A 70,682-nucleotide genomic window follows, 5' to 3' on the forward strand; every position below is an offset into this window, starting at 1 on the left:
GATTGAACCTGTGACCCTGCAGCGGAAGCTCAGAGTGTTAATCACTGGACTTCCAGGGAAGTCCCTGTAATGTAATTTGAAAACAAAGATCATAATGCCTCAAGCTTTGCTTTTCTTTCTCAAGTTTGCTTTGGCTGTTTGAGGTCTTTTGCAATCCCATACAAATTTTAAGATCATTTGTTCCCAGGATAGTTTCTATTACATGCAGATTCTAAAACTTCTTTGGAGAGGCCGGAAGACTTAATGGCGGAAGCAGCCTTGAAAAAGGAAAGCAAAGCTGAATGACTCACCCATCCGATTCAAGACTTACTAAAGCTATGTGCTTAAAAAACAAAATAAACAACCCCTCAAATGTGTTGCATATACCAATTATCCAAATGGGAAAAAAAGGAATATTGACCCCATATCTCAAATTATATATATATAAAATCAATTTCAGATTGATTGTTGATCTAAATTAGAGAGGTAAAACAATAACTACTTTAGAAAAAACAAGAATATAGGTTTATGAGTAAGGAGATGATCTCTTAATTGGGGATATCAAAAAAACACTAACCATAAGAAAAAAATTATTAAATTAGACCGCATTAAAGCAAAAATTGTGTTCATCAAAAGACACTGTCAAGGAAGTGAAAAATCATGTCAGAGACTGGTATTAAAAAAAAACCCTCATCCAGAATATATTGGGTTGGCCCCAAGGTTCATCTGGTGTTTTCATAACACCTTATGGAAAAACTCAAACTAACTTTTGGGCCGACTCAATAGAAGGAACTCCCACAAAAACCAGTAAGAAAATTACAGACTACTTAGAGGGGAAGGGGGGCAAACTTATTTGAACCAGCATTTCACAAAGAGAATTTCCAAATGGTCAAAGAGACAAAACAGCCAAACTTGAAATGGGTTCAACTTCACTGATCATCAGAGGCATTTGGACCGAAGCCGCTGTGGTCACTGCTAGGCACTCAACGAATGGCTAAAAGGAAACCGACAGACAGTGCTGAGGGTCAGCTGGGATGTAAAGCGACCAGAAGTTTCATCACTGCTGATGGAGATGTAAGTCTATAGACGATCCGGGAAAATTCTGTGGCAGAATTTACCAAAGCACAATATATGCACACTCTACGATCTACAAATCCTACTCTCAAACATGCACCTAAGAGAAATGTTTACTTATAGCCGTCAAATGATGTTCAAGAATGCCCATACCTGCAGTATTTATAATGTCTCCAAACTGGAAGCTACCCAAATGCTTATTAATAGTAGAATGAATAAAGACATTACATAGTCTTTTTTGTTGTTGTTTTTGCAGGGTCTTTCTATTTCGCTTATAAATGTAGAATTCAACAATTTGTAGTAAAAGCACAAAGCTGTGCAACTGTCACCACAATTAAATTTTAGCACATTCCATTACTCCAGATGTAACTCCCTCATGCTTATTTGCAGTCACTCCCCTTTCCCCATCCCCAGCCCCAGTTAACTACTCAATCTAGTTGCTGTCTTTATAGATAGGTCTTTTCTGGACATCCCACATACTGGGAACCATCCAGTGGCCCTTCATGCCTGGCTGCGTTCACTTAATACAGTGCTGGTGAGGTTCATCCAGGTTTTAACAAATATTAGTACTTCATTCCTTTCTGTGGCTGGATGTATACCGTTGTGTCTGTAAAATACACTTTGTTCATTCATCCATGAGTGGACATTTGGGTTGCTTTCAGTTTCTGGCTATCATGAATAATTCTGCTCTGAATATTCATATTTAAGCTTTGTGTGGACATATATTTTCCTTTCTCTTGGGTAAATGTTCCGAGGAGTGAATTGTGGAGTCATACAGAAAAATACATACATTTAACTTCTTAAGAAACTGCCAAACTGTTTTTTAAACTGAATGTACCATTTTACATTTCCTCCAAATTATTGAGGACTCTAGTTTCATCCTTGCTATCACTTATTATCTGTCTTTTTTTTTATTTTCATCATTCTTGTGGTGTGAAGTAGTATCTCATTGCGGCTTATATTTCTCTAATGACTGATGATATTTACTGAACACCTTTTTGTTGCCCAGTCACTAAGCTGTGTCTGACTCTTTTTCGACCCCATGGACTGTAGCCTGCCATGTTCCTCTGTCCATGGGATTTCCCAGGCAAGAATACTGAAGTGAGTTGCCATTTCCTTTTCCAGGGAATCTTCCTGACTCAAGAACCCAAGTCTCCTGCCTTGGCAGGTGGATTCTCTACCAATGAGCCACTGGGTAAGCCCCATTGAACATCTTAATATATGCTTATTGGATGCTCATATAGCTTTTTTAATGAAATATCTGTTCAGTTGCTTTGCCAATTTTTAAAATTGGATTACTTGTGTTCTTGAGTGGTATTCTATAAAGTGTTCTTTGTATTTTGGATACACATCTTCAAGCAGATGTATGATTTGCCAATATTTTCTTCCAGCGATTAGATTTTCTTCATGGTGACTCATAGTTTTACATTTTGATGAAATTCAATTAATTTTTAATTTTGTGGATTGGGCTTTTGCTGTTGTATCTAAGAAACTGTTACCACCCCTTCCAAGGAGAGCCCCAACAAGGATTCTCCTTCCCCATGTTTCTTGTGCCAGTGGAAGCAAAGGGATATTTTAGGCTTTGATCAGATCAAAGAAGGGACAGGTGTAAGCCCTGACTCTAGAGTACACAGCTGCCTTTCCCACTGAAAGGCTGTGGGCGGGGCTGCCTTATAGGGTTCTTGTCAAGTGCGGAAGGGGGCAGTTCTTATGGGTCTGGCACAGGAGTGTTGCTCACACTCTGGACTGCAGTGCCAGGTGAAGGGGCTATGCACATGCCCCTCCTCTACCATCCTGAACTGAAGTGCCCTGCTCACACTTTTCATACAGCCCTGCCAAGCTGGAAGTCTTGGGCACAGCCATTCTATGGTAGAAACTCTAGTCCTTTGTGTTAAGGGCAAGACCATTTACAGGCAAGTGGAAACTAAATTAAGCACAAAAGAAATGAGACCTTATCACCTAAATTCTCTTATTTTTCTCTGGGACCGCAGTGGATTTTGCTGGTGACAAAACGTTTTCCTAACCCAAGGTCACCAAGATTTTGTCCTAAGGGTTTTATAATTCTAACTCTGCGTTTAGGTCTCATTCATTTTGAGTTAAATTTAGTGAATGGTGTGATGTAGGGAGTCCAGCTTCATTCTGTTTTTGTGTAGGTAGCCAGTTGCCTCTTGCCTCCTTGGTTGCAAACCAACTGATTGTAAATGTCAGAGTTTATTTCTGGGCTCTCACTTGTGTGTCATTGATCTGTACGTCTATCCTTATTCAGTTCCACACTCTCTTTATTGCTGTAGCAAGTTTTGAAATTGGAAGGTTATGTCCTCTAACTTTGTTTTTCTTTTTCAAGATTGTTTTTGTTATTCTAGGACCTTTGCCTTTCAATATAAACTTTAGAAGCAGCTATAGTCAATCTGTGTGGAAAGGAAACAAGACTTGCTTGAATTTTGATAAGGACTGAGTTGATCAAATAGAATAGAATTTCCCATAAATAATGAGCCTTCCAATCCATAGACGTAGAATATCTCTCTATTTAGATTTCTACCCCTCTTGGCAAAGATAAAATTTTCACTTTTGAAATCTTGCACTGTATTTGTTAAATTTATTCTGGCATATTTTATTCTTTTGATACAGTTTTGAATGGAATTGTTCATTTGTGGGTTGTTCATAAGCATATGGAAATGCAGGTGATTTTCGTATATTGATCTTCCTTCCACGCTGAAGTCAACAGGATTTCTACTGTTTCTGCTATGGCTTTGTAGTTTTATTTGTTTTGGGTGTTTTTGTAATCCCCTTAGAATTTTTTGTATATATGATTATGTTTACTTCTTCCCTTCCAGTATGAGTGCCTCTTATTTCTCTTTGTTGCTTAATTTCTTGACAAGAAATATCCTTGTCTTGTTCCAAATCTCAGGGGGAAGGCATTTGATTTTTCACCATTAAGTGTGTGTTGCTGTGGGTTTTTCATGGTTGCCCTTTATCAGACCGAGGAAGTTCCCTTCCGTTTTTAGTTTGTTGAGTAATTTTTTGTTATTAAAGAGTGTGGAATGTTGTCAAATTCCCTTTCTGGATCTATTGAGATGATTATGTGGTTTTTGTTCTTTATTCTGTTAATGTGGTATATTGCATTGATTGCTTTTGTATGGTAAACTAACCACGTATCCCTGACGTAAATTCCACTTGATCATGGTTAACTCATTTTGTGTTTTGCTGAATTTGGTTGGCTAGTTTTTTTCATGTTAGGATTTTTTTTTGCGTTTAGATTCATAAGGGATGTGGTTTTCTTAGTTTTATTTATTCCTTAATTTTTTGGGGTGTGCTCTGTCTTTCCGGTTTTAGTATCAGAGTAATATTGGCTTCTGGCTTCCCAGGTAACTTGGTGGTAAAGAATACACCTGCAAAGCCGGAGACTGAGGAGATGTGAGTTCGATCCCTGGGTTGGGAGGATCCCCTGGAGGAGGAAATGGCCGCCCACTCCAATATTCTTGCCTGCGTAATCCCGTGGACAGAGGAGCCTGGCGGGCTACACTTCATGGGATCTCAATGAGTCAGACACAACTGAGCACACACAAGCTCAGTACTGGCTTCACTTTATTACTGACCCGGGTACTTGAACTCTTCAATCAGTGGAGATTAGTAAGAGGCCAGACGAGAAATGCAGGCAAGGATTTATAGGCTGTAGCACAAGGGAGTGAAAACAAGGAACAAGTGTCCTTGCCTGCCGTCTGAGGAGGGCGGGCTGATTCCTTAAATGGGGTGAGGGTGGTGGGGTGATCAGTGGTCATCAGGGATGGCTTAGGCGTGCTCTCGGTGGTGCTGTGTGCAGGGGCATATGCGGTACCCTGCTTTCGCTCCTGCACCTCAGAAATGGCAGTTGGTCTTTGGCTTTCTTGTGTCTTATACATAATTAGCCCTACTTGCACATGCATGCAGTTATTTTTAGCCCCTTCTGGTTTCTTGGTATTCTGTTGCTCCAGGAGGCATTTGTCCAGGTGCAAGCACTCCAGGGAAGGACCCCGGATGCCAGGTCCCAAGTCCCAGACTATCTCAATAGAATAAATTGGGAAGTATTCCCTTCTATTTTTGGAAAATTTGAGGACTGGTGTTCAATGTTCCTTAAACTTTTGTCAGAATTCGCCACTGAAACTACCTGGGGCAGGCCTCTTTTCCTTTGTGGGAAACATTTTGATTACTAACCCAGTCTTTTGGCTTGCTGTTATTTATCCATTTGGACTTTCTATTTCTTTCTTAGTCAGTTTTGGCAGTTTGTGTCTTTCTAGGAATTTGTCCGTTTCATCTAGGTTATCTGATTTATTGTCATACAATTGCTGACTGTGTTTTCTAGGCAGGAGTATCTCCTGTTTCATTCCTGATTTTGTTAATTCATGTCTTCTCTTTTCTCCTTGGTCAGTCTGGCTAAAGGTTTGTCACTTTTGTTAATATTTTCAAAGAGCCAGCCTTTGGTTTCATTGATTTTCTCTGTTGTTTTCTATTTATCTCCTCTTCAATCTATGTTATTTCATTCCTGCAGCTTGCTTTGGATTTAGTTTTCTCTTTTTTTAAATCAGTTTCTCATGATGTAAGTTTAGGTTATTGACGAGATCGTTCTCCATTTCAAAAATAGGCATTTACAGCTTTAAATTTCCCTCTATGCATTGTTTCAGCAGTATTCTCTAAGTTTCTTTGTAAACATTTTAGTCTTTATTTACTTCCTTTTGGCTGTGGTGGGTCTTCAGGCTTTCTCTAGTTGTGGCCAGTGAGGGCTACTCTCTAGTTATGGTGCATAAACTTCTCATTGCCTTGTGGAGCGGGGGCTTGGGCAGCTGTGGCACATGGGTTTAGCTGCCCCGAGGAATGTGAAATCTTCCCAGCCCAGAGACCGAACCCCCGTCCCCTGCATTGGCAGGCGAATTCTTAACCACTGGACCGCCAGGGAAGTTCTCCTAAGTTTTGATGTTTCGTGCTTTTGTTTTCATTCAACTCAAGGTATTTTCTAATTTCCTCTTGTGATTTCTTTTTTACTCACTGGTTATTTAGGAATTTGTTGTTTAAATTTTAAGTTTCTGAATTTCCAAAAATTCCTTCTGGCATTATATTTAATGGTGGTTGGAAAACATACTCTGGATCATTTCAGTCTTTTAAAATTTGTTGAGGCTTGTCTTATGGCTTAACATATGGTATCCTGAAGAATGTTCTACATACAGTTGAGAAGAATCTTTATTCTCCTGTTGTTGGGTAGAATGTTCTATAGATGTCTGTAAGTTTCAGTTATTTTATAGTGTTGTTCAGGTCTTCTATATTCTTATTGATCTTCCACCTGTTTATATTAATTATTGAAAATGGGGCATTGAAGTCTCTATTATTGTTGAATTATCCCTTGGATTCTGTCAATTTTTGGTCTGTGTATTTTGAAGTACTGTTAGGTGAGTATATGTTTATAATGATTGTCCTCCTGATTGATTGACCCTTTTATCACTATAAAATACTCTTATTTGACTTTAGTAACAAATTCTGCCTCAAAGTCTATTTTACCTGATATTATAGATACCCTGGAGAAGACAATGGCACCCCACTCCAGTATTCTTGCCTGAAAAATCCCATGGACAGAGGAGCCTGGTAGGCTGCAGTCCATGGTGTCGCTAAGAATCGGACACGACTGAGCGACTTCACTTTGACTTTTCACTTTCATGCATTGGAGAAGGAAATGGCAATCCACTCCAGTGTTCCTGCCTAGAGAATCCCAGGGATGGGGGAGCCTGGTGGGCTGCCGTCTATGGGGTCCCGCAGAGTAGGACACGACTGAAGCGACTTAGCAGCAGCAGCAACATAGATACCCTAGCTCTTTTTAACATTTATATCTCTTTTGCATTTTATATCTTTTTCATCCTTTTACTTTCAAAATATCTGTATCTTTGGCTAGAAAGTATATCTCTTGTAGACATAATATAGTGGGATCATACTTTTAAAAATCCACTCTTCAAACTCTGTTTTAATTGGAGAAACCACCGCAATGAGAAACCTACCTTCCCCAGCAGAGTAGTCCCTGCTCACAGCAGCTAAAGAAAGCCAGCATGCAGCAATGAAGACCCAGCACAACCAAAAATAAAATAAAGGAATAATTTCTTTGTCTTCGTTATTATTTTCCACTTGATAAATCTTTGTCAGCATACTTTCCTTTGTTTAAGCATGATCTGTCAGTTCTTTGAATATGTTTATAATAGCTCCTTTGAGGACTTTGTCTTCTAACATTTGGATCCCCCCAAAGACAGTTTCTGTTGACTGTTTTGTTTGTTATGCATGAGGCCCATTTTTTCCTTTGCCTTTCTTGTAACTCTTTTTGTCGACAGCTGGCTGTTTGAGATCATGTATTGCAGCAACTCTGGTTTCTGTTACCCCTTCCCCATCACTGGGGCTGTTTATTGTTGTCTGTTTTTTGTTATTATCTTTTCTTTTTTTTTTTTGGTGACTTCTCTGGACTAATTTTATGGATTTTGTTTCCTCCAAGCATGTGGCTGCTGATGTCTCTGCTCAGTTATTTTTTATTCTTGTTTTTATAAACCTAGTAATAGGGGTTGCCTCCGGGTCAGCATTCTTCGATGGTTATCCAATGATTGGCCATAAGTTGTGCTTAAATCTCTTGAGCCAATAAGACTTCTACCATTTGCTGAATGATCTATTTGTGTTTTGAGGTATATATGCAGGGTACAGCTAGTTTACAAGTTTATTCCTGATTTTAATTTCTGTGTTTTCAAGGCTCATGCTGAGTAGCTCGCTCTAATCTTCTCCAGTATCTCCTGAGATTTGTGCAGTCTTTTGTATACACATCGCCTGCCAGTAAAATCTTACTGAGAACTTTGGCTGTCTTGTTCTCCAGATATCCCTGTTAAAACTTCTGGCTGACCTGTTGGTCTGTTGCTTTTCCTAACCAGTACAGAGACCTTAGACTAACTTTGATATTTGTCTCTATTGCATGAGATCACTATTGTTTTTGATAATGCCTCTGGGCATGGAATTTTCTGCACTCTGCTCCAATACAGTCACCTCTTTACCACCACTTTGATAGACCTTCTATTAATATATCATGAAGCCGAGGGAGGAGAAATACGGACATAGCCTCAGGCTCAACACCGCAGACGTAGTCTCTCCTAACTGAAGTTTAGTTGATTTTCTTAAGTAAATGTTTCTCAATTTCTTGTATGCTATATTAGTTTTCTGTTGCTTCTATATCAAATTATCACACACTTTGTGGCTTAAAATTATAAAAATATATTACCTTATAGTTCTATGGGTCAGAAATATAAAATAGGTCTCATTAAAATCAAAATGGGACTTCTCTGGTGGTTCAGTGGTTAAGAATCCGCCTTCCAATGCAGGGGACATGGGTTTGATCCCTGACTGGGAAACCAAGATCCCCATTGCCTCAGAGTAACTAAACCCTTGAGCTACAACTAGAGAATTTGAGCTCCACAACAGAACATTCCTCGTGATGCAACAAAGATCTTGAGTGCCACAACTAAGACCCAATGCAGCCAAATAAGTAAATAAATATCTTTGGAAAAAAAATAAAAGAAAATCAAGGTATCAACAGGGCTACTTCCTTCTGGAGACCTAGCTGCTACTGCTGCTGAGTCGCTTCAGTTGTGTCCGACTCTGTGCGACCCCATAGACGGCAGCCCACCAGCCTCCCTCGTCCCTGGAGGAGAATGCATTTCTTTACCTTTTCTGGCTTCTAGAGACTGCCTGCATTTATCTTAACAGTCAGTTCAATTCACTTCAGTCACTCAGTTGTGTCCAACTCTTTGTGACCCCTTGGACTGCAGCACGCCAGGCCTCCCTGTCCATCACCAACTCCCGGAGCTTGCTCAAACTCATGCCTGTTGAGTTGGTGATGCCATCCAACCATTTCATCCTCTGTCGTCCCCTTCTCCTCCTGCTTTCAATCTTTCCCAGCATCAGGGTCTTTTTCATTGAGTCAATTCTTCCCATCAGGTGGCCAAAGTATTGGACCTTCAGCTTCAGCTTCAGTCCTTCCAGTGAAGGAAGGGCTTTATCTTATGATCAGCTAATTAACAAACATAATTCCATCTGCAATCTTAATTCCCCTTTGTGTGTAACAATGTATTCAGAGTTTCCGGGGATTAGGACATGAACATTTTTGTTAGGTCATTATTCTGCCTACCATGGATGATTTTGATAAATATCCAGTTTTCAAATGATTGCTTTTGGCTATTTTGCCTAGCTTTACCATTGATCTTTTGGAGTGAGGGTTTTCAGAGGTTCTCAGTCATTCTGGAAATCCCACCCCTATATGATGAATTCTTACAGTGGAATGCTAGAGGGAAATGAGAATGAGTGAATTGAAAACAAACAAACAGCATAGCTGAATCTCATTCACACTTTTTTTTTTTTTTTGCCTCAACATGTGGCATGAGGGGCTTCCCTAATCAAGGATCGAATATGCACTCCCCCTCCCTCCACAGTGGAAGCTGGGGGTCTCAACCTCTGGACCACCTGGGAAGTCCCCCATCAACACAGTTTTGAAAGAAAGAAGTCAGACACAAAATTATGATTTCTACATGATTCAAATAGAAAAACTGGTTTAGATATTAGGAGTCAGAATGGGGGCATCCCTTGAGGGAGTACTGATTGGAAGAGAGCATAAGGGGGCTTCTAGGTGCTTATAATCCTCTGATTTTGTTTTTGAAGTGATTTCAAACTTATAGCAATCTTGCAAAAGTAGTATAAAGAATTTCTATATTCCCATCACCTTGATTCACGGTTAACGGGTTTTGTCACTTTTTTTTTTTTTAATCATCTTCCCTTTTCAGATAAGAGGTACAGGCCTAGGCGGATGATACAGCATCCCTGAGCAGCAACTCCCTGGAGCTCAGAATAAAAGGATGCAAAAGGAGGGTTCCTTTACTTCATGGTTCCTCCTTTAGGATCCTTTCCTCAAACAGGCAGCTTTTGACCACGGGAGCAATATTGATCTACATCCACCTCCTATCTGAAGGCTCCTGGGGATTCTAGATGCCCTGAGTTCCCACTCTACTTCTCTGTAGTCCTCCCTCTTTGACTAGATCACCAGGCATCACAGACAACAAATCACAAGAAAGTGAGGCTTAGGAGGCAGTATGGAAAGAACCTCAGGCTTGGGGATGTACTTTCGTGGGTTTTCTTCATTCCTCCTTCCACACCATTCCTCATGCTTTTCTGCTTCCCTCTTCTGATGTCACCTCCTCTCATAACTTAAGTCACCACCTCTTGCCTGGGGACTGTGAAGTGGGATTTCCCTGAGTCAGGCATGTCACCTCTCCAGCTCAGACTTTCCCCAGCTGTGAAATAAGCAATAACCATTCATGCCCTTTCAGCTCCAAAGGGCTCTTGTAAAGATCACTGGGAGCAGAGAATGAGCAAGTCTTTGATTCCCCAGCAAGGGGAACTGCAAGGGTTACTTATTCCACAGAATTGGAGCCTGAGTCCCGCGAGTGTGAAGTTTGTTAGCCAAGTTCTTGCTGCACTTGGAAGTGGAGCTATGCCATAGTCCTAGTCTTAGGGTACAGCCACACTAGTCACACCCTTTTAAGGTGCCTCTTGTTTTTATGCAACCCTGAAAAACCATATTTGGACACCCTTAAAACATATCAAATGTCAGGAGAGATAAATGGAATGTTAGAGTTGTTTGCTTTTCTAAGGGATTTCTTCCCAGAAAAAAACAAATGTGGTTTTACAATGGAACTTGCTCTCTGAATCCAGGCTAGAGCAAGCTGTTCATTCAGGATAAGATGCTGGAGGATGAATCATCTTCTTCTTGCCTGCTCATTGGAAGTCCTTGGAGGACTTCCATTATTTGCAAAGACTGGCTGGCTCTTCATCAAGCCTGTTTTCTTTCCTTCTTGGGCAGTCAGGTAGAGAATTTCTCAGCCTTCCTTGTGGTTAAGCAAGGCCATGTGTCTGAATTCTGGTCACTGGAATGTGAGCAGAGCAGATGCACCCCAACTTCCAGGTCTGGACATAAAAGCCTCCCGTGCTTAATTCCCTGCTCTGTCTTCCCTTCTTTGGCTTCCTGCAGGTGAGCACAGTACTCCATTAACTACAATAGAACCACAGATGGAAGGAGCCTGGGTCCTGAATCATCACTTGGAGAAGTTGTTATTTAGTCTTGTCCGACTCTTTGGGACCCCATGGACTGTAGCCTGCTAGGCTCCTCTGTCCATGGGATTTCCTAGGCAAGAATACTGGAGTGAGTTGCCGTTTCCTTTTCCAGGGGATCTTCCTGACCCAGGGATCAAACCTATGTCTCCTGCATTGGCAGGCAGATTCTTTACCACTGAGTCACCTGCCCCCACTTGGAGAAGAGCTGCCCATTAATCAGGAACACCTATTTTGGACTTCACATGGTGGGAAGTCAACTTTTAATCATATCTGAGCCATTATATAATTTGGGGGTTGTTTGTTACCACATCTAGTATTCCATTATCTAATACATGTCAGTTTACCTAATTCCAATAGCTTTTAAAACCACGAAAGACATTTTATATCCTTCATGTGTTTAACAATTTCTACATCCTACATAGACCAAAAGTATCTTCTTTTACCTCTGTCAACACCTTTGAAATACAATGTGCTCCAGAGTTTCTTCTCCTCCTCCCCTCTCTGAAGTGGATCTTCTCTCATGAATCTTCCATCACAGGGAATGCCAAAGAAATCTTTGGAATCAGCATGGGACTAGAGAGGCAAGGACAAGGGGACTTGGAAACTGCAAGGATAGACTCTTCTTTTGAGTTTTGCTATAAATGGACAGTATTTCGAGGCAGATGTGGGGTCAAGGCACTGTTTTCTTAAGATGCAGGAAGTAATGGTACATTGCATTCAGATGAACAAGATACAGTAGAGGGGGGGAAATTGATGATGCGGGAAAGAATGGGAGAACTGAGAAGTAATGTCCTTGAGTAGGAGAGGGGGTTAGTCAGAAGCAAGGAAGATGGAAATCCATGGGTAGAAGCAGTAGCTGCAGGTGGGTGTGCTCTTCAGATAACTTCCCTTTTCTCAGGAAAATAGGAATCCGGGTCATCAGTTGAGAGTGGGGATCAGGGAGGAGGGATTAAAGGTTTGAGTGAAGGAAGAAAGGATGAAATAGTCTAGGAGGATGCAAAAGCAAGCAAGCCAGGAATATACAGCAGGACTCTGGGGGCAGAATGGAAGGACCGTGGGAGATTAGTGATCTTGAATTTTTGGTTAGCATGACTGGGTGCTTTTCTCCAGCCTCGTTCAGCTACACGGGTGCAAGTGCAGCGAGTGAAGAGTTGTCTCCGTGCAGTCATGGATTTGCTAGGGTGTAGCAAGAATGGGCAGCAGATAGTTGAAGTTACTTGGGAAAGAGAGTAAATGATGTTTGTAAATGAAAGACCAAGGAAGTTGAGTTGAATAACAAGAGACGCAAAGACCTGAGTGGAGAGCAAGGGTCAAGGGAAAGAGATGGGACTGATCTGAGTGTGGTGGAAGGATTGTTGGAACTGAATATTCAAGCTGACGAGCTGGGCTGAGAGGTGATGGTAGTTGGAGAGTGGGGTATGTGAAACTGAAATTATACAACTGCAGTTACTGGTAATGATATGGGCAACATGTATCTTAGGAGTAAGGGGCTGAAGTAGGTGGAAGATAAGCTTATTGGAGCAGAGAAGGTCATGGGACTGAGAGGCTGGCTATTGAAATCATCATGACTATGACAGGATCATGCTGGAGGGAATGACGATGAGCTGGTAGCTAGTGTTATCTGTGGGACGGGGAGTGACTAGAGGTGTACAAGGCTGCAACAAAGGGTGAGTGATGGATGGAGAGTCTGCTGACATGCGTGTCAAAGAATCTGGGAGTTTTTTGGAGAAGATGGGAAGAAAGGCTGGCTTGGAAGGATCTATGAGGAGTGAAGAGGATCCTCTCCCATGCCAGTCATGTGGTATGCGGTCCTCAGGGAGAGAACCGTGGCTTGCTAAGAAGGCTACAGGGGAAGCAGAGTCCTCAGGGGAGAACCCAGCTTAGAGCAAAAAGTGAGTGAAAAGGTGAAGAGAACAGGAAGACACCGGCAAGGATGTCCACTCATTACAGAACTCTCAGTAATAGTCAACATCTGGAAAAAACCTAAATGTCCACTGCCAGGGGAATGGATTAAACAAGCAATAGATTGGTTCTGTTTTGACTTTGCTGTATACAACAGTGAAAATGAATGTGCTAGACCCATGTGGGTCAACATGGGAAAAAAGCTCACAAACATAAGCTTGAGTGAAATAAGCCGGTTGTAAAAGGTTACATTCAGTATGATGCTGCTTACATAAACGATTAAGACCCCAAAATAGTACCATAATAAAAGGCTATAAAAGGGTAATGGCATCCTCAGAAAGGAACCCCAGCAACTTCAGAGTGGTGGTTTGTGGTTACCCGTGGAGACAGAGGGGAGGGGAAATGGCTGGGGCTAGGAATAAGATAACTTTGGTTATATCTAAACTATTTTATTTCTTTTTAAAGAATAATTTTATTTGTTTATTTATAGGCTCTGCTGGAGAAGCCAATGGCACTCCACTCCAGTACCCTTGCCTGGAAAATCCCATGGATGGAGGATCCTGGAGGGCTGCAGTCCACGGGGTCGCTAAGGGTCGGACACGACGGAGCGACTTCACTTTGACTTTTCACTTTCATGCATTGGAGAAGGAAATGGCAACCCACTCCCGTGCTCTTGCCTGGAGAACCCCAGAGGCGGGGGAGCCTGGTGGGCTACCGTCTATGGGATCACACAGAGTCGGACACAACTGAAGCGACTCAGCAGCAGCAGCAGCAGAGGCTCTGCTGGGTTGTCATTGCTGTGCTTGCGTTTCTCTAGTTGTGGTGAGCTGGGGCTCCTCTTTAGAAGCAGTGGCTGATTGTGAAGTGCATGGACTTCAGCAGTGGAAGCTTGAGGGCTCAGTAGGTGCAGTTCCTGGGCTCTAGAGCACAGGCTCAATAGTTAGGGCACACAGGCTTAGTTGCTCCGCGGCAAGTGGGATCTTCCCGGATCAGGGCTTAAACCCGTGACTCCTGCATTGGCAGGTGGATTCTTTGTCACTGAGCCACCAGGGAAGCCCTGAACTATTTTACTTCTTAATGAAAAAAAAAAAAAGTGAACCAAAACACAGCAAAATATCAGCTGCTATTAAATCTAGGTTGTAGGTTCCCAAATTTATTTTAATTTTATCTATGTTTGAAATATTTCATTTGAAAGTTAAAAAAAAACCTCTGAGAATATTATTAGAAAATATGGTAGTCATAGAAGAGTAGTATTGGCACAAGGATGGGCATACAGATCAATGGATTAGAACTGAGAGTCCAGAAATGACAGCATACATTTAGGAGCAAATGGTTTATGACAAGCGTGCCAAGATAAGTCAATGAAGAAAGAAGATTCTTTCCAGCAAGGAATGCTGGGACTGGATAGCCACATGCAAATGAATGTAGCTGGACACCTACCTCATATCATATACAAAAATTACCCCCAAATGAAATGAAGATGGAAATGTAAGAGCTAAAAGTACCAAGAAGGAAACATAAGGCTAAGTCTTCATGCCCTTGGATTAGGTAATGGTTTCTTAGATATGACTCTTTCTTTGTTATAAGCAACCAAATAAAAAATAAATTAGTATCATCAAAATTTAAAACTTTTGTGCTCCAAAGGACACTATCAATAAAGTGAAAAGACAAGCCAAAGAATGGAAGAAAATAAAGATCAAATATTAGGATACATAAAAAACTGTTACAACTCAACAACAAAAATATAAGCAACCCAATTTAAAACTGGGCAAAGGGTATGAATAAACATTTTTCCAAAGAAGATATACAAATAGCCAATATTCACATGATCAGATACTCAGCATCATTAGTCATTAGGAAAAATGTGAATTGAAATCACAATGATATACCACTTCACACCCACCAGGATGGCTATAACCAAACGGGAAGATGATAACAAGAGTTCACAAGAAAACTGAAAAATTGGAAGCCTCGCACATTGTTGGTGGGAGTGTAAAATGTTAGATCCCCCTTGGAAACACTCTGCTGTTGCTGCTGGGTAGTCACTAAGTCATGTCTGACTCTTTCTCGACCTCATGTACAGTCGCCCACCAGGCCCCTCTGGCAGGTCCTCAAAAAGTTAAACATAAAATTACTATGTGAGCCAGAAATTCTTCTCCTGCTTAGACACACATATAACATAGATTTATACGAAAGCCTGTACACGGATGTTTATAGCAGCATTATTCATAACAGCCCCAAAATAGAAAGGATTCAAATGGATAAACAGAATATGTTATATCCATAAGGAAATATTATTTAGTCATAAAAAGAATAAAGTGGTGATAATGCCACAACATGGATGCAACTTGAGAACTTAAAAATGAAACACACAAAATGCCACCTATTGCCTGATTTCATTTATATGAAATGTCCATAAAAGGCAGACTCAGAGAGACAGAAAGTAGGATCTGGGGAGAGGGCAAAATGGAGAGGGACTGCTAATGGGCACTGTGCTTCTTTTTGAGGTGATGAAAATGTTTTGGAATTAATGGAAATGGACACATACCTTGTGAATATATTAAAAAACCACTGAGTTGTTAATTTCCTTTATACTCTTTAAAAGGGTGAATTTCAGAGTACATAAATTATATCTCAAAAAACAAAATAAAAAAACTTAGGGTGACAGAGGACAGATGGTTGGACGGCATTACCGCTTCAGTGGACACGAACTTGGGCAGACTCCGGGAGATGGTGAGGGACAGGGAAGCCTGGTGTGCTGCGGTCCATGGGTTCGCTATGAGTTGGACACAACGTGGAGATTGAACAACCACAGCAACAGAAAGGATCAAATCCAGACTCCATGTAGCCCTAGCAGCAGGCTTCCGTTCTTTAAGCCTTGGTTCCTCATCTTAGGGCACTTACGGTAACCCTGGCTGCACTGGCCTGAGATGGACTCTCAGTCCATCTGAGCCCTTCTAATGGGGCTCATTACTCTCACTGGTGCCTTCAGTCCTAGTCTGGCTACAGAAATGAGTGATTAGAATGCACCTAGACTCTGGCATCAGACCTGAGTGTAAATTCAGGCCTCACCACTCACTGGCTGTGGACTCTGAGTCTCAGGTTCCTTATCTGAGAACTGGGGATGAGGATGGTGGCCCCTTCTCAGCAGGGGGACGATGAGACAGTTGGTATAAAACACAAGGTTCGGTGCATCTGGCACTCAGTGAGTACCGATGGGCTGTCTTCATCTTTTTTTCTCCTTTTCCTCCTTCTTCCTCCTCCTCCTCCTTCTTCCTCTTATTACTGTAGTGGTTGCCACTGTGCCAATTAATCCCCAAATCTTTTACTTCTTCCTCACCCTTCCTTCTCCATTTCCCTCTTGCTTCCCAGTCCACTTGTCTGGCCCAGGTGGAGTTCTGGACTCAGCCACATCTTGGCCAGGCTCTTGATCAATTTTCTCTGCTCACAAAGGCCCAGGCTTGTCCACCTGCTGCCCCAGGCCCTCAAATAAACGTGCATATCCTTCCTTCTATTTGTGGGACAATCTGGGGGTGCTCATATCCTCCCTGCCATGTAAATGGATGACAGGCTGTTTCCCCCAGAAAATTTCAGGGTGGAGATCCCAGCCACTCAGAAATCAGAAGCCTGGAGTGGTCCTCAGAGCCCCGTGAGGAGCCCTCTCCAGGGCCCCTCCGGCTTTGCTGAAAAGAGGAAGCTCTGAGGCAGCAGCTCTTCAGGGCAGGGACTTTCTCTTTGCCTCTCAGTGGAAGCAAAAGTCCAGACACTACTTCTAGGAATTTATCCACCAGATGTGTTCCCTTCATGAACAGCAAGCAAGCATGTAAATGCAAAAGACTGGAAAACCCCCAAAACGTCCATCAATAAGCAGACCAGCTATATTAATTTTGGTAGATCCATACAGAAAAAACCAGATTGCCACTGGAAAGAACGAGGCTGATCTAGACTACTGATAGGGACTTTTCCAAGATGCATTTCAGGTGAGAGAAGCAAGGAACAGAACAGTATTAGTGGTAAAGAAGCTGCCTGCCAATGCAGGAGACGTAAAAGACATAAGTTGATCCCTGGGTCGGGAAGATCCCCTGGAGGAGGGCATGGCAACCCACTCCAGTATTCTTGCCTGGAGACTCCCATGGACAGAGGAGCTACAGTCCACGGGGTCACAAAGAGACGGACAAGAATGAGGCGACTTAACACACACATATGCTGCCCTCCTTCCCACCCTTCCTCCCTTCCTTATTTAGGCCTTTCTCCCATTTCTTTCAAAGAAATGCCTTTGTATATATGCTTACATAGACTGTTTTTGAAGGACAAATAAGAAATCATCAAGCTTGTTTGCTTCTGAGAAAAGGAAATGAAATGTGGAGGGGAAGTCAGAGGTGAGAAAATGGCTTTCCAGCCTACCCTTTTTCTTTTTTTTTTGGCTGCATGAATTAAAACTTTTTTCTTTCTGAATAGGTCAGTCATGCATATGGAAAACACTTCAAATCATTCAAAAGGGTATTTGGTGGAAAGCAAACCTTTCCTCTCTAAACAGCTGCCCCATCCACTAGCCCAGGTCCCTCCTTAGGGGCAGCTCACGTGATGACTCGTTTGTATATCTTTTCAGATGTAAGCTAAGCTTTTGTGTAAATACATATTTACATATAACTGTATTTTTGTAGTGGTAATATACACATAGGGGTTTCTCAGATGACACAGTGGTAAAGAATCTGCCTGCCAAGCAGAAGAGAGTTCGACCCCTGGGTCGGGAAGATCCCCTGGAGAAGGAAATGGCAACTCACTCCAGTATTCTTGCCTGGAGAATCCCATGGACGGAGGAGCCTGGAAGGCCACAGGCCATGGTGTCACAAGAGTCCAGCACAGCTCTGCAAATAAACAGCAATTTAGCATAAGCTTTAAGTCATTTCAAAGCTTTAAATCATTTTAAGGTGTGCAGTTCAGCGGCATTAAGCTCATTTACATTGTGCTACTGTCGCCGCATTCCACCTCTAGAACTTTTTCATCTTCCAAAGAGAAGCTCTGTCCCATCAAATAATAACTCACCATTCCCTCCTCCTCCAGCCCCTGGTAATCACCATTCTTCTTTTTGTGCCTGTGGATTTGACCACCTCTAGGTACCTCATAGATACCTCTAGGAATCCTCCAGCATGTGTCTTTTTGTGGCTGGCTTATTTCACCTAGCATTAATGGCTTCAAGGTTTATCCACGTTGTAGCACAGGTCACAGTTTCCTTCCTTTTCCAGGTGAGTAATATTCCATTGTGTGTGTGTGTTTCCATTCATCCACTGATGGACATGGGTGGTTTCCACTTTTATGTATTTTTTTAAATAAGGAAAAAATAATTTACACAGAAGAAGAAGGACACCTGGGGAAAGGAGAGTTTGATCTGGGAGCCTCCCATGCATTGCCAGCATTGCGGAAGGACAGAAGCACAGGGCAGCTCTCCACATGAAGAGGGACAGCATCCCCTTCCTTGGTAACTGCCGGGGATTCCCCACCTTCAGCCCGCGAGAAACTCCCCTTGCCTTTTTCTAACAGCTGGTCCCTTGAGCCCTGTCTGTGACCTCAGGGCTCCATGAGTGCAGTGCCTGCCTCTCCTCCTGCACAGGCGGAGCGGGCTGGGGGAGCACAGGCTGGCTGGCACAGGTGAGGCTCACCCTCTTTCCGAGCCCCTGGGAAGTGGGGCACTGGGGAGCAGAGGCTGAGTCAGCAGGAAAGGCTGGGGGCCCTGCCTCTGCTGGGGACAAAGGTGCTCTCCAGGGGGCAGCCCCTGAGCCCACCCCCTGAGGCCCTGTGGAAGGAAACCCCAAGTTCAGATGAAAAGCCATTAGACCAGTTCTGTGTCTCTCCCTCCAGTGACGGTCCATTTTTCACAAGATTGCTTCCACATCTAAAAAATATTTCTTCTTTTCTCCCCATGTTTTGTTATGAAACATTTAAAATGCTCAGGAGAGTTGTTAGAGCAGTTTAAGGATCACCAGTGTATCTACCACCTCACTGTAACATGGTTAACATCCAGCTGTGTTTGCTTTCCCTGGGATATCGTACAGGTATATGCATACACACACACGTAACACACATTTGCACATACACACGTGCACACACATACCAAGTGTACATGCTTACATGTGTATGTATACAACACACAGATGTAGGTATTACACACTTGTATGCACTTACACCTATACGTATGTGCAGTACATAAATACATATGCATATACGCACATACATATACACACACACGTCTGTCTATATACACACATCAACATGTGCTCATATACATGAATACCTCACCTGAACTGAACTCTTTGAAAGTAAAACATCATTCCACCCCTAAAACTTCCACCCCTAAAAACTTCAGGTGCATCTCTTAAAAACAAAGACATCCTCCTACACACCTTGAAAGTCTTTATCATACCTAAGAAAATCAACAGTAAAGCCCTAATGTCATATTACATTTAAATTTCCTGGTTTCAGGGAGCTTAGCCCGGAGCTCTATGGTAACCTAGACGGGTATGATGGGGGTGAGGTGGGGAGGAGGCTTACGAGGGAGGGGATCTGTGTATTCCTGTGTGCTTAGTCACTTCAGCTGTGTCGACTCTGCGAATCCATGGACCACTTCCTGCCAGGCTCCTCTGTCCATGGGATTCTCCAGGCAAGAATACTGGAGTGGGTTGCCATCTCCTCCTCCAGGGGATCTTCCTGACCCAGGGATGGAACCCACATCTCCTATGTCTCCTGCATTGCAGGTGGATTCTGAACTGCTGAGCCACCGGGGATGCCTGGATATATGTTTGAAGGTGAAGGTGAAGGTGAAGTCGCTCAGTCGTGTCCGACTCTTGCGACCCTGTGGACTGTAATCCACCAGGCTCCTCCATCCATGGGATTCTCCAGGCAAGAATACTGGAGTGGGTTACCATTTCCTTCTCCAGGGGATCTTCCCGACCCAGGGATCGAACTTGGGTCTCCCGCACTGGAGGCAGACGCTTTAAGCTCTGAGCCACCAGGGATATATGTGTACATATGGCTGATTCATGCGGTTGTATAGCAGAAACTAACACAACACTGTTAACCAATTATCCTCCGATTAAAAATAAAATTTTAAAAATAAAAGAAAAAAGAAAAATAAATAAATTTCCATTTATCCTGAAAAGATCTTTTATAACTGTTTCTCAAAATCAGGATTCAACTAGTCTATATATTGTACATATTTGACTGTCTCTTAAATCACTTTTAATCTTCAATGTCCCTGATTCACATTTTGTAAAATCAGAACATTGACTATGTGTTGATCCCCGGACAGCTTTCTTTTAGGAGGCCTGGAAGGTCCCACCTTCTGGACTTGTCTGCCTTCTCGTGGGATCATTCATCTTCCTCTAGACCCTGTATTTCTTATAAAATGGGATTCAGGGCTAGAGCTTGATTAGACTCTGGGTAACACCTTTCTTTTTTCTTTCAAGACAATTTTCTGGAGTAGTTTTAGGTTCACAGCAACACTGAGAGGAGGGTAGAGAAATTTCCTGGGTACTCCCTGCCGCCACACGTGCATGGCTCCCTCGCTGTTAACATCCCCCTCCAGAGTGTGCATTTGTGACAACTAACTGATGAGCCTACTTTGACACATTGTAACCACCAAAGGCTATCAGTTCAGTTCAGTCCAGTCGCATCCGACTCTTTGCAACCCCATGAACCACAGCAGGCCAGGCCTCCCTGTCCATCACCAACTCCCGGAGTTCACTCAGACTCAAGTCCATCGAGCCAGTGATGCCATCCAGCCATCTCATCCTCGGTCATCCCCTTCTCCTCCTGCCCCCAATCCCTCCCAGCATCAGTCTTTTCCAATGAGTCAACTCTTCGCATGAGGTGGCCAAAGTACTGGAGTTTCAGCTTTAGCATCATTCCTTCCAAAGAAATCCCAGGGCTGATCTCCTTCAGAATGGACTGATTGTAGTTTATAATACTATGGTTTATTCTCTCTTAGTGTGTGGTGTATGGGTATGGACCAAAATACAATGATGTGTATCCATCGTTATGGTATTATATGGAGTATTTTCACTGCTCTAACACTCCTCTGCGCTCCACTTATTCATCTTTTCTTCCCTCTAACCCCTGGTAACCACTAATCTTTTTATTATAGTTTTGCCTTTTCCAAAAGGTCATATAGTTGGAGTCATACAGTAGTTAGCCTTTTCAAATTGGCTTCTCTCACTTAGCTAGTCATTGGAAAAGGAAATGGCAACCCACTCCAGTATTCTTGTCTGGGAAATCCCATGGACAGGGCTGCCTGGTGGGCTACGTGACTTAGCGACTAAACAACAATAACAGTAATATGCACTTAAGTTTCCTCCGTGTCTTTTCACAGTTTGATAGCTCTTTTCTTTTTAGCAGTGAATAATAATTCCATTGTCTGAAGTACCACGTTTTATCCATTCACCTACTGAAGGACAGGAATTTTATTAGGAATAAAGTTGCTAAACTATAGGCTTTTGTGAGGACATAATTTTTCAGTTTTCCTTTGGGTAAATACCAAGGATTGTGATCATTGGACCAGACAGTAAAAGCATACTTAGTCTTGTAGGAAACCTCCAGACTTTTGAAGTGGCTGTCCTGTTTAACATCGCACCAGCAATGAGTGGGTTCATGTTGCTCCACATCCTCACTGTCGTCACTGTCCCAGACGTTGGCCATTCTCTTAGGTGTGTAGTGGTATCTCCTCATTGCTTTAATTTGCAATTCCCTGATGACATAAGATGTGAAATATCTTTTCATATGCTTTTGTTTTCTTACTTTTAATTGATAATATATACATAATGTAAAATTCACCATTATAACCACTTTTTAAGTATACAGTTCAGTGGCATGAAATACACTCACTTTTTCAATTCTTCATTTAGTTTTGGCTGTGCTGGGTCCCCACTGCTGCAGGCAGGCTTTCTCTGGTTGCTGTCAGCGGGGGCTGCTCCCTAGTTGCAGTGCTCAGGCTTCCCGTTGCAGTTGGGGCCTTCTCTTGTTTCAGGCTCAGCAGTTGCAGCACTCGGGCTTAGTTGCCCCGTGTGGCATGTTCAGAGGTGGCTCAGTGGGTAAAGAATCTGCCTGCAATGCAGGAGCGACTTAGAAGCAGCAGCAGCAAAGCAGGAGACATGGATTTGATCACTGGATGGGGAAGATTCCTTGGAGGAGGGCCCAGCAACCCACTCCAGTATTCTTGCCTGGAGAATCCCATGGATAGAGGGGCCTGGTAGACTACAGTCCGTGGGGTCACAGAGAGTCAGGCACGACTGAAGCAGCTGAGTATGCACCCATGCACAGTTTGGAAACTCAGAAGTCCTAAATCAGTCTCAGTGGTATGAAATCAAGGGGTTGGCAGGGCTGTTTTCCTTCTGGAATCCCTAGGGGAGAATTTGTTTCCTTGCCTTTTCCACCTCCCTGAGGCTGCCTGCATTCCTGGGCTCACAGCATCCTATCACGTAAACTTCTGCTTATGTCATCCCTTATCCTGTCTGTATCTGACGTATTTACTGGCCCTTCTTGTAATGACGCTGAGATTGGATTGAGTCCATCCAGATAATCCCGGAAGTCTCTCTGTTTGAAGGGCTTGAACTTAAACACACCTGCAAAGTCCTTTTTACCATTTAAGGTCACATATTCACAAGTTTAGGGAATTACGTGTGGACATTTTGAGGGGTTTGTTATTTTGTCTACCAAGGGCTCAATAAGTATTTGTGGAATGGAAGAATAAATGAATGGCTGGATCCCTTTACAAGTAGAGTACTGCTGAGTCCTGAACTCTAGGCTGGCTCAGCCACTTACTGGCAAGTCCCTTTTTTCTCCTCCGTTAGATGTATTCTGAGCACCCACAATGTACCCCAGTCTTGGGAGACCCTGGACTGCCAAGCAAATAAATGAAGACCCTGCTTTCCAAGAGATGAATCAATTTGGCTTCTGGGAGGAGCCCAAGAAAGAGAAAATATGATGTAATCCGTTTGAGTCCATGTTCTAGGTCACCCCAGAGAATTTTAAGTCCTGAGGGGGTGTGCTTACCTAGAGGCTGACATTTCAAACGGCTCTTGATGCACGAGTGGGAGTTTATGCAGGAGGGAAGTGGAAAGGGCATGCATGGCCAGGGGCAGGCCACAGACCTCTTTGAGGAACTGTGAGGAGAGTGATGTGATTCCTCATGGGAGGGAGACCAGTTTGGGGGGGAGGGTCGTGTCTGGAATAGAGGTCTTGAAGGTCACAATCAGGAGAATGGGTTTAGTGGGGGTGCAGCAGGGTTTTGAAGCAGGTGCGTGGAACTTGGAATCAGGGCTGCTCCCTCTGGTCACTGCATTGTGGAGTGGGGAATGAGGGGCCAGCACCTGAGCCTGGGGTGGAGGTGGCCAGGGCAGGTCAGGGACAATGGGGACAGAGATAAGGGGACAGATCTGAGAGAGACTTAGGAAGTAGAGTCAGTGGGACATGGTGGTAGTTTGAGAAGGGGGTGGCTGAGGAAGAGGGTAGAGACAGCTGGAAAGAAGGACAAAAAGAAAGTGAAAGTCACTCCATCGAATCTGACTCTGTGACTCATTGAATTCTCCAGGCCCGAATACTGGAGTGGGTAGCCTTTCCCTTCTCCAGGGGATCTTCCCAACCCAGGGATCGAATCCAGGTCTCCTGCATGGCCGGCAGATTCTTTACCAGCTGAGCCACAAGGAAACCTGGAAATGTAAATGACCGTGAACTGGCCCAAGTTGAGACCTTGTGAGAAGCCCTGGAGGACGCTGGCGATGCAGCAGAGAAAATAAGCCAAGGGGTCCATAGGCTTCTCCCTTTGAAGACAGACCCACGATGAAGGTCACCAAGACGGGGATGAAGGGGACAAGATGGGCCTCAGTTCCAGGCGAGGGCTTGGGGCTGTTTGTCTCCTGTCCCCATTCTCACTCGATTTACAAACGACCACTGGGGTAAGTCGGTGGGACTCTGAAAACATCTCCCCCATTTCCAGATGGGTAAACTGAGACCCAGAGACATCCAGTGACATGGCCAAGACTACACAGACAGCAGACCCCAGGGAGCACAGGCCTCCAAGAGGCCCAGCTCGAGGGGGATTTCACATCTCTTGAGACTCAGGGAGAGGTGAGCGTGGGGGTCCCCTTTGAGTGACTACTGGCCACAGAGAATTTCCTCCTCTTTGAAGGAAGCGGGAGTTCTTCTTTCATAATGTGAATGTCAGAGACTCTGGCCTCATGGGTGACTAAGAGTGTCTGAGGTTTGTGGGTGTAGCAAGCATTTAAATACCAGACCTCTCTGTCCTTTGGAGATTGTAGACACCTGAGCTGGGATACAGGTCAAAACGATGGCCAGCCTGCAGACCCCTCTCCTGGCTGCTCTCATCCTCCTGGCTATGACACTTCAAGCAACAGAGGCAGGTGAGATGGGAAGAGGCAGGGCTCTCTGCAGAAGTCAAGGTCAGACACTAGCGGTGGAGAGAGTACTGAACTGAGAGCCGAAGATGCCAGGCTGTCGGCTGTTGGGCTAGTCCCATTGCTTCTACCAGACCTGAGTCTTTACGTCTGTTAAATAAGCAGGGCTGAAGGCTTGGAGTCTAGGGTCTGTCTCAGCTGGGTTAGGGGTGGTGGTGGGCATGGCCCAGGGTCCCCCTAGAGAACTCAAGGATGGGGTCTTGGGGTGTGGAGAAGGAGCCCCTGAAGGAGGACAGCCTGGGTGGGGAAAGGTGGGAGCAGGGGTAAGGGCTATTCCCTTGGAAGACTGGTCCTGCCATCTCGCTGCCCCATTTTTGCTCCAGAACTTCCCCTCAACACTGGGATGTTGATTTCTCTCTCCATCTCAAGATTTGCTCTTCTGCCCTGGGTTGGGTAGGGGAATGAAGACTGGGCTGGGATTGCTCATTTACTGGGGTTCCTGAGCACTCTTCCCTGCATTAAAGGCCCCAGAGAGTAGGTACTATTATTACCCCCTGGATCTGAGGAGGAAATTAGGTCTCAGAGCTGTTACGTGACTCAGGGCAGAGTGAGACTCGAACCGGGGCTTGGGTGACTGGACTCTGTCTGAGCCCTTGACCTGACACTCTCCCGGGTCCTGCTGTGTGGTCTGGGCAAATCCACCTCCTTCTCTGGACCCCACTCTCACCATTTGCTCCAGGAAGGGGATTAAAGTAGATGTGAGCTGAAGGGAAATTCTCCAAAGACCTGGAGAGTTCTTCAAAGTGCACATCTGATTCAGCCCGGCTGGGATGAGGTCCTGAGCTTTTCTGACAAGCTCTTAAGTGATGCTGATGAGGGTCCACGGACCTCACCTCAAATAGCAAAGTTCTAAGGCTCCTTCCTGTTCAGAGTCTCTGGGTCCCATCTAGAGCTTCAGCATTGTACCATTTGTTTCGTTGAGTTTTGGTGGGTTTTTTACACTTGGCCACACTAGGCATTGTTTTTTCGTTTGTTTGTTTGGGGAGTGCTAATATCACTTAGAGATCCTTGTTCCCTGTGCCCCCTACAGTGGAAGCACAGAGTCCTAAACCCTGGACCATCAGGGAAGTCCCCTTAGGGCATTGCTGATGCTCAGTCAGTCTGACTCCCTCTCCTTTGAGCTGGCTGGTGCAGAGTGTAGACTCCGGGTGCTTAGTGGCTTCTTAGAGATCCACGAGCGGGGTCTTTGACACCCAGAATCCTTTGGACACCAACTTTTCGCATGAGAACAGAAAAACTGAGTCAGAGGTGAGGGCCAAGGGAGACCAGCCTGTGACACCTCTGAACAACCCTCTCCCCCAGGCCCCTACGGTGCCAACGTGGAGGACAGCGTCTGTTGCCGGGACTACATCCGTTACCCTCTGCCCCTGCGTTTGGTGAAATATTACTACTGGACTTCAAATTCCTGCCGGAGGCCTGGCGTGGTGTGAGTAGGGAGCTGGGGAGGCAAGGCCCTAGACAGCCTGAGGGGTGTTGCCCAGGAGGATCCGGGTGCACATGGGTAGGCTCCACCCGGGGCTGGAGGAATGCAGCTGGATGCCCAGATGCCAGGGGAGTCCCTGGCTGGACTAGGTGGCTCAGCTGAGGCTTGGGTGTACCAGGAAAAAAAAAAAAAAACCATGTGATCATACGACAGATCTTATCAGGCACTTCCTTTGTGCCAGGCAGCACATGCCTGGTTCTGAGACCGCAGAGGGGGCATCCGCGGGCATGGTGAGATAGGTAGTGTAAAGCTGCTGTAGAGTGTAGGGTCCAGGGGACAGGCAGTAGGCTGACTCAGCAAAGATGTTCCCATCAGAAGCATCTTGGATCCCCAGTGCCCTGAGATTTAGTTATTTGAGGCAGTCCATTCTTTTTTCTTTTTGTTTATTGGTATATAGCTGATTAACAAACAATGTTGCAATGATTTCAGATGAGTAGCAAAGGGACCTGTAAAGGGATGCATATACATATATCCATTCTCCTCCAAACTCCCCTCCCGTCCAGGCTGCCACGTAACACTGGGCAGAGTCCCCTGTGCTGTATATAGTAGGCCATTGTTGCTTATCCACTTTAAATGTAGCAGTGTGTACATGTCCATCCCAAACTCCCTAACTGTGCCTCCTCCGCCGTCCTTTCGCCCACCCAGGAACCATAAGTTTGTTGTCCAAGTCTGTGAGTCTCTTTCTGTTTTGTAAGTAAGTTCATTTGTATCCTTTCCTTTTAGATTCCACGTATAAGGGATGTCTTATGGTATTTCTCCTTCTCTGTCTGACTTACTTCACTCAGTGTGACAGTCTCTAGGTCAATCCAGGTTGCTGCAAATTATCTCATTTGCTGCATTATCTCATTCCCTTTCAATGAGGCGACCCATGCTTACCAGGAGAATATTAAGAGCTGACACTAAGTGCTTCCTCTGGGCCAGGCACTGTTCTGAGCATGACTGTTTCATTCTCATAGTGATCCTACAAGGAGGTGCTATTATTTCCACTTCACAGATGGAGAAACAGGTTCAGGATGGGGTGAGGAGAAACGACTTGCTCAAGGTTGCCCAGGCTGGAATCAGGACTCTTGGGTCCTTGTTCTCCTCTGCTGCTTTCTCTCAGCTTCTTTGGCTCCTTTTCCTTGGCCTGGAGTCTGCTGGGGTGGGGTGTTTGAACCTGGGGATTTATGATCCTCTTTCGGTCTGTGCCATCTTCTCATCTTCATCCTTCTCATTCATCTTCCACCCCTCAAAGGGGTAAAATGCAAGAAGACTGAAGCAGGAAGCCCTGCCAGTGTTCTGGTCACTTTAACACTGGGCCTCAGTTTCCCCATCAGTATAATGAGAATGACCACCTTCATTTATTTTTATCAAATGTGTAGAGAGTGCTTGTTAGATGCCAGTTACTGTTATAAACACTTTATAAATATTAACAAATATTAGTCCTTCAAACAACTCAGTGTAGTAGTTACTGTGAAATCTCCTTTCTACAGGTGAATAAATGGACACAGTGAGTTCTGGGGCCTTTTTGAGCATCGCAGGGCATGATAATAGTAAGCGGGAGGTGTAATACCCAATTTCTGGCGTATAATAGATGCTCAGTGAGAGGCGGTTGCTGTTGTTTAGTCACTCAGTTTCTTAGCTGCTCTTTTGCGACCCCGTGACGGTAGCCCACCAGGCTCCTCTGTCCATGGGATTTTCCAGCAAGAACACGGGAGTGGGTTGCCATTTCCTTCTCCAGGGGATCTTCCTGACCCAGGGACTGAACCTGAGTCTCCTGCCTTGACACATGGATTCTTTACCACTGAGCCACCAGGGACACATGTGATTATTGGATCTTGAGCCGGAAGGGATTCTAGAAGGAATGTGGTTCGATGAATGGGAAGATCAAAGCTCAGAGAGAGGAGGCCGAGCCTTGTCTGGTGCCACAGAGCAGCCAGGGCGGGCTGTCCACGGCCAAGATCAATCCTGCTCTGCTGCCTTCTTTGTTCTTTCTGTTCATTGGTCATCTGTGTGTATGTGCGTGCACATGTGTGCAGATCAGGGGTGTTTGTTGCAGCTCTGGCAAAAGTGGAAGCCCGAGCCCACAACTGCCACGTGGTTTTGGGTTATTGCTCCCCACTCCTGTCTGTGCTCAGGTCTCTCCGCGGCGGGCCCGGATGGGGACATTCTCTGAAGGCCCTGCCCCAGAGCGTCCGGTTTACAGCAAGCACGATGAGGCAGGTCTTACCAGCTGTGGCCCTTGGGCAAGTTGCTTTACGTCGTTGAGCCTCACTTTCCTCACTGTGAAGCAGATAGAATACTGGAGGCTCACAGGGTTGTTGAGAGATTTATGAAGAAAATCAATGTTAAAAGTTCAGGCCAACATATATCAAGTGAACCTTAAAAATGCATTTCAATACACATTAGGTGCAGCCAAATACTATTTGATTCCACTTCTATGAGGTACCTAGGAATAGTTGAATTCATATTCAGAAAGTACATTGGTAGATGACAGGGGCCAGAGAGTGGGGAGGGTGGGTAGGGAGTTATGTTCAATAGGGACAGACTTTCAGTTTAGGAAGGTGCAAAATTCGGGAGATGGATGATGGTAAGAGTTGCACAATAATGTGAATGTACTTAGTGCCGCTGAACTGTCCAGTTAAATATGGTTAAAATAGTATTTTTATATTATGTGACTTTTATTAGTTCAGTTCAGTTCAGTCACTCAGTCGTGTCCGACTCTTTGCGACCCCATGAACCGCAGCACACCAGGCCTCTCTGTCCATCACCAACTCTCAGAGTTTACCCAAACTCATGTCCATTGAGTCGGTGATGCCATCCAGCCATCTCATCCTCTGTCGTCCCCTTCTCCTCCTGCCCTCAGTCTTTCCCAGCATCAGGGTCTTTTCAAATGAGTCAACTCTTCACATGAGGTGGCCAAAGCACTGGAGTTTCAGCTTCAACATCAGTCCTTCCAATGAACACCCAGGACTGATCTCCTTTAGGAGGGACTGGTTAGATCTCTTTGCTGTCCAAGGGACTCTCAAGAGTCTTCTCCAACACCACAGTTCAAAAGCATCAATTCTTCAGGGCTCAGCCATCTTTATAGTCCAACTCTCACATCCATATATGACTACTGGAAAAACCATAGCCTTGACTACATGAACCTTTGTTGATAAAGTAATATCTCTGCTTTTTAATATGCTATCTAGGTTGGTCATAACTCTCCTTCTAAGGAGTAAACGTTTTTTAATATCATGGCTACAATCACCATCTGTAGTGATTTTGGAGCCCAGAAAAATAAAGTCAGGCACTGTTTCCACTGTTTCCCCATCTATTCCCATGAAGTGATGGGACCAGATGCCATGATCTTCGTTTTCTGAATGTTGAACTTTAAGCCAACGTTTCACTCTCCTCTTTCACTTTCAAGAGGCTCTTTAGTTCTTCTTCACTTTCTGCCATAAAGGTGGTGCCATCTGCATATCTAAGGTTACTGATATTTCTCCTGGCAATCGTGATTCCAGCTTGTGCTTCTTCCAGCCCAATGTTTCTCATGATGTACTCTGCATATAAGTTAAATAAGCAGGGTGACCATATACAGCCTTGATGTACTCCTTTTCCTATTTGGAACCAGTCTGTTGTTCCATGTCCAGTTCTAACTGTTGCTTCCTGACCTGCATATAGGTTTCTCAAGAGGCAGGTCAGGTGGTCTGTATTCCCATCTCTTTCAGAATTTTCCACAGTTTATTGTGATCCACACAGTCAAAGGCTTTGGCATAGCCAATAAAGCAGAAATAGATGTTTTTCTGGAACTCTCTTGCTTTTTCCATGATCCAGCAGATATTGGCAATTTGATCTCTGGTTCCTCTGCCTTTTAAAAAAAAGTTTAAAAAAAGACCTTCGGGCCAGCTCCTGGCACAATTATATTGCATCTACTGTCTGCTGTGTACTGTTCTGAGCACTCCAGTTTATATTTTAATTCATCAAATCATTACCAGATTCCCAGGAAGTTGGACCACAATTATCATGCCCATTTTACAAATGTGAAAACAGAAGCTCAGAGAAGTTAAGGGACTCGCTAACAAGTGGCAGAGCTAGAACTTTAATCCAGATAAGCTGGTTCCAAAGTTCATGCTCTTGGCCACTGCCTGATACTCTCTCCCAAGACAGTGTCAGCAGTGATTATGAGCCTCTTGGGCATTCTATTTCCTGGCCTGTCCTGGCGCTTGGGGCTGGGGCTGAAGGTATGGGGAGTCCTTGATGTTTGTTTCCCCCTGTCCTTCTTAAGACATGTGAGTCACCTGCATTTATGAGTCACCTGCTGTATGCAAACCATCTGCAGTGGACCATGGCATCCTTGCTGCATGCTAATGAGGCTTCCTTCTCCTCCTGGTGTTTCTGCCTTCCAGCTTGCTGACCGTGAAGGACCGAGAGATCTGTGCTGACCCCAAACAGCACTGGGTGAAGAAGATTCTCCAGAAGCTGAACCAATGAGGCAGGCCCTGCGCTGATGACCGTGGCCTTGGTTCCTCCAGGAAGGCTCATGGATCCCCACCTCCCTCCTGTTAAACAGCGGCTTCCTGACATGAGCCTGTGCCAACGACTCTCTCAGTGCTGAGAGATCTCAATCCCTGCAGCTGTCACCCTCAGTCAAGCCTCCAGCTGTGACTCTCATCTCCCCTCTTACCCTCCAACCCACCCTCTGCCCCACCAAAGCCAGAGGACCCACCACCCTGGTCAGTCACTCCTCCGCTCCAAACCCTTCCATGGCTCCCCATTGCCCTCAGCTGAGGCCAGAGCTCCTGAGCCTGGCACCTCAGTCTCCAGTCCTGCCTCATTTCCCTTCATGCATGTTGGATTCCAGCTCCCTGTTCTCCCAACCCATGTCATACCTTTCCACTTCTGGCTCTTTTCCTGGGCTGCTCCTGACACCCAGAATATCCTTCCATTTTCTGCACCTGTCTGCCCCCATCTATCCTCCAGGGCATCATCACTCAACCTAAGCAGCCAGTAATTGAGATTCAGTTTTTTAAATTTCCATGGGCCCTCTGCCTCCCTTTAACAACACTGATTGCCATCTGCCCAGAATTCTTGGGACTTGGGAGCTTGTCCTCTAGCCCTACCAGCTAGATCAGCATCCACACCTGAGTTACTTTGGTCTCCTGGCCTCCAGCACGAGCACAGGGGCTGGTTCAGAATCAGAGCTCAGTAAGAGGCTGCAGACTGAGTCAGTAAAAGTAGTTTCTCTCTCCTGCTTCCCAAAGGCTCTCATGCATCAGCACAGAGACTTAGGATCATCTAGAGAAGGGCTTGGAGAAGGCAATGGCACCCCACTCCAGTACTCTTGCCTGGGAAATCCCATGGGTGGAGGAGCCTGGTAGGCTACAGTCCATGGGGTCGCTAAGAGTTGGACACGACTGAACGACTTCACTTTCACGCACTGGGGAAGGAAATGGCAACCCACTCCAGTGTTCTTGCCTGGAGAATCCCAGGGACATAGGAGCCTGGTGGGCTTCCGTCTATGGGGTCGCACAGAGTTGGACATGACTGACGCAACTTAGCAGCAGCAGCAGCAGCAGAGAAGGGCTGGTGGGGTCCATTAGGAAGCCTCAAATTTGCCCAGATTCACCTCTCTTCCCCATTTTACCTGCATGTTAGAAGTCTTTAACCTTCTTGCTTCCCTAGGGTTTTTATTGTCCCTCCAACCTCCAACATCCAGGCCTGATCTCTTCAGAGGGACTCTTCAGAGTCCTTCATTTTTCCTTCCTCCTTTCCCAAATAGCTAATAATGAAATTCATGCCACAGTGTGAATGACTACACTTGGCTTGGTATTATAAGCTCTAGTTATATTTGTATAAGTAAAGAGGGCAAACGCTTAAAAGGCCAAATAAATGATGGGAAGAACTTCTAGGAAATGTGTGGGAGGGGAGCAAGGCAGTGATTTCCTGACCCCTGAGGTGAATGTGTGGGGTATAGTTAAGGAAAAGAGCCTTGAATGGAGGTTGTTCTCAGGTGGCTGTGGCCAGGCTAATGACTGGGATTTAGGACTTATCTCCACCTCTTTGGGGACAACAGGTTCCCCAGGTATCTGCTTTTTCCTTTCTGAGGGAGCCTGATGCAGCATGGCAGGGTGGTTGTCACTGTGTGACCCTGAGGAGAATGTTTAACCTCCCTGAGCCTCACTTAGGAATGGGCATACCCATCTCAAGGGATTTGCTGTTAGGCTCAGGTGGAAGCCACAGAGAATGTGGCTTTGCCAGGCATAAAAATCAGTGTCTTTCAGGGCTTCTGTCCCCTCCTAGAGCCCAAGGATGTTTGTCCACTACAGGTACTAGAAGTGTTAACCTGCCCCCTGCGCATGCGCATGGCCTTCAAGTGTTCTGGAACCTCCCTCTGCTCCTGTCCTGCCCCTGCCCCTGCCCCTGCCCCTGCCCCTCAGGCCTTCTGGAAAATAAATCCTCTGCCACAGTGTCTGCTTTGTTCCTTGGCATGTGCTGTTCCTATGAGGTGGGGCAGGAGACCCACGGCCCCCTCTCTCCCGATGGAGAAGCCCTTGACATTGATACATGATCTGGCTTGCCCAAGGTCACCCTGTGAGAGGGTGGGGAGTCTCAGCCAGACCTCAGGACCTGGGAAGCAGCTGAGCAGGTGCCAGCAGGGAACCCCAGACATGTGTCCACCCTGGGACCACTTGACAGGAGGAGTTGATGAAATCATTCATTCAGTCCTCAAGGGTAGATCTATGAGAAGCATATTCATTCACTCATTCAATAACCCAACCTTAACCCTCCCCCTTCAAGGGAGAACACAGAGACAGAGGACAGTGTATTAGTCAGGAGATGCTACTTGCAAAAGCAACCCCACAAATCTCAGTGGCTCAGCTTCATACAAGGTTCTGTCTTCTCGCATGAAGTCTGACCGGGCATTCCTGGTCTGTGGTGACCTTCCATCCATGTGGTCATTTAAAGATCCAAGCTGCTTCCTTCTCATGGCCCCAACCTCCTCCAGGACCAGGTCTCCTATCCATCATCCAGAAGATGGGGAAAGAGAATGGAAGCTTGTGGGAGGACTTCATGAGCTGGGCCAGAAACGGGCTCATCGCTTCTGCCCATGTGCCATTGGCAGAACTCAGTCACATGACCACCCTAACAGCAAAGGATGCTGGGAAGCACAGCCAAGCTGCGTATCCAGGAAGAAGAGGGAGTGGATCTGGGGAGTACCTAGTTCATCTGGTGCCGAAATTCCCTGGACCCTCAAATGGGTCTGCTTCCCCGGAGGAGTTCCTGGACACAGCTTGCTCTACCAAAAACAACCAAAAAAAGGACTTCTCTGCTCTTGCTGCATCATTAATTCCTCAGTGTACAGTCTGTTCCATGGATATCTTGGCACAAGTGGCCTTTGCTCCCTTTTGGATCTGGCTCTCACGGTGAGATTTCCAGGGTTGAGGCTCCAGACACCCGGAAGACTAACTGAGAGGCATGGAAAATCATCATGAAGGGCATAGGTCACAGGTTCAGACAGACATAGGAACTCTCACCAGCTGTGTGTCTGGAACAAGTTATTTGGTCCCTCTGAGCCTCAGTTTCTGCCTCTGTGAATAGTGGGCAATAAAAGCACATAGTACATGTATTTATGAGAATCTGATGGCATAAAAAGGTACAGACAGCCCAATAACAAAATAAGCAAAGACTTGGATGGACAGTTCTCCAAAGAAGATACTCAACTGGTTAATAAGCACATTCTTAGTGGGGGCAATATTTGCCACTCCAAAGTGTATCTCCTTGACATGAGGATTAATTCAGGCTGATTATTTTTTTAACACAAAAAACATTTTTATTCTACTACTTGGGGACTAATAAAAATATTTTCAGTTTTGTGCATATTCATAAAAAGTAACCACTTTAAAATTCTCCTTGTCTAATATGCAGGAGTAGAAGAAATGGAGTAGCCCTCATAGTCAACAAAAGAGTCTGAAATGCAGTACTTGGGTGCAATCTCAAAAACAACAGAATGATCTCTCTTCGTTTCCAAGGCAAACCATTCAATATCACAGCAATCCAAGTCTATGCCCCAATCACTAATGCCAAAAAAGCTGAAATTGAATGGTTCTATGATGACCTACAAGACCTTCTAGAACTAACACCAAAAAATAAAAAAATAAAAAGGGTGTCCTTTTCATCATAGGGTACTGGAATGCAAAAGTAGGAAGTCAAGAGATACCTGGAGTAACTGGCAAGTTTGGCCTTGGAGTACAAAAATGAAGCAGGGCAAAGGCTAACAGAGTTTTGTCAAGGGAACGCACTGGTCATAGCAAACACCCTCTTCCAGCAACACAAGAGACGACTCTAAACTTGGACATCACCAGAGGATTAATACCAAAATCACATTGGTTTTATTCTTTGTAGCCGAAGATGGAGAAGGCCTATACAGGCAGCAGAAACAAGACCAGGAACTGACCTTGGCTCAGATCATGAACTCCTTATTGCCAAATTCAGACTTAAATTGAAGAAAGTAAGAAAAGCCACTAGACCACTCAGGTATGACCTAAATCAAATCCCTTACGATTATACAGTGGAAGTGACAGATTCCAGGGATTAGATCTGATAGACAGAGTATTTAAAGAACTATGGACGGAGGTTCACAAACTGTACATGAGGCAGTGATCAAAACCATCCCCAAGAAAAAGAAATGCAAAGAGGCAAAATGGTTGTCTGAGGGGGCCTTACAAATGGTTGAGAAAAGAAGAGAAGCAAAAGGCAAAGGAGAAAAGGACAGATATATCCATCTGAATGCAGAGTCTGTCACTGTTTCCACTGTTTGTGTGGATCACAACAAACTGTGAAAAACTCTTAAAGAGATGGGAATACCAGACCACCTGATCTGCCTCCTGAGAAATCTGTATGTAGGTCAAGGAGCAACAGTTAGAACCAGATATAGAACAATGGACTGGTTCCAAATTGGGAAAGGAGTATGGCAAGGTTGTATATTGTCACCCTGCTTATTTAACTTATATGCAGAGTCCATCATGCAAAATTCTGGGCTGGATGAAGCACACCTGGAATCAAGATTGCCAGGAGAAATATCAATAAACTCAGGTATGCAGATGATACCACCTTTATGGCAGAAAATGAGGAGAAACTAAAGAGCCTCTGATGAAAGTGAAAGAGGAGAGTGAAAAAGTTGGCTTAAAATTCAACATTCAAAAAATGAAGATCATGTCATCTGGCCCCATCAATTCATGGCAAATACATGGGGTAACAATGGAAACAATGACAAACTTTATTTTCTTGGGCTCCCAAATCACTGCAGATGGTGGCTGCAGCCATGAAATTAAAAGATGGTTGCTCCTTGGAAGAAAAACTATGACAAACCTAGACAGAATATTTAAAAAGCAGACATTACTTTGCCAATAAAGGTCTGTCTAGTCAAAGCTATGGTTTTTCCAGTAGTCATGCATGGATGTGAGAGTTGGACCATAACAAAGGCTGAGTGCCAAAGAACTGATGCTTTTGAACTGTAGTGTTGGAGAAGACTCTTGAGAGTCCCTTGGACTGCAAGGAGATCAAATCATTCAATCCTAAAGGAAATTAGTCCTGAATATTCACTGGAAGGACTGATGCTGAAACTGATCCAAACTTGGGCCACCTGATGCGAAGAATTGACTCATTAGAAAAGACCTGGATGCTGGTAAAGACTGAAGGCAGGAGGAGAAGGGGTTGGCAGAGGATGAGATGGTTGGATGGCATCATCAACTCGATGGACATGAGGATGAGCAAGCTCCAGGAGTTGGTGATGGCCAGGGAAGCCTGGTGTGCTGTGGTCCATGGGGTGGCAAAGAGTCGAACATGCCTGAGTGACTGACCTGAACTAATATGCAAATCTACGTAAGTAAAGAACTGCTTCTATCTTTCTTATTAACACTCATTTAAATATTATACATCATTCATATATTTTGCTTATGGCAATTTTAATATATCCTCTGAACTTTAACAGAAATTTTTTTTTTCAAAGAATTCTAGAGCATTACATTTCATGGTCTCATAACATAACCTCATTGGAAAATATAATTCATTCTTTCTATCCTATAGGCTGATTTATTTACTTCGTTTTTGGCTGCTCTGGGTCTTTGTTGCTTTGCATTGGCTTTCTCTAGTTGTGGCGAGCTGTGTCTACTTTCCAGTTGCGGTGCATGGGCTTCTCATCGAGGTGGCTTTTCTTGTGACTTACAGGTTCTAGGTTTCCAGGGCTTCAGCAGTTGCAGCGCACAGCTGAGAGCTCTCAGGCTGCAGTAGTTGCAAGATGCAGGCCTGGTAGCTGTGGTGTACTGGCTTAGTTGCTCCGCAGCACGTGGAATCTTCTCGGACCAGGGATCGACTCTGGGTCTCCTGCATTGGCAGGTGAATTCCCATCTACTGAGCCACCAGGGAAATCTTAGGCTGATTATTTTTAAGAAACAGAAGACCTGGGAAATTTTTTGGTTACTGCCCCCTTGACTGACTGAAAGATTTTAAATAAAGAACCCGTGACAGGAATAAAACTATCACTAGAGGTATCTGCGAAGAATATGGAGCTAAGTATGATCGGGGAAACTGTGGAAGGTCTAGAGATCAACATCCAGTCTGTGTCCTGCTGTTTCTGCATGATGCAGCTAGCGTTTATTTACCAAACATTTGTGCTTTTTTTTCCTCCCTGTGAATGGTCTTCCTCCTCTTTGAAGTCTCAAACTGCTACCCCCAACATTCTCTTGTCGTCAGCTGAAAATGGTATTTAATATGAGGGCTTCAGCTCTCTTGGCAAGTTACTCAGTTTCCCATGGTCTCTCCTGTGAATATAATGTTATTAAACTCTTGTTTGATTTTCTCCTGTGAATCTCTCATGGCAATTTAATTCTTAGGCCAGGCAGAAGAACCTAGACATGTAGAGGAAATTTTTCCTCCTCCCCAGCGACAGGAAAAGGTGCTTAACATCACTAACCATTTAGGGAAATGCAAATCAAAACCACAATGAGATACCACTTCAGATTCATTAACATGGCTATTATGAAAAAACAAGGTTGGTGAGGGTGTGGGGAAATCGGAACCTTTGTGCACTGGTGATGGGAATGTAAAGTGGTACAGTCGCTGAAGAAAACAGTATGGCTGTTTCTCAAAAAAAAGTTAAACATAGAACTACCATACGATCCAGAAATCCCACGTCTGGGCATCCACACACAAGAATTGAAAGCAGGGACAGGAACAGATATTTGTACACCCATTACTCACTTCAGCATTTTCTGAAATAGCCAGAAGGTGGAAACAACCCAAGCACCCATCGATGGATGAAGCATAAGCAGAGTCTTGTCTAACCATACAGTGGAATATGATTCAGCCTTAAAAGGAAGGAAAGTTTGACACCTGCTACAACATGGATGAACTTTGAAAGCGAAAGAAGGCAGTCACGAAAAGACAAGTACTGTCTGATTCCTCGAGGAGTCAGACTCCTAGACACAGAAAGCAGATTGGTGGTTGCCAGGAGCAGTGGGCAGGTGGAAATGGGAGTTATTGTTCACTGGGTCCAAACTTGCAGATTTGTAAGATGAGAAAATTCTGGAGATGGATTGTGCTGATGGGTACACAGCAATGTGAATGTACATCATGCCACTGAACTGAACACTTAGAAATGGTTACAATGTTAATTTTTTAAAGTGATGTATGTGGTTGTTCGCTAAGTCCCATCCAATTCTTTGCAACCCCATGGACTACAACATGCCAGGCTTCCCTGTCCTTCATCATCTCCTGGAGTTTGCTCAGATTCATGTCCATTGAGTCAGTAATGCCATCCAACCATCTCATCTCATTCCCTTCTCCTCCTGCCCTCAGTCCTTCCCAGAATCAGGGTCTTTTCCACTGAGTTGGCTCTTTGGCATCAAGTGGCCAAAGTATTGGAGCTTCAGCATGAGTCCTTCCAATGACTATTCAGGGTTGATTTCCTTTAGAACTGACTGGTTTGATATCCTTGTAGTCCAAGGGACTCTCAAGAGTCTTCTCTAGAACCACAATTCGAAAGTATCAATTCTTCAGTACTCAGCCTTTTTTATGCTGAGCGCTCAGCCTCTCACATCTGTATATGACTACTAAAAAAACCATAGCTTTGACTAGATGGACCTTTGTTGGCAAAGTGATGTTTATTTTACCACAATAAAAAGAAGGAGTGGCCAGGCATGTGCACAGATAGAGGGAAATGTCTGGAGCATGTATGTTTCCCTCTTTAGAGGTCAGAAAAGGGGAGCTAGGTGGGGCTGGCTGGGGCAGGGAGTGCGGCCCCCAGGGGGACCTGGAGAGACATCTCACTGGCCACCACATTCCTCCTACCAAACTGGGGTCCCACAGGTGTGCCCTGGGCTCCCCACCCCATTCCCCGCTTGCTTCTGTCCTGCTTCCGATGCTGGGAGAATCACCCATGTTCCACAACAGTGATGCAGCCTCCCTGTTCTTTGGGGCACCCATAGAGGGTCCTAGCCACCAGTGGGTCTGCAGAATAGAGGTGAGAATACCTCTTTCCCTACCATCCCACTGACCCTGCGAAAACCCTCTTTCCTGCTACCCGATGCTGCTCTGGTGATTCCTCAGCTCAGAAGATTCCCAGCTTCCTTTTTTCCCTGAATAGCATCCTCTTTTCTCACTCAAGCTTCAAAGTGTTTAACGGCAGACTTCCTGCCCATTCCTTCCTCAGAGACAACGCACAGTGAGAAAAACAGTGAGCAAGAGAATGGTCTTGACTCTTCAGGAATTCAATCATGAAAAATGTAAAAGAAGTCTAATGTAGGATTAATAGAAACAACCATAAGCAATGCATGAACCTAAATTGGACCATGGCTCAACAGTCGATAGATGGATAGGAAGGAAGAAAGAGAGAAAGAGGGAAGACAGGAGAAGAAACTTATAATACATTTCGGGACAATTGGAGAAATTTGAATATTAACTAAATGTCATAAGAGATATGAGAATCGTTAGTTTTGCTAAGTGTGATAATAGTATCCTATTCATTAATACAATGTCTTTATTCAGTGGGGGTACATGCTGAAGAATTCAGAGGCCAAGTATCAGGCAACCATTTTGAGATGGCTTGGCAAAAAGAAGAAAGATGAATCAAATATGGAAAAATGCAGGAAAGCTCTTTGTTTCATCCCTTTTTTATTGTTTACACATTTTTCAAAACAATAATGTAAAAAAAAAAAACAAGCAAAATTCTGCCCACGTTGTGGCTGAAATATCATCTCTCATTCCTACCTTCATTGATTCCCAGACAAGAACAAAGACTTCTCTCTTTCCCTAAGACCTGCAGCCTTCGAATCCCTGATAGGACTTGCATCTTCTTTCACTACTGAACTGGGGCTCCTTAGGGCAAAAACTTTGACTTATTTCCCTACCTCCCCTCCTGCCCCACCTCCCTTCCCTGTCCAGCACAGTGCCAGGCACGCATCAGGGCTGAATAACAAGCACCAATGGTTCCTGTGTGTCAGGCACCCTGAAAGTCCTTAGGTTTGTGAACTCCGCAGGGAGTGAGTGATTCAGTGAGGGGGCTATTAGCAACCCATTTTACAGATGGGGAAGCTGAGACTCAGAGCAGTTAAGTCACTTGCCCAAGATGATACCCCTCATAAGTGGTTGAGTCATGTTTGTCTCAGATCCCACCAACCTAAAACCCTGGCTACTGTGTCTGAATTGAATCTAAACTCAGTTCTTAACACCCTGATGAGAGAGGTGGGGTGACCATTCCAACTCTGTGGGAGCGAAAGCTGGGCCAGAAGAGGACAGGGGACATTCTTAAGGGCTGGACAGAGAATAGCAACGCTATCTCTATGTTTTGGTATCTGTTCCACGCCAGACTCTGAACCGGTACTTTAAAGGCACAAACTCAATTCCCACAGCAGTCCTCACAGTGGGGGTGGAGAGAAAAGTGTAATCTGGAGTCAGGACCTCAGACTCCAGAGTTAGCTGGCTGGGGCACATCCAGGCTTCCCACTTCTGGGATGGTGATACTCAGAAAATTCCTTAACTTTGGCATGCCTCAATTTCCTCATCTATAAAATGGACCACAATAATGGCATCTTGTTTACACCTGGGTTTGGTGACATAATTTGCTGAATTAGTCATTCAAAGCACTTAAAACACTGCCTATCTCAGAGTAAGTGTGAAATCAGAGAGGCAGGGTAGCTGTCTGAGATAGCATGGAGATAGTGCCAGAACCAGGATCATCTGACCCCAAAGTCCTTGCTTTCTAAATCCTTCTTTGGATCATAGTATGGGGCCAAGAGAACAAGGGTCTCTACCCCCAAATATTTGGTCCAACCTGGTTCTTGTCCTTTATGAAATGTGGGGTTTCCCAGGACTTGCCTCTCCCCTCCCCCCTACCCCCTTCCCTCTTCCTTTCTCTCCCCCTCCTCCTCTTTCTGGGTTTTCCCAGTGGCTCAGTGGTAAAGAATCCGCCTGCCAATGCTGGAGACGTGAGTTCAGTCCCTGGGTCGAGAAGATCCCCTGGAGGAGGAAATGGCAACCCACTGCAGTATTCTTGCCTGGGAAATCCCATGGGCAGAGGAGGCTGGCGGGCTAGTCCATAGGGTCCCAAAGAGTGGGAGAGGACTTAGCAACTAAACAATGTCCTCCCCACCTTCCCCGGCCCCTCCCTATTCTGTTCTTCCTCCCCTTCCTCCCGCTCCCCCCCACCAACTTCTCATCATGGGCAGAATAGAAAGAGCCTGGGACCTCCGTTTGTATCACTTCTTGTCCCTCTTTGGGCCTCAATTTCCCCAGCTATACACTGAGGGATGTGAAGTTTACTACTTTATGTCTGCTTGGGCTAGACAGATTCTCTGAGCTTGAGTGGACATTGTCCAGTGCCAGGGATGACCCTCCCTGTCAAGGAGGGTCCAGCCTTCTAGCTCCACACCCCAGACAGCTTTAGGGTAAAACAGAGGTGCCCCGGGAGCTATGACCCCTCTGCCCAGCCCCACCCAGACCCACTGGCTCCATAGCCTGCAGCCATACCTCACAGACAGAGCGGCTTTGCTCTGGTTGGCAGCCCAGAGTCGCCTCGATGGGAGTGGGTTCACAGTTAACTCCTGCCCAGACTGACTGGGCTCCTGCTAGAGCCTCCTGGAGTCTTGGGCATTATTGCCACTGCCTGTGGGGAAGGCAGCCTCGAAAGCTGCTGTGCAGCACCCATTCACACCAGCAAGCTCTGAGGCCAGTTTGGTGGGAGCTGATGGCCAGTCGCGCCTACTCCTCTTGTCATGGCCTCTGACAGAGACAGAGCCTGGGAAGTCGGAGCTGAGGAGCTGGGGTCCCTCCTCAGTGAGCAGCCCAACTCCCTCCTCGAACAGATGGCGGCATGGAGCCCGCATGAGGGGCAGGGATCTTTCAGGGCATGTTGCTGAGTTCAGGACCACCCGAGAGGCCCCAAGTTACCAGGGGTGACAGCCGTGTGTTTCCCTTGGGCTCACAGTGGGCGAGTGGGTGATGGGAGGGAGGAGATGAGGAAAATGCAAAAGAGGAAAGGAGAGGTAGTGGGCATGGAGGTGGGGAGGCCGGGGCTCTTTGCCGTGTCCTGAACCGCCCACCCCCTGGGCCTGCCTGCTCTTCTCTGTGGCGGGGGCGGTGGGATCTCCTCTCTGATGCTCTCTGTGAATGACTTGGCCCCCTCTCAGGGCTTCAGTTTCCCCATCTGCCCCTGTGAAGTGGGGCTGCCTCTTTCTTTCCGCAGGCTTTTGCTGTATTGAGCCCCTGCTGTTTGCCAGGTTCCATGCTGGCCTCGGGGAACACCTTGATGAACAAGGTCCCCCAGGTGCAGGGGCGTTGAGAGGTTAAGGGTTAGAGGTCCTTCCTGGCATCGGAGAGCTCCCTCCCAGACCAGGGCAGACTTTATCAGACCCCACATGGCGGGACCCCCGAGTCCTCCTGGCTTGCCTGCCTGCCGCCGGGACTCTCCAGTCCTCTGGCCTTTTGTTTTCGGCCCACTTAGGAGCTAGGGCCCCGGCTCAGACCCTAGGACATGTGCCAGGTCCCAGTAGGAAGGCAGCCTCAGCAGATGGGAGGAGAGGAAGCCCTTTGAACCCTAACAGGCCGGGTCCAGCCTCCCAGGCAGATCCCCATATGCGGAGCCAGCCCAGTCCCCCCACCACCCAGAGCCAGGGAGCTGCTCGCTCGGTTCCTTGGCAACATCCTGAGGAATCCAGTTGCTGCACACGCTCCCTTCCTCTCCCCTCCCACCGCCTGCCTGCTGCCTGCGGGGGCTGGAGGCGGAGGCGGAGGCAGAGGAGCCCCATTATAAATCGCAGCAGAGCTCAGGCGGCCAGGGGACAAGCACTGAGCTTCGACAAGGGCCCCTGCCGCCTGCCTGGCGCCCCTGGACCCCCACCCGCCCCAGCCATGGGTCTTCCGCCTCTCTCGTGGCTGCCCTGCTTGGCTGTCCTCTGCCATTTGGTTGTGCTGCTAGCCGGTGAGTGGGGTGGACTCAGGCATGAGTGAGGTAAGGGGAGCCCCTAGCCCCACTTCTGCCCCTCAAGCCTGACATCAGGGCCCCCAGAGCCTTCCCCGGGTAAGGCTGAGATCCCTGGCAGCCCCTTCTTGACATGCTGGGTGGGGGAAGTAGGAGCTGGGTGTGGGGGTGAAGGGGGGGGAAGCGGCTGGACACCTCTCTGGTTGTGTGGTCTGCCCTCCGGCTGGAAAAATTTACTCTCACCAGAGACTGTCCCTGCCTGGTCCAGTGAGCAAGGTGGCGACCACTTGGCAGTGCAGGGAGGTGGTGTGGGCAGCAGACGATGCCAGGTGTGGGGTGCCGGGAGAGTGAGGGTGGTGGGAAGCCTGAGGAGGCTCTCTGTGGGCACTCGGATGGAGCCCTGGCAGACCGTGGGCTCATCTCCCTTTCCGGGGTTAATATGTAACCCTCGGTCTTGATTCCTGTAGTCTCGGCTTGGCCCCAAGCCAGGCCACAGTTGGGACTTTCTCCTGCCCAATTTCAAGGCCTCCCAAGGAGAAGGGACCCAGGACCAGTGGAGGTCAAGGTCATTGCACCTCATGAATTGGGCTCATCACTGTGCCTCTGGTCTAGCCCCCAATCCCTCTGCCCATGTCTGTCCCCATCCCCCTTCCCCCCCACAGGGTACTGTCTTTCTCCTCCAAAGCACAGTTTAGAAAATGTTTTCACCTCCAGTCACTTGCTTTCTGGAGCCTGGGACCTGGGAGGGCATGATGTATCGATCCCACCCAACATGAGTAGGATGGAGGCCCAAAGAGGTTGAGAAGCTGACCTGAAGATGCACAGCCAGCAAGTAGGACAGGAGAGGGTAAGAGTGGGTGCAGGAGGGAGCGCGGATGCACGCGCCGCGTCTGTGGAGCTCACTGCCTTCAAGAGCTCTTCGAGTCAGCCCTATCCTCTGGCCATCTGGCAGACTGAGGCTCAGAGAGGGCGGGAGGCTGCCTTAGGGCACACAGCCAGTCTGGGAAAATGAGCACGAGTCTCTGGCTTCCGGGACACCTCCATGGAGCGCACTGTCCCCCAAGTCCCTCTGTTTGGGGAAAAGCCACCAGTGGGGCAGAGAGCAGGCGAGTGGAGATGGTGCAGGCCAAGCGCTACTGGCCTTCCTGCTTCCTGGGCTTGAACCCCTGAACCCTGAGGTGTATGGGGACAGTGAGGACTGGAAGATGAGGAGTTGGGTGGAGGTTGCTTGGGCATAGCTGTGACCCTAAGTACGGTATTGCCTTCTTTGATCCCAGCTGCTGCACCTTTAAATATAGCTATCGCCTATATGTGCGTGGTGAGGCTGAGGACACTTGGCAAGTGGGAGAAAAAGGAGGATCGCTTCTACTAAGCTGGGTTGGGGGGAGGTCTTCTCTGCTAGGATGGAGAAGGGATCCTAGGTGGGAGGCACTCTGGAAGCTCTATCCAGGAGCCTGAGGCTTCAAAACCATCAGGTGCCCACCCTAATCTTGGACACTGGTTTTGCTGGGAGATATTCCTATTATTCGGACCTTTCTGAGTCTCCGTCTCTCCTGCTTTACAACTGAGCATTTGGCCAAGTTCATCTTGGAAATTCTTAGCCACGCTGTCATGTGTGGCTCAGAGAGACCCCCTGGGAGCCCCTACAGGACTTAGGGATTGGACTACAAGCTGGAGAGGCCAGGAGAGAGGGGGAGCTGGGGACTTTGTGGCTACCGCCCTGGCTGGTGCAGGGTGGCTGCGTCAGTTCCCAAATGTGGGTTTGCGGGGCTGTGTCAGGCAGGAGGCTTCTCTGCTTTATATAACAAACCTGCAGATACAAGTCAGAACAGAGAATTTTCCTCCCTGAGCAGTGACGCATTCACTCCCACTCAAGCTCTGACAAGAGAGAGGGAAAAAAAAAAAAACTGAATTAAGCTGCTGTCGTCTGCCCCCTGATTAGCAGTAGAGGTGGGTGGGAAAGGCAGAGGAGGATAAATCCAGAGTGTCAGGTCCAGGCCCAGGTCGAATCTAAATTAAAAATTCCTCTATTTCCCGTTGGTTGGGATTTTACATTTACAAAGTGGCTTCCTTGTGCATTTTGTTGATTCGTTTAGTAGATAAGCACCTATTATGTGCCAGGTAAAATTCTAGGTGCTGGGGCCAGTGAATAAAACTGCCAGTGATCCCAGCTCTTGGGGTTGCTGAATATCAACTGGAAAAGACAGATAATACTCAAAATGAAGAAGTAAAGGATTTGGTCTGTTAGAAGGAAAAAAAATGCTGTGATTAAAAAAAAACAGGGATCGAAGGGTGGTGTGGAAGATGTTGAGATTTTATGTAGGGAGTCAGGGGAGAAGGGGGCATTGAGGGAGGCAGGGGAGAATCACGTGGGTATCTCTAGGGCAGTGGTCCTCAGGCCAGAGCTGGCGCCCAAGGAGACGTGTGGCAATTTCTGGCCGCATTTTTGGTTGTTACGTTTTGGTTGGGAGGTACTCAGGCATCTAGTGCATCGAGGCCAGGGGTGATGCCAAACATCCTACAGTACATGGAACAGCCTCCACAGCAAAGAATCACGTGGTCCAAAACGTCAGTGGTGTTTGCTGTTGAGAAAACCCTGCTCTAAGGGTCCAGATATTTTAAAAGCTTTATTCTCATAACCATCCCATGAAGCAGTTATTATCATGTCTATTTTATAGGGAAGGGAGGCTCAGAGAACCTGAGTGACTCATCTGAGACACACAGCTGAGTAACGGTTCAAGCTCTCTGTCTATCACCCAAAAACCCAGAGACCCAGAACATTCCCATCTTTTCCTGCCAATAACCCTCCGAACAGTCCTTGAGCTCCAGCCTAATGTACACTTCCTCCAAGAAACCTCCTCTGATCACTTGTAGTTGGAGGTGGTCTCTCCCTCATGTAAACTGCAGCTACTCTGAGGTCTGTTCTGGAACATGATGTTTTTTCTTGGCATTTAAGGCAGCCTAGAATAGTGGATTGTCTTAGGGGCTGGGAGGAAAACCAGATCTGCCACTAAGCAGCTGTGTGGCCTTGGGCGAGTCATTAAACCTCTCTGATTCTCAGCTTCCACATCTTTAAACTGAGGATGAAAGTAATCTTTTTGCAGGAATTAATGACAGCAGATGTGTGTGGGCTGAGCTAGGGTCCAATACACCATAGGTGGTCTACTAAGAAAGGTTCTGATACTCTGTGGTTCTGCCTTAGCCGTCCATCAGGTTGAGAGACTTCTGAGGCTGAGATGAGGCTTCTTCATCCCTCTGCTCCGCACAGGGCCTGGCTAGAGGCAAGTCAGTATTTGTTGGCTGACCAAGTGAACATGGTGACCTGATAGCATTTATTGGGATTGAGGTACTCTCTCCGAGCTCAGCATCAGCACCTCTGGGAGAAAGAGTTCAGAGTTAAGGACAAGAGGGCCTGGGTCTTTGTAGATACTCAAAAGTAACTCAAATAGATGTTGGCCAAATCAGGGAGTGGATGGATGGATGAAGCATGTGTGAGTGGGCTGGAGAGAGATGGAGGGATGGGTAGATGAAGGGGGTGGAGGGTGCCTAGGTGGACAGGTGGTAGGTAGGTGAGTGGGGCACGGGTGGATTGATGGACTGGAGTGAGTAGGGGTGGGTGGGAGGTAGACAGGTGGGTGGCAGGGAATGGGTAGCAGATTGACAAGAGGGGGCAGATAAACGGATGGATGGATAGACAGGTAGGGAGGTGGGTGGAGGGATAAGTAGACTGAGACTTTATTTCATTCAATGAATATTTATATCCACCTTATGCTTGATGATGAGAAACACGTGACACCAAGACATTCAAGGTCCCTGTCCTGCATTCACACGACAGTTAGCAGACGACTGGCTGGTTGAGACATTATCCCCAGCTACAGAACAGAAAACTTCAGTTCCTAGAAGGAAAGCCCGCTCAGTTAGTTACACCACCTTCCCAGGCAAAAGCGAGAAGAGAGCCCGGCCAAGGCCATCAGGCACTGGGGCAGAGGGTGGGGACTGTGAGACAGGCTGCCTTTGTGGCTCATTAAGTCCCAGAGGTGGGCATAGTGGATGCAGAGTCAGAAGAGGGCACTGAGCTTCCCTAGTTTGTCCCTCCTGCCCACTGGGCAGCCTCCCCCTGGCTCCAGGTCATCAGGGGCACCATTTTTCTGGGGATTCCCCCCGGAAGTCACCTGCCACTCTAGTCCAGAGGACTGACTCTTGACTCTGCTCAGCAGGACCTGGGGAGGCTGCTGAGTCATCCTGAGGTCCCGCTGCGGGGAAAATAGGGTGACTAGGCAGCAAGGAAACTTCCACATCCTGGTTCCTCAGAGAGAAAGGGCAGCTGGTGATTCAAGAACCAGCTGCGGGGAGCCCCCCTGCCCACCTCGGGGGCTACTAGTGATGCCCCCGATGGCCTGGCCCTGACCTTGCAAGCCCTGACTCCCCCTACTCCCCACAAGGCAGGGTGAGCTGAGGCAGGGGGCGTGATGAGAGAAGGGGCAGCAGGTTTTAGAAGGTGTGCGTGCACGCCTGTATTTGGGAAGGCGGATCTTATTTGGTTTCTGTGTCCACGTGCATTAAGTTTTTGTGCAAGAGCGATGTGTGTTCTGGTGGAACCCCAGGGATCACTGGGGACCTGCCAAGCTCTGCAGAAATAAAATAAGTTTGTTCTTTCGGCTCCACTGCCCTGGAAGTCCTAACCTCTAGATTTTTCAAAACCCTCTGAGGTCTTGCTTCGGCTGCAAATGACCTTGACTCTGATCGGAAACTCAAGCTCTTCATTTTTTGGCCTGCCCCTCTCGAACTTATACCAAGTAGAGCAAATTTTGCTGGAAATTGTAGGGGAAGGTAGAGAGGCAGTGCAACCCACTTTGAATGTTTATATAAAATATCTGGGTTCTCAACTGTCTGTCGAGTCACTGCCATTCTGTCCTGGGGTTTCTGTCTGGCTCCATGTGGGACCCAGCCACCTTAAGGTCCTGTCTATCCCATTCTGCCCCCACCCCATGCACAACCCCATCTCTATCCCTCCTCCCTACTCCTGCCCCCCCACCTTGTCTTGGGAATCCAAACAGCCCATTTGGTTCCTCTCTGGAGCTGCTTCCCAGTTCATCCTGGCTCTTTTTATAGACAATTTATTTACTTCTGTGTTCACTTTTTGGCTGTGCTGGATCTTCTTTGCTGCACTCTGCTTTCTCTAGTTGAGGCGATCAGGGGCTACTCTCTTGTGGTGCTCAGCTTCTCATTTCGGTGGCTTTTCTTGTTGCTGAGCACAGGCCAGAGGGCACTCAGACTCAGTAGTTGTGGCTCCCCGGCTGTAGAGCATAGGCTCAACAGTTTTACTGCACAGGCTTAGTTGCTCCACAGTATCTGGGATCTTCCCAGATCAAGGATTGAACCCGTGACTTCTGCATTGGCAGGTGGATTCTTTACCACTGAGCCACCAGGGAAACCCTCATCCTGACTCTTAATGCAGAACAAAGGATTGTCTACTCAGCACACTGCTTAGAAGGTGGTTATCGTTATATATTTAAATTTTTTGTTATCTGCTACTTCGGCCTGGTGGCATGTATGCCTTTATGTGGTTTTTTGGTTTTTTTTTTTTTTGGTCTGGGCATATATATGTGTCATTACGGTAGCTGCCGGTGACCATTATCTATACAGGGAATACACATGGGATGTGAATGGACAGAGATCTAGGGGCGTCTCAGAGGCTGTGGAAATGGATCAGGCTGAGATGGAGGGATGGGATCCCAATGTGAGGGGGTGAGAGTTGAGCAGGTGACTTACTAGAGTAACAGCATGTTGGGGGGAATGGCAGCGGGTGAGTCACGGGTCCAGAAGGGCCGGGAGCCAGGCCTGGCAGGAAAGCCTGTTCCGTCACTTGCTGGCTGTGTAACCTCAGGTATATCCTTGTCAGTTTCACACTCCTCTCCCCTGGTGAACCCACTCCAGCAACTGAATTTTAAAATTAAACAATATGTGCCGGATAATAAGAGCTTTATAAGAATTCATTTTCCTCCATCCTTACAACAAACTTGTGAGGTAGATTCTATTGCTGTCCCTATTTTACAGGTAGGGAAACTGAGGCCTAGAGAGGTTTGGCCGGGGACAGGGGGCTGAGGTCAAGGATGTGGGGCATTGGTTCTGGCTAGGAGGGTGCGTCTGGGACAAGCTGGCATGGGGCTGGGAAGCCAGATGTCCACAGACAGTCCGGCTGACTGGGGGCCTCTGTGGGGTCAGGACAGCAACACGGTGTGAACAAGTGTAACTTCTCCTGCAACAAAATGACCCAGAAGATTCCCGTGTCTCGTCTAGTCGGCTACCAACGAAATCGGGAGTCCTGCAGTGATGGAGCTGTCATGTAGGTACTGCCCTCTCGGCCTCTGCATTCCTTTCAGGCCCCTGATCTCTGCTAATCCATGTCCACATCCTGTCACCCCAAACTGGGCTCCTGGCCAAGGGCTTTCAGCAAGTGTTCCTCTTGCTCCTGACCTGCTGCCCTTCTCTCTGACCTTAATATCCGCGCCCTGAGCAAACGTGAGCCGTGGCATTCCTGAATGGCCTGGAGAAGCCACCCGGGCTGGTAATTCCTACTGGGCCAAAGAGTGTTTTATGCAGCACTGGCACCTGCTGGGTTTCATGGGAGAGGAAAGCATGGTGTTCTGAAAGTGCAGCCTCTAGATGCCAGCAGATCTGGTGTGAACGCTGCCTTTACCACTTACAGTCTGGGTGGCCCCAGTGATCTTACCTACTCCCTGGGCTCTGGTTTCCTTATCTGTTAAAATGGGTAGTTTTGAGGAGAATGAAAGGAGATAGTGAAACTAAAGCTCTTGGCAGTGTGCCTGGAAGCTGCTGACAATAGGAGAGGCCAAGATTATTATCTCCATTGAACAGATAAGGAAACAGAATCCCTCTCAGACTTCAGACTTCTGGGAGGCGTCAAGCCAAGCCAGCTTCCCCTCTGGGTGTTGGGACTCCTGGCCATCTTGGCTGCTTGCTCATTTGGGGTCCCTCTTGGGTACTGCCCAGTTGCCCAGCCCTCAGGCCTTTCCCCAGGACTGACCTTTGGGTCCTAAAGCAGTCTCAGCCAGACCCTGACTCCTGGCAACAGGAAACAGCCTGTTCGAAGCAGGGGCCCACTAAAGAAAATTGTACTTCCTCCCACTGATTACTAAGAGGGCAAGTGCGCTACAGCCTGACCTCTGCTCACCCGTCAAACCTCACTTCCCCCACGCTACCCTACATGTTTGCTTCTCTTTCGTAGGCGAAGGGGAAGTGGGATGCTCCAGAGAGGGGATGACGGCACTGGGGCAGCACTGCGCCTGTGGGTCCTTCAGGGTCATGCTCGCTTTCTGGACCTCTCTGGCTTCCTAACATATTGGAGACAGGCACATTTATATTACCCCTCTAAGCCTCAGTTTTTTAATCTGTAAAATGGGGATGTATATAGTAGCCATTTTGCAGAAAGGGTATAAAGTTTAACGAGACAAAATTTCTCAGATGGGGAGCACAGGCCAGGGTGTGGAGTAGGGGTGGAGTAGCCAGCTCTGAGCTGTGGTCTTGGTACTAAGCCACACGCAGGCTTCAAAGGAAGCTCAAGATTTGGATGGAACTCAGGGTCCTGAAGAAAGGAATGGCCACCCACTCCAGTATGCTTTGAGCATCCCTGATGGCTCAGATGGTAAAGAATCTGCCTGCACTCCAGGAGACCTGGGTTTGATCCCTGGGTTGGGAAGATCCCCTGGAGAAAGGAATGGCGACCCACTCCAGTATTCTTTCCTGGAGAGTTCCATGGACAGGGGATCCTGGCAGGTTACAGTGCATGGGGTCACAAAGAGTCAGACATGACTGAGCAACTAACACTTTCACTCACATTTCACTTTGAGGGCCACATCAGGGCCACCATATAGAGAGTTGTGGCACCCTAGGGGCCCTTGTAGCCTGAGGATACACTCTAGCAGAGGAGAGAGGTCCAGAGGTCAGCCTTCAACTGAAGGAGAGGAGGAAGAGGAGGTTATGACATTGAGTCTTTTCACCACCGAGCTTGCCAGTCACACACCTCGTGGCAGAGAACACCTGGGATATCTCCCAATCAGAAAGCTCACAGCGAAGAGCCCCCATCTTCACGTTCGTGACATTATGACTTACATTTTTATTATCTTTCTGGTCAGGAAGATTCCCTGGAGTAGGAAATGGCAATCCACTCCAGTATGCTTGCCTGGAAAATTCCATGGGCAGAGGAGCCTGGTACATATCAGTCCATGGGGTCGCACAGAGTTGGACATGGCTGAGCAACTGAATTCTCATTCATGCACTCTGAACCAGGTGCTTTACATCTTTAAAATTTTCTTACAATAACACAGAAGCGGGTGACCAACTTGTCCTGGTTTGCCGAAATTTTCACCAAAAGACCCCTTCAGTCCCAGTTTTTCTGGGATGGTTGGTCACCCTGCAGAAGACAGGACTCTTTCCAGTTCTCAAGTGAGAGCACAGAAGTTCTGTGAGCTGAGCTGCCTTGGTTAAGAAGCTCACAGCTCATAGCTAGTAAGTGGTGGGGACTTGGTTTCCAGCCAGGTCGGCTCACCTGCAGAGATTTTGTGTGACGTTCCTGCTCCACGTGGCATCTAAGCATCACTGGCTCCCTTGTCTTCCTTCCTTGCAGCCTGAAGACTGTGAAGGGTAAATCATTCTGTGCTGACCCAAAGGAGGAATGGGTCCAGAAAGCCATGAAGCAACTAGACCAGAAGGCTGCTGTGACTCAAAAGAGCGGCACATTTGAGAGGCAAATCGGTGAGGGTGAGCCCAGGAGCCCCCTGGGCGCCAGAGAGATGTACTGGTCTGCTGCCTCAGAGGTGAACTTCACAGGCGAAAGCAGTGGTCTAGGGGCAGAGAGTGCCTTGGGGACTTCGCCAGGAGTGGCTGGTTCCATGGGGACCAGGTCCTCCTCCACTTCAAAAGCTCCAGATGGAGGGACTCAGAAAACTGAGCTTATCAACAAGGCTGCCATCACCACCACCACGTCTTGGCAGAGTTCTGCTGCCAACCAACCTGAGGCAGGCCTCTGGACTGAGGGGAAAGCCTCTGAGGCCGCCTCCACCCAGGCCCCCTCCACCCAGACCCTCCCCACCCCGGTCCCCTCCACCCAGGCCCCCTCCACCCAGGCCCTCCCCACCCCGGTCCCCTCCACCCAGGCCCCCTCCACCCAGGCCCCCTCCACCCAGACCCTCCCCACCCAGACCCTCCCCACCCCGGTCTCCTCCACCCAGGCCCTCTCCTCCCTGGTCCCCTCCTCCCCGGTCCCCTCCAACCAGGCCCTGACTCTTTCCCGCGCTGTCTTAAAGGACAGCAGTGGGCCTGGAAGCCTAACTGTGGGAATCAAGGTACAGGACTCATCAAAGAACTCTCTAGGGTCCAAAGAAACAAGTCCCTCTTCAGCTCACACGGAGGCCTTCCTGGGGTTGGCCACTGTGTCCAGAGTCTTTGAGGTCACTATAGCCTCTGAAGGGACCCCCAGCATGGATGCACTGGCCTCGGGCAGCTGGGCCCCCGAGACTGAGGAGCTCCCCAAGGCCAAGGAGCCCGTTCTCACCACCGCAGGCCCCCAGAGTCTGGGCATCCTTATGACGTCCGTGCCTGACTCCCAGGTGGCCACGCGAAGGCAGGCCGTAGGGCTGTTGGCCTTCCTCGGTCTCCTCTTCTGCCTGGGGGTGGGCATGTTTGCCTACCAGAGACTGCAGAGCTGCCCCCGCAAGATGGTGGGGGATGTGGTGGAAGGGATCTGCTATGTCCCCCGGAGCTGTGGCAGTAACTCGTATGTCCTGGTGCCAGTGTGAGATCCCCTCCTGCCTGCGTCCGTCCAGTCATTCAACTCAGCGGCCCGGGGTCCCCCATCCTCACACTTTCCCTCACCCAAGAGCCTGGCCCAAGCTGGGATGGTTGGAGCAAGGAGGAGAGGCCATCTGGGTGGGTCTGCTCCCAGCGCCTGGAGGCCACGCTTGACCATTCGTGACCTACTGTGGACAGAGCAGGTGGCCTCCCCAGCTCACTCCAATGTCCCAAGACAAAAAACGCCCCTCTGCTGTTGGCTGGTTAGAGGGTCCCTTAGATACCATGCCAGCCTCTGTGAACAACTATTTCCTGAATGCCCGGCCCCTTTAACCCACTTCCCCTGTGTTACCGCGGGCATCCCATTTCGCAAACGAGCCTCGGTCAGGCCTCCCCTGCCCACTCCCCCAGACCTCGTCACGTCTCTTGGTCCCGCTGCGGTCGCCAGCCACCCCGGCCACCTGCGGTGCTAGTTTTCCATGGGCCCTGTACAGACCCCATGCCCCAGGCGGGGACCTGTCTTTTCTTGCATGAAGTTAGTGTGGTGTTTCCTGGGACTGCTCCCAGCGAAGGTTCTGCCCTTGGGCAGGTATTTTGGGAATGAGAGATGAAGAAATCTGCTGGCTTGGATTCCACCCCCACCCCCCACCTCCGCACCTGTGAAGGAACATTGACTATGAATGTGAAGGCTGGGAGTTTAGTCCCAGGCCCTCACCCGTCCATCAAGACATTCATCCCCCCGGTGTCTCATCTGTGAAAGGGAAGAGGGATGGTAGATATGTGGCAATAACGGCTATCCCTGTCAGGCATCACTAGTTGATCCAGAGACCCCTTTCTGCAGACCCTGGATACAGCTTCTCAACCTTCAGCAGTAGAGATGCTCTCAACCATCGATGAGACAGGCACATCCATGGATGCTGTGACCAGGAGGTCCTGCCCCCACCCACCCCTCCACGACTTGTGACAGCCTACCAGGTCACAAGTGACAGGCTGTAGGAGGAGCAGAGGCCTGCAGGCTCCCAGAAAGGAGCCAGGGAGCAGCCGCAGGCAGTAGCCACGCCCTTTCCTCCACTTCTTCCTGAGGGTCCAGCATTTTCTCTTTCTTTTCTGCGGCCTGGTTTCCTCTTCCACCTCTCACTCCTTGAAAACACTGTCCTCTGCACTCTGAGTTCTTCCTGCCTCCCCTTCGCCCCCACCACAGGCAGGGCCAGGAATTTCCATAAGATCAGAGTCCACCATGGAAACCTGAGGTTCCCGTGTTTACTTCTGAAAGGGACTCTGTCCTGTGGGGAGAGATGGGCAGGGGAGGGGAAGTTGTGGGCATGACGTCAGAGGTTCCCTTTTAGGCACTGGAGGCTTGGGCAGGCCTGGGTGGGGCTGAAGGCTCTCTGGACTGGCCAGCACCCCACCATCAGAGCTGGACCTGCAAGTCCCACCCTTCAGGGTCTCTGGTGGCAGCTCCCCACCTCCCTCTGATGGTCTCTGAAAGTGTTCTTTGCACTCCACTAGAGGAGCCTCCCACGGGCCAGGCTCTTCCATGTGTACAAGTGGCATGCTCCTTTGCAGATAGATGCTGAGAGAGTGCACAGGCGGCTCTGGTCCAGAGAGAGGGAAGCCAGCTTTCCCTGTCTGCCTGGCCCTCCTCGATGCCCGTGAGGGTCTGGCTCGGGTTGGGGGCACTCTGACCTCAGAGAGGAGGACAGCAGATCTGAATGCACTTTTTGGGTTCTTCTTGATGGGGAACCTTCAAGGGATGGGGCTCCTGTGATGGGGCTCCCACCTGTGATAATGCGGCTGGGGACAACGGTCCCCCTTCCACAGACTTTGTGAGGTCCTCTGGAGAAGGACAGGGATAAAGACAATTTGGGGAGGGCTTTGGAAGGAGTTGGTTGATCATTTTGCTTTTCCAACCCTATCGCCAATGTCTGTGCCATTTTATATTTTACTAATAAAATTGAAAAGTTTTGTGGGTCCAATATAGTTGTTTTTCCTGGGTCAGACTCAGCAATCGGGGCCTCTGGGAAGATGGAACAAAGGAGGAGACAAGACTCTGGGGAAGTGGAACTTCTCCGGTGCACCAGTGGATACGACTCTGTGCTTCTGCTGCAGACAACACTGGTTCGATCCCTGGCCCTGGGGTCCTGCATGCGGCAGGGCAGTGTGGCCCAAATAAACAAAAGACTCTCTGTGGAGGCATTGGAGACGCCTGGGGCAGAGGGGCAGCAGGAGAAGGGGCCCTGGGAACAGGGGTGAGGACGGCTGAGCCTCTAGCCTAGTTCTGCTCTGCCCAGGTATGTGACATTGGGCATGCGTAAAATCAGGTGAGACTATACACCTGAAATTAACACAACATTGTTAATAACTATACTCCACTATAAGAAATTTGAAAATGTTTTTAAGATTTTAAAAAACCAGGTGGGAGATTTCCAGCAGCTTCCATCCCTGGCAGGAATTAGATTCCCTTATGAAGTCCCCTACCCTGCCCCCTCCCACTGCCCAGGCCTACTAAGTCACCACCTTGAGGGCCTTGGTATCACCATTAGGGATCTAGTGACCCGCGGGAGCAAACGGGGCCACATTTTCCTCTTTACAGCCTCAACTCACTGCTGGTCCAGATAAAGATCAAAGAGGGATTACTTCTCAAGGGACTTGGGTACTCAGAGGTGTGACTCAAGTGTGAACTGCCAGTGCCCAAGGTGGCATCACGAGCGGCTCTGTACAGTTGTGTAGACTGGAAACTGCGCAAATTGCCAAAGGCCAAGTCCAGCTTATTACAGAGTATTGCATCAGTCCTGAATATTCATGGGGAGGACTCATGCTGGAGCTGAAGCTCCAATACTTTGGCCACCTGATGCAAAGAACCAACTCATTCAAAAAGACCCGGATGCTGGCAGGAGGAGAAGGAGAACAAGATGGTTGGGTGGCATCACCCACTCAGCGGACATGAGTTTGGGCAGACTCCAGGCGACAGTGAAGGACAGGGAAGCCTGGCATGCTGCAGTCCATGGGGTCTCAAAGATTTGGACACGACTGAGAGAATGAACAAATAATTCCATGGATTCTTAGATACACGTTTCTTTTTTCACGTTGTAATACCTTTGGAATCGAGATGTGTCTTATAGTCAATGACTTTTCACTGTTTAATTGACAGATCTTTTGTTCTCTACTAGTAGTTTATTAAATATCAGAATGTTTTGCATTAAAGGCATTTTAGGTTTGATGTCTACATGGATTTTTTTTTTTTAAATTAGAGGCAACACTTAAGAAACAGGAAATTACACACACCAGCCCACTTTTCTAGGTTCTCTCAAGTGATTCGGAAGGTCTCAGCCCCACTGTGTGCTATCGCCCCCAAGATGACAGTGGGTAGGGCCTGAGCCTTGGCTGCCCCTTGAAATGGAGCAGGCCAGGGTGACAATCCTCTTGTTTTTCTCATAGAGAGGATATTTTTCTCTGAGCCCAAGTCTTCATCAAAAGTGGGACCAGGAAAGACAGCATATGATGGCCCCTTAATTTTTCTTACGTGCAGCTTCCCCCATTGCACCACCTGCCGAGCCCCACAGACATTTGGCTTTGAAGTTTCTGCAAGAATCTGAGATTGCTGCCTCACCACTCAACTTTTGGGATCTTACTTCCCAGACACAGGATAGGACCCATGACCCCTGCTGTGGGAGCCCAGAGTCCTAACTATTGGACTACCAGGGAAGTCCCTGCAAATTCTAGTACTCCCCTTAGCAGCACACAATAGCTTTCCTGTTCCACTCCAAGTCCAGTCGGGCTTTTGCGCGCTCCCACACCCAGGAAGGAGCTGGAGGCAAAGTCATATCCCCTCAACATGTGAACACCACCCTTTCAGCAACATGCAACACCAGCAGTGTCTTTGAAATGAAAATATTTGTCCCTGATTTTTCATCACATTCTCAGATAAGGTTAAGCTCTTCATGTTCCAGAAGAAAATGGAGAGCAAAAGAAATATTTATTCTCCTTCAGTCCAGATCAACTCCCTAGGGATTTGGGGTCTGATTTTTCTTTTTCGGCTGTGGAGCTCAACTTTAGCTAAAGTGATTCCCCGTAATTAGTTCAGAGTTTGATAGAGACCTGAAAGTGAAGACTCGGTCATGTCCGACTCGTTGCGACCCCATGGGCTGTATAATCCATGGGATTCTTGAGGCCAGAATACTGGAGCTGGTAGCCGTTCGCTTCTCCAGGGATCTTCACAACCCAGGGATCGAACCCAGGTCTCCCACTTTGCAGGTGGATTCTTTACCATCTGAGCCACCTGAGGCCTCTGAAAGCTTTGATAGAGTGATCAGGGTTCTGAGATCTAATATACTATTACTAGTAATATAATATTATTATTTATATTATTATCACTGTTGCTGTTCAGTTGATAAGTCGTGTCCAGTTCTTTGCGACCCCAGGTACTGCAGCATGCCAGTACTCATGTACTCCTCCTGTCCTCCTCTATCTCCTGGAGTTTGCTCAAATTCATGTCCACTGAGTCTATGATGCTATCTAACCATCTCATCCTCTGTTTTCCCCTTCTCCTCCTGCCCTCAATCTTTCCCAGCATCAGGGTCTTTTCCAGTGAGTTGGCTCTTCACATCAGGTGGCCAAAGTACTAGAGCTTCAGCATCAGTCCGTCCAATGAATATCATTATGTCATAATATTATTAGAATATCATATTATAATAATAACAATATTATTGTTGTTATTAAAATAGCCATTGTTTATTTAATGTTTACCACATGCCAGGCAATACACTAAATTCTTTATGTACCAGGGCTTCCACTTGCAGATGAGGAGAGTAAGGTTTTCAAAGTTCACGGGACCTGCTTCAGGTCAAACAGACTGTAAGCAGCAGAGCTGGAACGTGAAGTCTTTCTCCAGGACTTGAATCTTAACCACCGTTTCTAAAATTGTCAGCCACAGATTGTCAAAAGTAGAGACTCCTGAGCCCCACTTCAGTCCTGCTGAGAGTCTGCCCTTTCAAGCCGTTGCCTCTTTCCTCCCTCGTTCCTCTCCTCTCTTTCCCTCCCCGCCTTGCCCTGCCTTCCAAACTAGGGGATTTGGCACCTAGCCAGAGTTTTAGAGCCCTCCGAACCAGGCCAGCCTACCTCCACCCCACCTAGGCTTGCAGGGTCCTTTGGGCGACAGCTACCGGCAGCCCTCTCACCCTCTGCCCTTTGCTGTTATTCCCCTTTGCCTCTCCTGTGTCCTCTGTACATTCCCCAAAAGGGTGAGGCCAGGCAGAAAAACACAAATGAATGCTTGGGAATTTCCAGTGTGAGGCTGAATAGTGAGCGCCTGGGAGCCATGAAGTGTGTGTGTACACATGCCCTGCTGCTCCTGTGTACTGGGATTAAAGAAGAGGTCTAGTGCCAGGCTGCCTTTCCCCAGATGACCACAAACTTCAGCTGCCAGACCCACGCAGGATCTCACCAACCTCACCAAACTGGCTGGAAGTGCTGGTACCTCTGAACCGAGGAGGATTCCAGAGCAGGGCACCTGTGGGAAGAGATGCCTCTCTCTTTCCTTCAAGGGATCTTTTGTCCCCAGGGGACAGAATAGAATTATTTCTAATGAGCATCTTGCTATTTAGCAATACAGAAGTGGAATGTAACATGGTGATCTTTGGCTGTGTGACTTTAGGAAAGTTGCTTAATCTTTCCAGGCTTTTGGTTCTACTTTGGAAAAGTAGAATTCACGATCAAAGAGTTTGAAATGTCCTTTTTCTACTCAGTTTTGTTATTGGTTTCCCAAATAAGACTATGGAATTCTAGGAGCTATATATATATCAGTCTTCTTGGTTTTCAGTAAAGGAAGATAAAGACATGATACAGTGTCAGCAAGCAGATAAAAATAATTTATGACTTGCATAATTTTTTCCCTAAGCTAATGGATGCTGTTCAACTTGATGGAACTTTTTTCCTTCTAAATTGCTTTTGAACTTGGCAAGGTCAAAACACTGGCATCCTAACTAATTAGAACCAGACTAGCAAGATGTCTGAATCTGAGACTTGGACGGAAAGGAAAGTTAGTTTCAGCATCAATTTCTCCGAGCACTTCTGGCTTGCTGCCCCTAAGCACTCAAGAGAGCCGCTCTTCTTGCTCCCTTGGGGTTGGTGAGGTGCCAAACAATCAGTTCTGAGCTGGCAGTGGGAGTAAAGTTTGTCAAACCAGATTCAAACATTTAATTATTGGTGAGAAACCCTTGAGAACTTTTAGTTCCTGGAGCCCAGAACTTGGCAATATTCCAGAGGATGACTGACTGGTCCATTACCCTGGTTCCCAGAGTGAGGGTGACTCAGAACCTCCAGCCACAGAAAGAGCCCCAGCAGCTCCATGTGGAAGAAACAAAGCTTTGCGGTTTTAAACCACTGAGAATTTGAGGCTATTTGTCATTGCAGCATAACCTAGCCTATCCCGACTGATGCGGCAGTTAGGAAGAAGAAATATATTATTTGGACTTAGCAGGAATGACTTGTCAGTTACCTGCATGATACTGTTGAAAACTTGAACCATTCCCTTAACTGGGGTAAACAGGCTTTCCAAGGTCAAACTTACCCCTTTATCCTTGCTCTGTTTGCAGACAAGATGAAGGCCACCCTTAGCCTGCCAGCTATTAATGGATTTAATCTGGAATTCTTACTGAATGGAGGTGGAAAGAAGTGCTTTGTAGCTCCTCTGAAATACACTGATGCTGAGGAGTTCTAACAACTCAGATATGCTGGTGACCCCTTGCAGCAGACATGGAAGTAAATGTGGAGAAGAATATTAAAATGATTGAGCACCAGCTGTTTGCCAGATGATCTAGACTAAGCAGTCTCTAGCATAGCTCCAAAACCAAGAAGTCCAACCAGGGTAACCCTGGCCTCTTGGCACAGAAATCTGGCCCAGTTCCAGGGACTGGCAAGTTCGTTTCGGTGTTTTTGTTTTCCTGGAGCATTTCAACCGTCCTGCCGGCTCCAGTTCGTTTCCCTTGATGCTAATTCCCCCATCCTCATTATAACCCTCACGTGACCTGGCTAATTTCTGTAAGATCTGTGAGAGCAGGCGTTTGTGCGTGTTGGTCTGTGCTCCAGTGACCACTACCCACCACAGGTCCTGGAAGGAGAGAAAGAGGGGCAGAGCCAGGGCCCACAGCCATCATGTCCACTGGCACTCTCTGATGGGATACCTATGCCATGCCCCTTCTGATTTACGGAGGCCGGCCCATCCATGGGTGGGGGCGGGAGGTACATTTCAAGGCCTTTCCTGGTGAAAATATTTAATTGTCTCCAAGTGATGTCAGAGACGGAAAGTGGCCTTCTGTGAAGATGTGATCACCCCAAAAGCCCTCGGAACCTCCTCCACCACACCCTCATTAATAAATTGCTTCTCAGGCCCAGCAAGGACCCCCAGGAAGCCTGGACTGGGTCAAGGCTCTGATTGTCACGCAGATCCGCAGGGGAGTGAGCAGTGGAATCCAGCAGCCCTGGGATCTCAGGCGTCTCATTGGGGAGGCTTCTGCCTGCCTGGACATTTGCCTGGGCCTCCCCTTCTCCCCCACCCCTGCCTCTCACTGTACCCCTGCAGCCTGTTTCCTGGCTTTATAAATCATCATGACTACCATCGGCCCGACAGAGCTGGAGTTCCATCCGCATGAGCACTGAGATGCCCAGTCGGCAGCCCCAGGTCGTCTTTCCAGGGCGTCAGGATTAGAAGCAGTGGGGCTCCCGGCTAGGGTGGGGAGCATGGGAAAGAGGAGGAGTTTATTTATTGCTGAAGACACCGATAACTAAGACACTGGCCTCCTCACTGGGAGGTTCACCATCCTCGTCACACACCACGGTGAGTTGAGTCTTTGAATGAATTTTCTCATTTAATCCCTGTCCCAGCTCCAAGAGGAGGTCCATAGAAGTCCCATTTTCGAGATGGTAGTGGCCTAGACTGATTAAGGGCAGTTACCTTGACCAACCTGGAAGACAGTCCAACTTCAGAGACCCTACTCTGCTTTTTGTCAGTTGTAGCATAGTCATTGTACAGAATAGCATACAATGGTAAAAGCAAAGAAATACATTGGCACCTGTCCACATACATGACTCTCAAGTTCAACACTGCAAAATGTGAAAGCACAGATACCATATGGCAGTGTTAACATGAAGCATCAAAGCAGGCACTGGGCTGTATGACACGCGGCATAGACCTATTAGTAAAATAGGAAGAAATGCATGGGACCAGCGGGTGCCCCATCCAGGGTCCTCTAGTCCACAGAGGAACGGATCAGGAGAGATGCATGGGGCTTCCCTGAGCAGAAAGATTGACTCTTACCTGGTGATGGGCACATGGAAATGGTTAACTGTGGTGTCCCACCCCGAGCCCCACTCACTGGCTACTTTCACTTTAGAGCCTCTCTGGGGCCAAGAAGAAGCTCCCTGGAGGAGTCACACCTTCGCTGGGCTTCCGCCCCTTTCCTGCCCTCATTCCCATGCTCTTCCCCATCTACCCAGGAAGCACATCCTTAATGAGCCCAACCTCAGACAGTGAAGAGAGCCAGTCACCCCACTCCCCAGCCTGCAGCCCATGGGGAGGGCAGGGATGAGGAAGGGCTGGCTGGAGGAGGAGAGTTTGGACAGGCTGAGAGAGGCTTCAGGGAGTGGATGGGGAGTGGGTGAGACAGACGCCCAGCTCCCTAAGGACATCTATACTTTCAGTGTGATCCCAATAAAAATGCCAAATTATTTTTGGAGTTAGTGTGGATAGTTTTAGTTTAAAAAAATTGAGACTGGAGTGTTGAAGGAACAGAGACAAGGCAGGAAGAAGGAGGCATGCTGAGACAAGTGGGGTTGAGGGGAAAGCCCCGTGTGTGGCAGGACAAGCCACAACCCATCTGGCCAGGCCTGGAGTGCTGCGGAGTGCTGGCTTCTCTCTAGAAAAGGAACAGGGCCCCCTCCTCTGGGGCCCATACTTCCCAGCTCTGGGTCCTGCTCGGATGTGGCCACAGCTGCTATGAACCCTCTGCCCCCACTGGGAGAGCCATAAGCCATGTAGGTCTATGCCGCGTGTCATACAGCCCAGTGCTGCTGGCCTTGTCCCTGCTGGCTTGTCTGAAGTGGCTGAGACCGGTCAGGAATGTGGGGAAACCCCTAGCCTTTCAAAGAGGCCAGGTTCACCAGGCTGCTTAGACAGGGTGCCATGTTCTCTTTCCAGGATGCTGGGCTCTGAGAGCTGACCCTGGTGCTGAACAAACCTTGGGAGCACAAGCGTCAGATTGGATAAGAAGGACCCTGCCAAGCAGGCTGCCAGGGTCAGAGCAGGCTGCCACACACTTCTGACATCCGAATGAAAGGTCTGTCATTGCTCCTGAGGGCTAAGTGCCTTGGACTGGCATCCCAGGCTAGAATGATCCCAGTGCCTTCAGGAGATCAAACACCTGCCTGTGAAAATGGAAACTGGGATAAGTGCTCCCTTGAGCGAGAGTGTTGGATTCTAGCAGTGAATAAAAGGAACTGATTTACAGGGCTGGAGTGGGGGCCCAGATGAAGTGATAAAGCCCAGGCATGAGTGAGATTCCCCTCGCTCATCACAGGGAAGAGCGAGACACCATGAGAAGTGCTTCTGTATTCTGCTCCCAGAACAATACCAGCCGTTAGTCATCCTCTCATTGGATTCTACCAGAATGGATGGCAGGCCCTCCATGTGCCAGGGATATGCTTCATTGAAAGGACTTTGTCCCTGGGAACTTACATTTCAGTGGGGATGGGAGTAGGGAGATATGAGTGGGAGACAGGCAAACAGCAGCAGGCAGAATAAGTAAGCCAATGGTGTATGGTGCGTTGGAGGGCAGTAAGTATTAAATATACAGCAAAAAGCAAAAGAAAAATTTGAGCAGAGGAAAAGGTGGGGTCGGTTGCAATTTTAGAGGGTAGAACTCACTGAAAAGCGACATTTAAATAAAATTTGAAGGAGGTGAAGGAATGAGTCACACAAGTATCCAGGGAAAGAAAATGCCAGAGTTAGCAGGGTCAGGAGGCAGGCAGAGCACACAGGACCTTCTGGCTGCTGTGGGGTCCTTGGTTTTTCCTCTGAGTCAGATGGAAAGCCACGGAGATGCTCTGATCAGAGGACACTCTCATTCCCTTTGACAACCGTGCTGACAGAAGATTGTAGGAGGTGAGGAGAGAGGTGGGGAGATGATGGAGAAGGCAGTTATAGGAATCCAGGAGAGAGATGCTGGGCTCTGGTTGGATTCTGAAGGCAGAGCTGGGCGATCACCAGACAGATGGGAAGTAGAGGGTGAGAGAAAGAGGTGTAGAGGATGGCACCCAGGTTTCTGGCCTGAGTAACAGGATGGAGGGGTTGGCAGAGAACAGGAGAGGAGCAGGTATGGGGGTGAATAGGAATGGGAATGCAGCTTCAGACCTGGTGGTTTGAGACGTCTGTTTGACATGTTGAGTAGGCAGCTGATATACAAGTCTGGAGTTGTCGGGAGGAATTTGGGAGTCAGTGGCATATAGATGATATTTAAAGTCAGGAACACATACTATTTGCCAAATATAGTGCTAAGGCAGCTGAAGGAAACCCAAACCTTCTAATGTAGTTACTATTATTATTTTCATTTTAAAGATGTGAAACCTAGGCTCAGAGAGGAGTGACTTCTTGAAAGTCCCCCAGCTTGCTGATGGCAGAGCTGAATTTAAACCTGGGTTATCTGACTGCCAGCCCCTTGGCTCCACAGTAACCCTCTTGCTTAATCTTTTATGGCATGCCATATGTAAGAAATGGTAAAGAATCTGCCTGCAATGCAGGAGACTGGGTTTGATCCATAAGTCAGGAAGATCCCCTGGGGGAGGAAATGGCAACCCACTCCAGTATTCTTTTCTGGAGAATTCCATGAACAGAGGAGCCTGGTGGGCTACAGTCTATGGGGTCACCAAGAGTTGGACATGACTAGTGACTAATACACATATAGATAAGAAATGGATAGAATTTGGTTTGGGGATAGGAGGTGGGTAAATCCAGAAAAAGAGAGGACAGGAGCTGCAAACCCAGGCACAGAGTAGAAATTGAACCCTGGGGAAGCTCGAGATGAGACTGACCGGGAAGGGAGGGAGCAGACTGATGGCAGGGCTTAGAGACCGGCCTGAAGAGTTTCCAATGGAGGTGGAAGGAAGCAGGGAGCCAGCGGTGGTTCTTGAGGGTGGGCAGAGCAGCACTTGAGAAAGACCCACCAGACGCAGGCAGGCAGGTGGGTGGTGTCTGCAGGACCAGAGAGGAGAAAATATACTGGGAGTGTTGGTACACTGTCTTGGTGTGAAGGATGTGAGTTGAGCCAGTGGGAATGAGGAGGAAGTGAGAAAGTTGAAAGCTGCCTGAAGACATTGCCGAGTGGAGTCTGTGCCTGATGCAATGTGGGGGCTGGAGGCGAGGAATGAGTCAAGGGCAAAGTTTCAGACCAGTGAGACATATGGGGAGGTAGGGAATGAGGCTAACTTACACAGAAAAAAAGGGAAGTCGGTTGAGAGGGAAGTCGGTTCTGCCTTTCTGGCTCCTGAGGCTGCGAGAACCATGAGGGGACAGTTTTCTGCCTCTCTGGAGCCCCCAGTCCAGTGTGAGTGGCAGACTGACGCAGAACCAGCTAGACGGCAAGGCAGAGAGCTAGGGCATCCGACAGTGCAGGCAAGAGAACACCAGCGGAGACAGCAGCCTCCCGGGCTGCGTGTCTGACCTGGCATGCCACGGACAGATACTTAAGAAGCATCCATGCTAAGATCAAAGGTCTGAGTGGAGACGTCTTGGAAGGAGAAAGGGTTGCTTCAGGTGAAAACACATCCGAGGACAGAGTCCCGAGCATACTTGTACCACGAGCTAGCGCTGTGCCCTTGGACCAGTTTCTCAGCCATTGCGGTTGGTCCCCAGTTTCCTCATCCGTAAAATGTAGATAAAAATAGTTCTTACCTTCTAGGGCTGTTGTGAGGACAAAGGAAACTAATCAATGGAACTGCTAAGAACCCTGCCCCGCCCGTGGTGAGAGCTCAGACACATTACTGAGGAGTGTGAGTGCCTGCATTCTAAATTGCTTCAGCCACGTCCGACTCTTTGGGGCCCCATGGACTCTAGCCCGCCAGGCTCCTCTGTCCGTGGGAGTCTCCAGGCAAGAACACTGGAGTGGGTTGCCATGCCCTCCTCCAGGGGATCTTCCCACCCCAGGGATGGAACCCAGGTCTCTTCTCTCTCCTGCATTGGCAGGTGTGTTATTTACCAATAGCGTTACCTGGGAAGCCCATTACTGAGGAGAGGAGCCCACAAAGAGCTCAGGCAAGAGAAAAGCATGCCCCGAATCCCACAGGGGGAGTGTCAAGAAGGGAAACGGGTGCTCAGTGATGACAAGGGGACTCATCCATCCAGCTGGAGACTGAGAGCTTTACCTTCATCATCTCAGTCCATTTTCCCAGCAACACCATGAGGCAGAATCTTACCCACATGCCCATTGTACAGACGAGGACAGTGAGGTTCCTAGTCTTGTTCATGGGGTCACACAACCAGGAACAGGTAGATGACGGACTGGGGCCCAGGGCTGTAGACACTGCTCCCAGAGCATCTGGTGGTAACCACTGCTGTCCTCTGGGAAAGGATGAGAAGTTCAGGGTGCAGGGGTTGAGCTGCCCAGAGGGAGTTACATCCCTGGAGTGTCAGCACCAGAAGCCACGTTCTAAGAATTCAATCACATGTGGGCAGAGAGGAAATTGGTAGTGGGAGGTGGAGACCACACATCGGGGAAGTTTGGTCATATTCATAAAAGGGGAAAAATAAAAGGGGAAATAGGAGGAAAGTATGCTGGAGGCTAGGGGAGTTGGGGTCAAAGAGCGGTTTTATGGAAGCAGGCAAAGGGGATCACGTCGTCGGCAGAGGGGAAGGGGGCCTTGGGGTGGGATAGTGTGAGAAGCCAGGGGGTGGGAGCATGTGGAGGGAGGAAGACCCTTCTAGGACGAAAAGCAAATGAGATCAAAGCCACAGTTGAAGCAGTTTAGGTTTGGCAGGAAGCAAGAAAATGGCCACAACCCACAGGCAAGCTGTGAACTAGGTGGGAAAAAAGTAAGAGTGCCTTGGTTGGTTTCCTCCACCTCATTTGTAACAGAGGATTCAGGTGTATCTCATGAGCTAAGGGCACACATACACTGGATCAAAAATCACTTGTTCTGGGGTGAAGAAGCCCCGGGGATAGAACAGAAGCTGAGTCCAAGCTGTACTTCAGAACTGCGTAAGTGCCCATCCATCCATCCATGAAGCTGCTTACCCAGCCACATGTCCATCCATCCATCGTCCAGTCACTCATCTGTTCACCCGTCCATCCAACCACCCAACCCTTCATCCATACAATAAACATACTTTATGGCGTATCAGCTGGGTGCTAAGTCCTGGAGGTACACGTTGAAAGACAAAAGAGTTTGTTTTCAAGGAGTTCACAGCAATAAGCCAGATAACAATGCAATGAAAAGACAGCATAATGGGGAAGTCAGTGACCTTTGAGGACACAGAGGAAAGTCAGGACTGAAGGAAGGAAGTGAAGGTTTAAGCTGTGATCTGAAGGAGTGTAGGAATGAATGGAAGTGGGGTGTGGGGAGCAAGAGAGTGTTCTACACAGGAAGCAGGGGTAGGGCAGGCTTGTCCAAGGGCTTGAGTAGTGTCACTGAGAGCCTGGTCTTTTTCAAGGAACTAAAAGAACATTGATATGGCTGGAACAAAGTGATGTGGTGGGTGGCAGGGCTGGGGGCAAAAGTTGAAAAGTCGGTGGGAAGCTAGACTCCATCCTGAAGGTAATGAGGGGGCATTGAAGGATTTGGGGAGGAGAGAGCCTTGCTGAGATTTGTGTTTGTGGAAGATGACTGGGCTTTAGTGAGGATGGACTTGGAGGCCAAGGATGGGAGCTTGGAGATGGATGTGGGACCATGGTCCGGCAGAGAAATGAAGCGCTGGCTGTGTGGATGGCGAAAAGGAGATGGATTCAAGTCATGTCTGGGTGGTTGACTCAGTAAGGTGAGGGGAGGGAGACCCTGGGGCAGGGACAGCCCTTGCGTTTCTGACCTGAGGAATCAAGCAGGCCCATAACCTATCAGGAACAATTGATTCATCAATGAGCAGGTCAGATTTTCAGGACAGGGGAGTGGGAAGATGGAGATAAATTTGGGGACCTGAGCACCTCAGCCCCCAGGGGCGGGGCAGGATGAACCTCGCTTCCGCTGCCAGAGGATGGAGCCGAGTGTGCACAATGCTACATACATCTCCTGCAGGAGACAAGTTGTCGCACCTCCTGAAGCCTCAACTGACACAAGTAACCCATGTGACAGCTTTGCCAGCCAAATGACAGTTGTCACATGCAATTTGAAGGTGATGAAGAGCTTCCACGCCCCAGCAGCCTGGTCCTTGCTCTGTGGCAGCTGCATCTACAGTCCCCGCCCAGCCTGTGGTAGAGCCAGAGGTCGGGCAGGACCCTCCCCTGATACCTTTCAAGTGGAGGACCCAGAATCAGGGGGGTCTGACCCCTTCAGGCTAAAGCTGGGGGGATGTTGAGCCTTCCAGCTGGTTTAATCCTCAAGGCACTCCCCATGGCAACAGTGTTAGGTCAGGAGGGTCGGTAGGTGAACAGGCAGGTGTCTTAGTCAGCTTGAGTCAGAGGTGTTAAGACAGTCCATACCGTTGCTTCCTCCCCTTCAGATCCAGTTCCCACTTGATGCTCTTCTCGCAACAGGACTAAACCTGGCCTTCTTCCCTCCTGTACCCATTCCCTTCCTCCAGCTTCAGCACCCCTCCCCTACACCCCCTCCCTTGCACCCCCTCTCCAGCAGCCCCTCCCTGTCACTTCCTCCAGGGAGCATTCCTGGTTTCCCCCACACCGCCCTGACAGACCTTGGAGCCCCAGAGTCCTCATAGCACCTCAAAGGTCTTTTGAGACCCTGATCACAGGCCCAGACTCCAGGACACTCATCTGGAAGGTCCCTTGGAGTTTGTCTCACAGCTAGGAGAACCAAAGAGGAATAAATGGGTTAATCCCCGGTGAGGAAACCACCTCAAAAATGTCCCTGGTCTCCTCTGCCTCCCAAGGAAGGCTGAAAGATGCACTCAGCCCTCCAGGACTTCTCCCCCCATTTCTGCTCCATGTCATCAACTTCCCTTTCCAGCCTGTGCTCACTCAGTCGAGCCTCACTGTGGAGCCCACTGGGTGGCAGGTGCCATGCTTGGCACTGGGGACACGCGTGGTGGTAAGCAAAGCAGACATGCTCCCGTCCCCATGGAGCTGACTGTCTCAGCGTCACACCCAGACCAGCTCCAGGAGCATCCCATGCTGTTCCCCCCGTTTATCTGTGCTCAGTGCTTCCCTGGTGTGAAATGCCCATCCCTCCTCCCCTTGGTATGAATCCTTCCACCCACCCAGCCCAGCTCACTGGCTGCAGCCTCCTTGTGGCATCCAAGGTGGCCAAAAGCAACATCTCCCCACTCCAGGGCCCTTGGCCCTTCATCTCACCTGCATGTTCCCCTGTGGGGCCAGGCCTTGTCTCTCCATTCTCATCTCCTGCGAATTCCCCTGGGGTCTGGGCTGGCCTCTGAACTCTGCCCATCCATGACCCCAGCACAGCACCAGGCACCTGGCAGGGACTCCCGGGCACCTTGGTTGCTCTACTCCCCGTCCCCAGCAAGGCAAGCTGCTCCTGCCCGGAGCTGGTCCAGAATCCTTTGCGCCTTCTCTTGTAATCTGTTCCTTGAAAGGGGCAGGGGAACTTGGCTTGTTCCAGAGAAGAGTTCTGAGTCGGTGGCAAAAACAAAGGGGACTCGAAACCCACTCAGGGAGTTTCCCCAGCTGTGGGGGCTGGGGCAGACTCATGATTAATAAACTGCTAATCATCATGGTAACAGTTCCTTGTTGTCCAGCAGAGAAGAGCATGGGGGCCTCATTGGGAGGTGGGGCAGCCATTAGACGGTAGGCAGATGCCACTGGGTTGAGGGCATGCTGGGTCTAGAGACTTCCCCCCAGGAGGGTCTGCATCACAGACATGCTCCCTCTGCCTCCTCCTAGGATTCATGCCCTTCCCAGGCAACCCTGGGCTTTTGTGTTTCCTCTGGGCTCCAGATTCTGTTTCCAGGCCAAAGTTTGCCCTGGGAATAGGAGGATATGGCCAGCCGGACAGACTGGGAGCAGAGAGAACCCTCCTGGGCTGTGGCTTGAGGAATGGGTGGGGCTAGGGGGGGTCTCTGACATGTGATGTGACTCTAAGAAGCAGAGAGATTCTCACATGAGCTTCTCTAAGGGCAGATCCCATCTTTCTCAGATCTACAGTCTTGGTGGGGGCCCTGAGTCTCTCCGCAGGTAATGAAACTGAGGCCCGGAGAGGGTCTGTGAGCTTCCTGAGGTCACACAGCAAAGCCATGATAAAGGATCCTGCCCACAGGGTGGTTCTGCCATGGAGGGGAGGACTCCCGCAGCCAGGAACTGAAGCAGTCCAACCTCCCAAAGTGGCCTTGGGGGAGGAGAAGGAGGAGCACCTGACCTTATCCTATGGTCTAGTTGAGCATCATGGGTTCCTTTCACAGGTGAGCCATGAGGGCTGATGAGGTTATAGTCTGAGCACTGCTGTTGGTAGAGCTGGGTTTCAACAAGTGGCACCTGATTTTAAACTACCCTACAAAACTGCAGTACAGACTTTCCTGGTGGTCCAGTGGTTAAGACTCCAGGCTCCCAATGCAGGGGGCCTGGGTTTGATCCCTGGTCAGGAAAGTAGATCCAACATGCCACAACTAAGAATTTGCATGCCACAATGAATATCGAAGAGCCTAGATGTCACAACTAAGACCCAGCACAGTCAAACCAACAAATAATATTTTTTTAAAGCTGCAGCAATCAAAACACTATGATACCACACAAAAATGGATGCATCAATCAACAGAACAGACTAGAGAGCCCAGAAATAAACTCAGACTTATGTGGGCAATTAATCTATGACAAAGGCAGTAAGAATATGCAACAAGGAAAAGACAACCTCTTCAATAAATGATGTTGGGAAAACTGAACAACTACATGCAAAAAAAAAAAAAAACAAACTGTTTAAAGTTTGAAAAAAAAAATCAAACTGGACTACTCTCTCACACCCTATACAAAAATAAGCTCAAAATGGATTGAAGACTTAAGTGTAAAACCTACAACCATAAAAATCCTAGAAGAGAACATAGGTAGTACATTCTTTGACAATGGCCTCAGTAATTTTTTTTTTTGATATGTCTCCTCAGGAAAGGGAAAAAAAAATCAAAAACAAAGAAATGGTCAGAATAATGATAGTAAAGATGATCAAAAACCTTGAAAACCAAATGGAGAAAATGCAAGAATCAATTAACAAAGACCTGGAAGAATTAAAGAATAAACATACAGAGACAAAGAAATGGGACTACATCAAACTGGAAATCTTTTCGTAGAAAAGGAAATTATCAACAAAACAAAAAGGCAGCCTACTGAATGGGAGATTATATTTGCAACTGATATATCTAATTAGGGGTTAACATCCAAAATATACGGGATTCCCTGGTGGCTCAGACAGTAAAGTGTCTGCCTGCAATGTGGGAGACCCAGGTTCGATCCCTGGGTCGGGAAGATCCCCTGGAGAAGGAACTGGCAACCCACTCCGGTACTCTTGCCTAGAAAAGTCCATGGATGGAGGAGCCCGGTGGGCTACAGTCCATGGGGTTGCAAAGAGTTAGACACAACCGAGCGACTTCACTTTCACTTTCTTTCTTTATCCAAAATATACAAAGATCTCATACGACTCAATTTTAAAAAAAAAACTGATTAAAAAAAGGCTCTGTGTATGTGTGCACGCTAAGTCGAGTCAGTCATGTCCGACTCTGTGCAACCCTGTGGACTGTAGCCCACCGGGCTCCTCTGTCCATGGGATTCTCCAGGCAGGAATACTGGAGTGGGTTGCCATGCCCTCCTTCCAGGGGATCTCCCAACCTGGGATTGAACCTGCGTCTTCTGTCTCCTGCATTGGCAGGCGGGTTCTTTACCACTAGCGCCCCCTGGGAAGCTCCCCAAAATGGGTAGAGGAACTGAAAAGACATTTTTCCAAAGAAGACATACAAATGGCCAATTGGCACGTGAAAAGCTGCTCTGCATCACTAATCATTAGGAAAATATAGATCAAAACCACAGTGAGACATCACCTCACACCTCAGAACAGTTATCATCAACAAGACAGCAAGTAACAGTATTGGTGAGGATGTGGAGGAAAGGGAACTCTTGTGCACTGTTGGTGAGAATGTAAGTTGGTGAAGCCACTAGGGAAAACATTCTGGAGTTTCTTGAAAAAATTAAAAATAGAAACTACCATGGGATGCAACAACTCTAATTCTTTC

General features: G+C 47.8%; 2 protein-coding genes across 5 annotated transcripts; both read left to right on the plus strand.

The window, feature by feature from the left end:
* Positions 1-24,402: 24,402 nt before the first annotated feature.
* Positions 24,403-32,485, plus strand: CCL22 (C-C motif chemokine ligand 22). Its single transcript, XM_004015022.5, has 3 exons — positions 24,403-24,515; positions 25,872-25,995; positions 30,423-32,485. The coding sequence occupies exons 1-3, from the start codon at positions 24,443-24,445 to the stop codon at positions 30,505-30,507; spliced, it is 282 nt and encodes a 93-aa protein (XP_004015071.1). The 5' UTR covers positions 24,403-24,442; the 3' UTR covers positions 30,508-32,485.
* A 9,860-nt stretch (positions 32,486-42,345) lies between these two features.
* CX3CL1 (C-X3-C motif chemokine ligand 1) lies at positions 42,346-54,276 on the plus strand. Of its 4 annotated transcripts, none has more exons than XM_027977869.2 (3): positions 42,346-42,520; positions 48,716-48,836; positions 51,138-54,276. In XM_027977869.2, the coding sequence occupies exons 2-3, from the start codon at positions 48,760-48,762 to the stop codon at positions 52,306-52,308; spliced, it is 1,248 nt and encodes a 415-aa protein (XP_027833670.1). In that variant the 5' UTR covers positions 42,346-42,520; positions 48,716-48,759; the 3' UTR covers positions 52,309-54,276. The 4 variants fall into 4 exon arrangements, with proteins under 4 accessions (XP_027833670.1, XP_014955936.2, XP_027833671.1 ...); XM_015100450.3 differs by having other exon boundaries at positions 42,346-42,490; XM_027977870.2 differs by lacking the exon at positions 48,716-48,836.
* Positions 54,277-70,682: the final 16,406 nt, after the last annotated feature.

This window comes from Ovis aries, chromosome 14 (assembly GCF_016772045.2).
Source record: "Ovis aries strain OAR_USU_Benz2616 breed Rambouillet chromosome 14, ARS-UI_Ramb_v3.0, whole genome shotgun sequence".
Classification (NCBI taxonomy): Eukaryota; Metazoa; Chordata; class Mammalia; order Artiodactyla; family Bovidae; genus Ovis; species Ovis aries.

Excerpts from the sequence above, each read along its gene's own strand:
- CCL22 (XM_004015022.5), top strand. The coding sequence starts at position 24,443 with ATGGCCAGCCTGCAGACCCCTCTCCTGGCTGCTCTCATCCTCCTGGCT. Across the intron at positions 24,516-25,871 it reads ACTTCAAGCAACAGAGGCAG|GCCCCTACGGTGCCAACGTG; the intron begins GTGAGATGGGAA and ends CCTCTCCCCCAG. Across the intron at positions 25,996-30,422 it reads TGCCGGAGGCCTGGCGTGGT|CTTGCTGACCGTGAAGGACC; the intron begins GTGAGTAGGGAG and ends TCTGCCTTCCAG.
- CX3CL1 (XM_015100450.3), top strand. The coding sequence starts at position 42,421 with ATGGGTCTTCCGCCTCTCTCGTGGCTGCCCTGCTTGGCTGTCCTCTGC. Across the intron at positions 42,491-48,715 it reads TTTGGTTGTGCTGCTAGCCG|GACAGCAACACGGTGTGAAC; the intron begins GTGAGTGGGGTG and ends CTGTGGGGTCAG. Across the intron at positions 48,837-51,137 it reads TGCAGTGATGGAGCTGTCAT|CCTGAAGACTGTGAAGGGTA; the intron begins GTAGGTACTGCC and ends CCTTCCTTGCAG.